This window comes from Silene latifolia, chromosome X, assembly GCF_048544455.1.
Source record: "Silene latifolia isolate original U9 population chromosome X, ASM4854445v1, whole genome shotgun sequence".
NCBI lineage: Eukaryota > Viridiplantae > Streptophyta > Magnoliopsida > Caryophyllales > Caryophyllaceae > Silene > Silene latifolia.
Genome location: NC_133537.1, coordinates 301,246,104 through 301,318,192, shown reverse-complemented (window position 1 = coordinate 301,318,192; position 72,089 = coordinate 301,246,104). Strand labels below are relative to the sequence as shown.

Sequence of the window (72,089 nt, the reverse complement as noted above, 5' to 3'; positions counted from 1 at the left end):
ACGACAAAAGGATCATACCGCGGAAATTCCGTGTCGGGCAGAAGGTGTTGCTGTTTAATACTCGAATGCGCTTGTTTCCTGGTAAGCTGAAGTCCAGGTGGAGTGGCCCTTATATAGTGACTGTTGTCACTAAGTTTGGGTCCGTTGAGTTAGAGAATTCCGAGGGCAGGAGATTTAAAGTGAATTGCCATTATGTGAAGCATTATTATGGAGCAGATGACTTTGTTGGCAACGTTGAAGTTTTATACTTCGACGATCCAGATGAACAAGATTATTGAAGTCAAAAGGTCGTGCGGGACCTCTTAAACCTGCGCTATCCGGGAGGCAACCTGACTTGTAATTTTTTGTACTTTTCTTATAACATTTAATTAGTTTTGTGTGCTTTAGTTGTTAGTTTTGCAAACGATAGACTGAATGTTTGAACTTGTTTTGTTGGTTCCGTAGGTTGTTTCTTGCGTTTTTTACAGGAATCTCACGTGGATCCCTTGATCGAGCACTTCTCACTCTCGATCGAGCACTTTTGCCACCCAATTCTTCTCGATCGAGCACTGCTGCTCTCGATCGAGCACCCTACATTTTTGACCTCTCGATAGAGTAGATGCTGCTCTCGATCGATTACTTCTGACGTCCCAGTGTACTCGATCCGATACTTTACCCTTTTGATCAAGCTCTTTTGCTTTGATTTGCATGTTATAATGTTAGGAGGCTATTTGCGACCTCCCATGTTGCTGGTCGGTTTGGGGAGGTCCATACTTCACTATTATCTTGTAAGTTTTCGGAAGCTACATTCTTCTTTGCAGTTTGCATTTCCTTTCCCTATTTTTGGTACAATGATGGCATTGTACGGTTTGGTTTGGGGAGGGTATACATCCATATCTATGTCTGCATATTGTTTTATTGCATTTCAGTTTGCACGTTTAATTTCGCATGCATTGCTGTTTTAATTTCAAATTCGAAAATCTCAAAAATTAATTAAAAATTTATGAAAATTCAAAAAATTCCACGCTTATTTTTGCATGTAGGTATAGTCGGAACGTTGAGACTTCTATGCTACAGTGAGTCTTTTACCCTTGCCTTGCACATTCTTAACATTTTTGTTGGCATGGTATTTTACATAATCTACGAGTTTTTGGTTTAAACCTATCTGAACGAATAGACTCGACTCTCTTATTGGCAAGCTACCTATACATTCTAAGATTTAGAGATTGATAAACTGGTGACATTCATGACCGGTTTCATATAGAATATGAGTAGTACTCTCTGTAAGACATGTAACATCAATTTGCATAAGCGTGACGCTCTTTTCTTAGTACCTGTATGCATTCGGTTTGCGGTGGTGACACATGTGGAGAGGTAACTTACAACCCTTCTTTCATTACTACCCATTAACTTCACTTTAGCCAAATTTGCCTTTTGACCCCCTAACTACATCCAGAATTTAGCCTGCCATGTTAAGCTAGTTGAGTGGTTTTTGTGGGTATGCTATTATCCATGACAAGTTTGGTTCGCTTTGAAAGATTTGAAGTCGGTAGTATGAATGAAAAAGAAGAAAAGTGAAATGAAATTGAAAAGAATATGAAAGAAAAATGAAAAATGATGAAAGAAAGCTGGAAGATTGAAGAGGAAAAAGAAAGAATCATGTGAAAAAAGTTGTTAATTATAACTCCCATGCTTATCATTACTTTTCATGGGGAGTCTTTTGATGGTGTGAGTGATGTTCTGCCACAATGGCACGGTTTTGCGTTCTGTATTGAGTAGTGAAGCGGAATGAGTTTATTATTTGGTTATGGTTGTACTAGCTTGGCTTTACCTCCACTTATCCAAATTTATTTGCCCCTTCTTACCCAATTACCTCACCTCACATTATATGTAAGTCCTCGGCGTGTGTCTTGGTCCTGATTGGTTGGAATGCATATGTACGGTCGATAGAAGTCGGTTTCATGTTAGTTGCATGCATGTTCTTATAGGTCGAAGTTTAGGTGAGCGTCTTTACTTCTTTCTATATCATACATTTATACTCAGCTTGTGCTTAATTTGTATGATGAGCGACCCGTGAGAGTCCGATATATATGAGTCTTGCAAGGTCGACGGTTCAGTAGTTTAGAACATTGATTTAACTCGTTTGCACTTGACCCTTTGCTACTTTGTTATTTGTTGCATTAAATTGGCTTTTGTGGACGCTTTGTAGCTGGTAAGTTGGTCCCGTTCCACTAGTTGTCTTTAGTTGCATTTATAGTTTGCTTGAGGACAAGCAAAGGTTTGGTTTGGGGAGATTTTATGCGTGCATTATTTAATATATGATTTTTACCCTATATTTACATGCATTTCTGTGTTATTTATGTGGCGACTAGCTACAAATGCCCCCGAATAGTCTACTTTGGTTTATCTTGTATTAATTGCAGGAATGAGCCGGAAGGAGCATAATCGAGCCTAAACTAGTCCCGGTTGCATGCATTTTGGAGAAAGAAGAATCGGAGCCCGGAAATTGCTACCTAAGGATGCATGAAGTGGTCTCAGAAGATGTTTTGAGTTGATCTATGCTGATGCAATGCTGTTATGCTCGATCAATTAAGATTGGTTGTCAAAACCAGTCGATCGAGTAACTATGATATTGAAGACCTTCGATCGAGTGCTTTAATATGCTCGATCGAGAGGGGTGTTTTCTGTGTTCCTCGATCGAGTATTCATTGTGCTCGATCGAGAGGTTTGTCACTTATTGTCCTCGATCGAGTAGTTTATTTCTACTCGATCGAGAGGTTTAAACAATTACGCAAACTTTTAGTTAATTCTCGGATATTTTATTTTGTATCTTAGAATAAATAAGAGGGAGGGGAATGACGACATACCTATCTCTTCTCTTGGCACTTTTACTTCTAAAACCTAAAACTCTCCATTGCTTGGAACTCTCTTGGTATTGGTATTTCTGATCTTTAATTTGATTAATTATTATTGCAATTATTATTCTTTTTCTATTCATCTCTTTTCTCTTTCGTTATTTCTCTTGTTTTGCTTAGCAATCTATCACCATGTTCAATTAATTTGTTTTATTTGTTGTTATTGACTCCTTAATAACTATGCATAGCTAATCCTTATATGCTAGGACATAGGGGAGCCATGGCAATTAGGAGGATATGATAAGGTGATTAGGTTTGGCTAGAATTAGGGTTGTGTTATTAATTACTGCATTTAATAGCAATTAGTTGCTTGAGTCGACGCATTTAGCTAGTTGATCTGTTACGCCCTGACCTAGATCGGAAGATTGGAAGGGGTAAGACCTGCGGTGAACAATAGGACATTCTAATGTGGGCGGAAGCTAAGTTAGTAATGTTTTAGGGCGAATAGCGGACCGGAAGGACCTTTTCACTACCCTGCAAACCGATTTCAAGTTGACCTTTAACCTTAGATTTGATCCCTAGAGGACCATGGTGAACCGACTGTCCTAACTATTTCTTTCTCTCTGATAATTTCTTTACTGCTGCTTATCTCTTGTTCTCTTTCTCTTTATCTCCGTAGTTTAGAATCAAAACAATTAAACCCCCAAGAAACAGTTACTAGGCAGATTTAGTTAGCATATAGAATTCCTATCTCCTTGTGGAGTACGATACCCGACTTACCTCTTCTATATTAGTTAGAGCCGGTTGGTTTATTTTTGATAGGGTTGCGACAGCCGTGTCAAATGGTATAGAAAGATATTCACTACCATGAATTGAACAAAATCATGCCAATAATTGACAAATCTTGGACAAATTAATGTAAATCTAAACAAATTAAGATGGAGAAAATAAGAGGAAAGATGGTCTACTTACATTATTAATTAAGAAGAGATTTGAGACGGGAAAATGAAGTAGAAAACTCAACCCAATTAACAAATCTCAAAAATGGAGTTTTGGAAATGATTTTAGAGGATTTTTGATGTTGAAGGTTATGAGGTAGAAGATGAAATGAAGAAGATAAGATTATGTAAAAAGGTGTTTTTACACGAAATATTCTACCCGTGTAGGCACTCGGTCGAGTGCCGAGTCCACTCGGTTGAGTGCCCGGTCTACTCATTCGTGTGCCCCGTTTCCAGAAATTTTGAAGTTTCTGGAAATCGGTCCACTGGGTCGTGTGCTCCCCTACTCGATCGAGTGTGAGCTCGCACTCGGTTTAATAATTAACTATAGGTAGGAATTTCCGATTTAATTCAAAAGATAGTAATTCACTCGGTGACTCTCTCGAGTTAGTCTATACGTCATCCTACTTACCGGCTTTGGTACACTACCGTAGCACTAGTAGTTACCCTACCAACATCCATTACTACTTATACATTATCGATAACACTAATAGGCATTCAATTAACACGCAATGTAAATTCAAAGAACGAAATCATTATCCATACACTAACATATATTAGCCATTCTCAAACATGTTTTTCACATCAATCCAAGCATTCAACTTCTATACAAATTCGCACATCATTGGAAACAACTATGCCATACAAGAAACTTAACGCTATCACATAATCATGCAACCATACAACGTTCCACATAGCGTTCACCCATACTCATAAGTCATAACCACCTGCGTAGTGACCAACCGAGACAATAGGCACTAGTTTTGATATGAGGGTGCCTACTCATCCAAAATCGATTTCCTATTGTACTCATGTCGGGTTCATTTTATTAGACACGCCTAGATTCATTTTGGTTCATTGATTTAGGTTCCAAATTCGTCGCTCTGTTACCACTTTGTAACACCCTCTTCTTACCTGGCCAAGGTAATTGGGAGATGTTACCATCTCGATTTCCCGAGGCGGTGAAATCGGAGTTGCAATTAAGAAACAATTAATATAAATAAAGTATTTAGTGGATTACATAACCATAAATGAATAAATGAAATAAATGATACAACTCATGACTACTATAGTCTTCTAAAGAATATTATCTCCTGCCGACTCGACTCCAAGTCTGAAGCTCGATCCGTCTCCCGCGTGACACCAAAACAACCTGTACTTCCTCATATGATCGGAAATATCATATGGATGACACAGGGCACCCCCGAAATAGATGACAATTACACAGACACACAACATGTCAGTTTCAATAATTAAACATACGACACAACATTATAGCTAAATATGCAATATGCCAATAATATAAATGAGACACGATTATACCATCACCACGCTGGTACCGGGACACGCCCAGACGTGCCCACAACCACTGGTGCCAGGGACACGCCCACGACACCACACCTCACAACAAGATACCGGGACACACCCAGACGTACCGAGTCCGGAAACCAACCGGATCCCCTGCCAGACGTCGTGCCTCAAACACACGAGTCCTTCCGTACTCAAGGCATTAATGTGCACATCCCTCTTGAAGTAGGAAGCTCCAAGAGGCGACCCAAGCGGAAGACGATCTCCCAACCGCCTTCTGTCTTCTCAACAACAACCAATCAATCAGAAGCCGACATATCCCAATATACATGACAAGCACAATAAATGCAAGACACTACATATTATACCAATTCCGACTCATTATGCAATACAATCCACAAACACGATATAAACATCAATTCCTCAATATCCTGACTCCTTGAGTCGATACATTCCAACATCATGTCATAATGCAACACCAAACACATAAGACTCACCTGAATCCTCAACAAACATGGTATAATCCAATGACTACACAATAGTGACATGTATGACAATCCAAACATATCGAAACCGAATAGGGTTAACCTACCTTATAGCATAATCCATAAGCAAGTAGAAATCACCAAGTATCCATCTCATAAAACCGTGTCATCCTACATAAATCACATAATAACTATCACAAATCATCCTACACCATAATACAACACAAAATCCTTATTATTGCCCATTAATTACCCTTATTATTCATATTAATTACTAACTAATTAACCCAATTGGAAACCCCCAAAATTAGGGTTAACACTTAAACAAAGAGGAGTGGGATTCAACTTATAAAGTGTAGATGATGAAGAACAAGGTAAGAGATTCTCCTAAAGCAAGCTTGAATCCATGGAAGAAGGTGTTTATGGGGTTTTTAGAGAGAAGGGAGATGATTTGGAGTGAGAAGGAAGAAGATAGAATGAATGATGATAAGGGGATAAGATTTCCTTATCCCATATTCTAATTCAGCGCCACTCGATCGAGTTACGAGTCCACTCAATCGAGTGACATTCACTCAGTCGAGTGTAACGCAGTTCTCTGCAATGACCAATTTTCGTAAAAACGTCATATCTCACTCGTTTCTTGGTTATTTTGTTTATGTGACCTACCGTTCCGTTGGAATCGTAAGAGAACAAGTTATCACCTCCAATTGGTATCACATCAATACCATGTCTAGATTTCAAGTTATGACAGTTTTAAGACGACTCTTTTATAGGCAGACATTATAACAACTCCACTAAGTCCAGTATAGGTTATACTCGGTCCCCTTTATAGTCATAATTCACTCCCGAGTGGCCTCTTGTATAGCACAAGGTCTTATCACGCATCCTAAGGTTCCTTTGCGGGTCCCAAAGTATCCTGATATTACACTTTTAATCATGAAAAACAACACTAATTCCTTTCATTTTCTTTATTTCTTTGAACCATCAAAATTTTTCCCAAAAAAAAAATATCATCACTACTAATCCTACAAAATATATTGTAAAATGGTCACATTACTAACTAAGTTGGCAATATTTTTAAGACAAAGTAATATGTCACCTTTTTCTTAACGTTATAATGCCTACATTTCAATCTTATAATGGTTACATTTCAGACTAAAATAATACAATATCATTTTTACACAAACCACCATTTTTATGTTGTGACCATCTGAGTTCATATATGTTTCCATTTTTAACACTCTTTCAAATCAATGAACCTATTATTCAACATGGTTACATTTATGTACTAAATTGTTAACATTGTAACACATTCTCGTATGTCACCATGTTCATCATCAATGTTATCAGTATAAGATTCATTCAAATCCTATAAAACATATTGTAGAATGGTCACATTACTGACTAAGTTGGTAACATTTTTAATAAAGTAATATGTCACCATTTTTATTAATGTTGTAGCGTTTACTGTCAATCTTATAATGCTAACATGTTGATAGATTTATCCAGTTTCAAAAAAAATGAGAAGTTGAAGAAAGGAACGTCAATTTGTGTTGTGGCATAGGACAGGACAATTTTTTTTTACGGAAAAACTTATTTCAAACGTGTTGTTTTCCCATCTGAAATAAGACGAATAAAATGTTGCCATTTTTTAAGAAAATGTAACCATTTAATCCACAAAATGTTATAACTAGATGTGTTACTTTTTACCCTGAAAATGATGTGAAAAATAATTAAAACATGTTATCAGAAAATAACAACATTTTATTGCAAAATGACAACATGTTAGTCCGTCTTATTTCAGACAGGAAACAACCGTCTGAAGCAAGACGCACTGTTTATTATTCTTTATTATGTCAAGTCAAATCACACTACTTTTAGTCACATCATACCCTCCTATTTTATATTAATACAATTAATAGGTGCAAAGCAAAATGAGTCACTTTACCCATTTTCACTAAATTTGATATGTAACCCGACCCGTCACAAGGTAAAAACGAATACTGCATGTCTTTAGATATAGAACTCTCTCTGGCCTAAGATCCACAGGGTAGCAGATCAAAATGACCAAATCATGGAACTATCATGGTCAACATTAAACTGCGTATCGTAAAGGATCGAAGAGTGTCGATTTATGAGTATATACACACACTATTAACCCTATTCAAATAGATAGAATTTGTAACCATATGTTCACAATGAAAGCTGCGTTGATAAAATGAACTGCTGTATATTCAAAAAAATCGCTACAGTTCAGTAACTAATTTGCTTTTATCCCATCATACGACCATATCTATTAGATTATATAAACTATCGAAGAAGTTAAAGAGTACATAACATTAAGCTGAGTCTCATCAGTTTGGTAGATTATACTTCCTGTGATATAGTGTTATTATACAATCAAGGCTAGTTTAGTCTTTTTCCCCCTAATTTTTGTTTCCCTAATTTATGTAACCTAAATCAAATATTCAACTGATTCTCTCTCTCTCTCTCTCTCTCTCTCTCTCTCTCTCTCTCTCTCTCTCTCTCTCTCTCTCTCTCTCTCTCTCTCTCTCTCTCCATATTTTTCTAACTAATTCTCAATTATGCAATTACTCAATTATCTATTGCTTCAATATCATTTTTTCATCTATATTAAGTCACGATTTTTAATCAGAATCAAAGATCTATACAAGAATTACAATTTATGGATGATGAAGCTTCTGACATAGTCTTTTTTTTTTTTTTTTTTTTTTTTTTGATTAGGTAAGAAAACTAGGTTGATCCTCTAGGGTAGGACCAACCTATCTCATCCTTTCGAATGAGGGAGGTAAGTTGAAGCCACCGGCTATCAAACCACCTCGAAAGAGTTGGACATGAATGTCCAACTGAAGCCATGAAGTCAGCAACCTTGTTGGCTTCACGAAAGCAATGTTTAATTATCACTTCATCGAAAAAATGAAGGTCTAATTTCACATCCTTGATAATACTAGAGATTTCCCACGGAATTTGCCAAGTACCTCGAATCGAGTTAATAACACATAAGTTATCACCCTCCACAATTAACTTTGAGATTCCTAAGTATTTAGCTGCTAAAATACCTTCTTTTAAAGCAAGTGCTTCCGCAACAAGGATACTATTGGATCCGCACTTTTTTGCTCCCAATAAAACGACTTTACCATTGTGATCTCTTAAAGAATATCCTAAAGCAGCTTTATTACCATCTATTCTCGATCCGTCAAAATTTAGCTTTAGGAAACCGTTTGTAGGTTTTTCCCACCAAATCTCTTCCTTACTAGAATTGTTTCTAACTGACTCTTCTACCTCGGGATTGTTGAGATCCTTAAATCTAGTCACATTCCATGTCTTAGTGCTATTATTACATAAAGTAATAAGTTTGCTGATACTTAAAATAACATTATTAAAGATAATATCATTTCTATGGAACCATGCATTCCACCAAATAAATATAATCTTTATAAAGTCATCTTTTGGAATTAAATCCTTGAGATAATTAAGTTTCGTTAGAAAACTTTGACTTGTAATAGTACCATAATTTGACAAAATCTCGTTGAAACTAATAATGTTCAGGTCTTGGATGACAGACCCAATCAAGGGACATTCGTAAAAGAAATGATCTTTGTTTTCAATAGGATTGTTGCAATGTAACGCAATGAGGTGGGACATCAATATGACTCTTGAGAAGTCTACTTTTTGTTGGAAGGCCACAACACAGAGCTTTCCAAAGAAAAAATTTCAATTTAGGAGGAATATTCAATTTCCAAATCCACCAAATTCGCATTTGTCAAGAGCTTGATCGAACAAACCTTAAGCTAGCCAAGTTCTTTGTTTTTGGTAGAGAAATTTCCATCTACGGACAACCCCAAACGAGGGTATCCGGAATATCATTATGTGGCAATCGAATGTTGGTAATCGATTAACAATATCGTTATTCACTAAATTGGATAATTTACAAACATCCCATTGCTTGTTTGAGGTTATGAAATCTTTAACCAAAAGATTAAGATCCCTTTACTTATCATCATCAACCATATTGCTTGTAAGTGGGTGTGAAAAAACCCAATTATCAGACCAAAACTTAATGTTGCTACCATTACCTACCCGCCATCTCAGTCCTTTTCTAAATAGAGTCCGAAGACTCATTAGTTTACGCCATTGCCAAGAAGAGGTTGCATTAGGCTTATGATCAAAGAGTAAACAATTTCTCAAGTATTTTTTCGATACCACTTTGACCCATATACTTTCCTTATCCATAAGAATTTTCCATAAAAGTTTCATTTGAAGAGCTTTATTAGTCGCTTTAAGATTTAATTCCTAAACCACCAACCGACTTTGGTAAACAAACTTTATGCCAACCAACCAAATTAGGAGAACGCTGGGAAGGATTCTTATTCCAAAGAAAGTCTCTATTAATTTTATCTAATCTATTATGGATCGATGAAGGAGGAGGAAGCTTTGCATCCGAAAAGTTCCTTCACGGCTAAATTAGCATTGACAAGAACTAGTCTACCTGCTTGAGATAGAGAATTCGCTTTCCATTTCGATAATTGAGTGCAAGAAGATTGAATAATGTTTTCGAAAGTATTTTTAGTCACTCTGCTATCAATTATAGGACATCCTAAATATTTACCCAAATGAGCTTCCTCGTTCATATGAAGAATGCCTCTAAAGGATTCACGAAGAGAACGCTCAATATTTCTAGTGCATTGAAAAGTGGATTTGTCAAAATTAACAAATTGTCCGGAAATCGTGCAAAATTTATCTAAAATAGACTTAATAGTTCTACAACTCTGGTTAGAGGCTTTAGCGAAAATGATAGTGTCATCCGCAAAAGTGAGAAAAGGAATTTTCTCCACTCCGGATCCAATTCTAATCCCAATATCACTAGAGCTAACATCACTATTTTTTTGTAGAGATCTTGCTAAAATCTCGGCGCACATAATAAAAATATATGGCGAAAGTGGGTCTCCTTGTCGAATACCTCGAGTAGGTCTAAAAATGTCTCCCGGTGTTCCATTTACTAACACTGAGTAAGAAACGGTGTTTATACATGCCATAATCCATGAAATCCACTTAGCATTAAAACCCATTTGCTTAAAAGTTTCCTCGATAAAATTCCATTCTAGTCATCATATGCTTTCTCCATATCAAGTTTGATTGCAATCCAACCTCCTTTACCTTTTTTACGTTTAAACGAGTTGAAAATCTCATGTGCTAAAAGAATATTATCTTGAATGAAGCGATTAGGTGTAAAAGCACCTTGAAACGGATGTATAATCTTATGCAAGACACTTCGAAGACGATTAGTCAAGATTTTCGCAATAATTTTATAAATTGTTGAACAAAGACTAATCGGACGAAAATGATTTGCAGTTTGAGGATTTTCAATTTTAGGAATCAAAGCTACGAAAGTATGATTTATTTCTTTTAGTAATTTCTCGAAATGAAAAAATGCTAAAAAATCTTTAGTAATGAGAATTTCCTACAATATCCCAAAGATTTTTGAAAAAACTCTGCGAAATCCATCGGGACTGGCATTTATCTGCATGGCTAAACTAAACACGCTTTGTTTAACCTCTTCCCTACTAATATTACCCGTAAGAAATCATTATCTTAAATGCTCAGTAATTAATCCACAAACAGACTTAAAATCCTCATTCTTGTCGAAATTACAAAGATGATTTTTCGCAAACCTAAGTTTAAACTCATCGGATATTTCTTGCTTAATAAGGTTTTGATCGGTAATACAAGCACCATTCTTATTTATAAACTGTTTAATACCATTTCTACTACGTCTAATCGTGGCATGAGTTTGAAAAAACTTGGTATTATTATCTCCAAAATTTGCTTTGTTTATACGAGCTTTTTGTTGCCGAAAACACGTTTATAGTCAAGGAGTGCATCGCGCTTTTTCAACCATCTCAATTGCGCGACTTCTAAATTGGTAATATGAGAGGTGCCAAGTTGATTTTGTATATTTTCTAATTTTTTTTTCAAAGAATTGAAAGTTGTCTAAAGACATTTCAAAAAGTAGACTTGTTCCATTTCTTAGCCTTTTGTTTTAGCAATTTGCATTTTGGGAGAGACAGAACATATAAGATCCTCAAACCGATATTGCCAACAACTTTTGACCATTTCTATCAAATCATTCCTGGAGGGTCCACATGAGTTCAAATCGAAAAGGAGGGGCTTTCTTATGAACTTGGTCATGAAACTTCACAGAGATAGGACAATGGTCGGAGCTAGTGAAAGCATGATGCACAAACTGCAAGTTTGGATATCTACTAATCCAATTAGGAGACGCTAAGGCTCTATCAAGTATTTCAAAATATTTTCGAACCACTTTTCTTTTTCTCCAAGTAAAAAATTACCTAAAAGGGGAGATCTATACAATTTGTATTACTTAAAAATTATTTAATCTCATACAACGCGCATTCGTTATCATTTGCACCCTTCTTTTTCACTAGGACTCTTAATCTCGTTAAGATCTCCTAGTAATAAAAAGGTAAATCAAGATTAAGGACAAAATTCTCGCAATTCATTCCAAAATTCCGACTTTTCGACGGTTGAGCCGAGCATAAACAAAAATAAGGCAAAAAACAAGATTCTTCGTTAAGTCGCACACTTCACAAGTAATAAATCTTTTCGACTTAAAAGTGACATTTAAAGAAAAAGTCATGGAAATAGACTCTTTCCAAAATAACCAAATACCACCGGATAATCCAGCGCTAGGAATAAAATCGCAATTATTAAACCCAAAGCTAGCTAAAAGAAAAGGTTCGGGCTTAGAACTCGATTTTGTGTCACATATTGCTAGGATTTTAATTCCATTTGACGAGCAAAAGAAATTAAGTTCTTCAGCAAAATTCTTTCTTTTGGTACCCCTAACATTCCAAAAGGCAATATTCATGAAAATTAACTAAGACAAAGCGATACATAAGTGACTTTAATATGTCAGAAGATGCTAATTCTAAATAAGTAAAAAGCAAGCATAACCAAATAAGGTTATGTGCAAATTTACATGTAAGATGGATTGTTAGAACACATGTACGAGTTCCGAACCCACACTTGGTTATAGGCGAGACGATAAAATCCCAAATAAGCTTCAAAAAAGGAAGGAACTGAGGGTCTGCTCTGCACAAAATATGAAAACAAAATCTAAACCAACCATCAAAGCATAGTTGATGGTCATTGACAATCCGATTGTGTTCACAAAGAGCCACGGAAACACTACCATAACATAATTGGTTAAAACATTGAGACGACTTGCAAAACATGTTCCAAGCGAATGTTTTATCAAAAACCAGGAAAGGACTCGGAAATCGAAAACCAAAGGCTTGACTTGTGCTTGTAGCCAGTAAAACCATACTCCTTAACTTAAGGAGACAGAATCTAAACCAATGGGCAAAACTGAATACTAATTTTCCAATGTAGAGAACATAATACTCACATAGGACTGTGCCAATTTTGCCTACAACATCACAAAACCAACGATAACACCAGCATACTATAGTTGTGGGACAATAAAAGCATAAAAATGCTAAAACTAGAGCACCTGGGATAATAAAATCATTTCTAAACAGAAACAAATTACTAAACTTGCACTGATTATAGAAAAGAGGCAAATGATACAACAAGACTAGCAAATTACAACACTTTTTCCGCTGGGCAACGATAGACAAGCTGGAAGAAATTTCATGACAACATCCAAAGGAAGTGGAAAAACCCATCCAAACAATATCCGAAATAGATATTAAGCAAGCCAAGGACCAAAAAATACAACTGAAAAAAGGGCTTTTAGACTTGGGATAGAATATATCAAGTATACTCTCACAAGTTAAGGCTATTAAAATAGTGACTGGAAACGATCGTTGATCAAATGCTTCTTCAAAGTAGGCACATACCTGGATAGAGCTCTCCTTGGCTAAAATGGAGAGCAACCAAGTGTCTACTAAGAAAGAAAGAAAAGAATCAAGATAGACAACTCTACAGACTCGGATTGGATTCACAAACAAGGGTAGATTAAGAAAAGATCGATTTACCCCATGACAATGAAACAGCAAAAACCAGTCGGAACACGACCCAAGCAGATTCGTGAAATCTCCGTACAGCAAGAGTGACAGCGACGGTCGAAAAGGTGGAGCCTCATAAAAATTCTCAGACGGGAGAGAATAGTTAGATCTTGGAAGTTCAAACCAGATACTAACCAAATAAAATAACTTGGTTGTTGGAAAATTTTGTGCATTAACAAGCTCCAAGTAGTGCACTTGAATTGTTAATTGCTTGGAAAAACTAGAAACAAACAAGGAGCAAGAGAGATTGATTAAAAAAGACTTTAATGGAGGCAAGTTGTTCAAAAGAACAAGGGAAATATTCCCATCCAAGAGTAGATCTGGGAAATACTCAAAGAAATTGAGGGAAAAGGACGGATGACATTGTTTTTCTTTTTTCTTTTTTCTTTTTTTTGGTTTTTCCATCTCTCTAAATTAGAGAGAGTGTGCTGTTTCGTCAGTTTCTTCTGACATAGTCTTGTTTATTGCGATTTTAGCGTATAAAATTATAGAGCTCGAAACCTTTCTTACGGAGCTCGAATAGTCACGTCCAGAGCTCGAAACCTTTCTTATGGAGCCTAAATCATCGTCATCATCAGTGTCTTCTTCTTCACCATTTTTTTGTCTCTTCGAAGGCTTAAGAGAGGGAATAGACAAGATGATGAATTGTTCTACGAAATTAGAGTTTATGAACTCGAAATTTTTGTAAATTACCTAGGTTTATGCCTCTAGATTTTTCTTGATTACCAAGGTTTACCAAAACCCGGAACAAAAAATGCAAAGAATAACATAAGAGATCATATTATTTCAGTAAAAACCCAAATCATCAAGATTATAAAACCTAAATATATTGTTAACTAGTTTGAATGCTCATTCGTTGCAACGGGGTAATTAACTTATTTATAATGCAAAAAAAAGGTTTAATGTTTACATTCTATGTCTAATGATTTGTTTACATATTATTAAAATTTCTCTTTAAAAAAAATAAAAGATTAATATATACGTGGTTTAACTCGTATTTATAATCATATAACCACCCCACCTTATACTAATCTTTCGATGTTGGACAATTCTACTATTTATAAGTAATATATTCACCAAACTTGGATTATTTTTCTGATGTAGGACAATTCTACTATTTATACGTAGTATATATATTCATCAAACCTGCATTGTTTTTCAATGTGGGACAAATAACATACTCAGAATTACACCATCTTTTTTTCACTTAGTTCGACATCCAACCATATCCCGAATACCGAATACGGACAATTGCTACTCATTATATCTAATAGTTATATTTAAATTTAATAATATGATCAAGTACTCTCCATTAATATTTGTACATTGTTTTTCTTCAAATTTTTTTTATCATAATTGAGATACGAAAATTTTCCGTGGTACCCCTTAATTTTGTCAGATTTTCCATGTTACCCATACTTTTAAGAATCTGCCTACGGTGCCCTTGAGTTTCCATTTTTTTGCCCATGGTACCCCCTTATGTAAAGGTTGTTAAATGAACGTTAAGTTTGATGGCGTGACAATAAAATAACAATTAAAAAATAATACCCCATTTATTGTTTTATTGGTACGAATATCTCTCTCTTTTAAATGAAAATTTAATTAACTATATCATTATAATATTGAAAATTTCTCATGGTAACCTTGAACTTTGATAGATTACACATGGTACCCCTAATTTTAAGTTTCTACAAATGGTACCCTGTGTTCACCTTTTTCTTTCCCAGAATACCATTTGACAACTTCCGTCATAACGCCATTACTCCTATGACTTGTGACGCCCTTTTCTTTTGTTATCTATTACACAAACACTTAATCATCTAATTCCTAAATCCATATTTTATTTAATAAACTAACATTTAATATCTAAATAACAAAACACAAATAGCATGACATGCTCAACTACTCGTCTAGTTACTCATAGGGGTAACGGCGTTATGAAAAAAGTAAACATAAGGGTATTATATGTAGAAACTTAAAATTAGGAGTATTATGTGTAATCTACCAAAATTCGAGGGTACCATGAAAAATTTCCGTTATAATATTGACCATTTTATCGCTCTTTCTCCCACCTAAAAAAATGTTACAACCATAAAAATTTAACATTTAATTCAAAATTATGTTTAAAGTCTCGTATATAATAAGTATACTTTGAGAGATTCAATATATTTCGGGTGATACCTAAGTTCCAAGGATAAATCCCATTTATAATCATGGGATCACTCCACCTTATGATAATCTTCTGATATGGGACAATTCAAATATTTATACGTAATATATATTTATCAACACCTACATTATTTTCAATGTGAGACGAATAACATATTTAAAAGTACACCATATTTTTTGAACCTAATTCGACATCCAACCCGATTTAATAATAAGCAAATACTATATTATCTATTAATATTCATACGTTTGTTTTCTATTTATTTTTTATCATAATTAAAATATGTGCAAATGATATGAAACTATACTCTAATGATAGAATTTCTTTTAACACAATTCTAATTATATTATTTAAACGTAGTATATTTACCACACCTACATTATTTTTCAATGTGGACATATAAAATCTATAGGTAGAAAATATAACGATATAAACTTTTAAGAGCTCTCCAAGACAATACTTAAGAGACTCGAAAGATTTTGGGTTGATGCCTAAGTTCCAAGGATGCCTCTTATTTATAATCATAGAATCACCCACCTTATGCTATATTTCGATGTGGGAAAATTCTATTATTTATATGTAGTATATTTGTCAAACCTATATTATTTTTCAATATGGGACATATAACATAATATGAAATACACCATCTTTAATATGTGCAAATTATATGAAATCTATATATAGTCTAATGATAGCATTTCTTACCATGAATCTAATAATATTATTTTCATACTTTTTTTACCGACATTATTTTGCCAAATGAAATGTAAAAGTTTTTATATAAAAATTAGAAAGATCACTTGAATATAAAATAAGAAATACAGAGTATATATTATAATAACTAAAAGATTTTCCAAAGATTAACTTAGGTTAGAAATCGTTATTGTAGAGTCAGTAATACAAACTCTTTTAAGAGCTCTCTCTGACAATACTTAAGACTTAAGAAAATCAAAAGATTTTGGGTTATGACTTCTATTTATAATCATAAGATCACCCTGCTTTATGGTAATCTTCTGATGTGGGACAATTCTAATATTTATACATAGCATATTCACCACACTTAAATTACTTTTCAATGTAGGACAAATAACATACTAAGTACACCATTTTTTTTCGCACCTACTTTGACATCAACCCGATTTAATAATGAGAAAATACAATACAATCTACACTCTAATGATAGCATTTTTTTGTCACAATCTAATTATATAATTTTCATACGATACTTTTTTGTCAAATGAAATATAAAGTTTTTATATCAAAATTATAATCATCACTTTAATATAATATAGAAAATGTATATATAAGGGACAGCTCTATTATTTATACATAATATATTCACCACACCTACACTATTTTTCAATGTGGGACATATAACATACTAAAAAGTATATATCTTTTGTATCAAAAATTTTTGGGTTAATACCTAAGTTTTAAGGATGCCTCCTAGTTATATTTATAGAATCACCCTACCATATACTATTCTTTCGATGTGAGATACATAACTTAATTATTTAGACGTAGTATGTTCATCATGCCTACATTATTTTTCAATGTGAAAGATATAACATATCAAGAAATACATGTCTCTTCTTAAAAAAACCCACTATTGTATACATATTATTTTTCTTTGAAGGTAAAATCATTTAGTCTCGATCATTAGATATGGATCTCTACATCGTACATATAACGACTCATTAACACTCTATTACTGCATTCAGAAGACAACCATTAGTAAAATCTTTTGTTTCATACTGTGTCAGGAGACTACCATTAGTAAAACCTTAGATTTTTTTTTGTTCATGTTCTTAACTCTTTCCCGGGTAGTTCCCAACGATTTTCACTTTATTTTTTATATTATATCGTAGATAATGATAGAAAATCTTAAGAGTTCTTTAAAACAATATTTATGAGAGTCAAAAAATTTTGGGTGGATACATAAGTTCCAAATATGTCTCATATTTATAATCATAGGATCACATCACCTTATACTAATCTTTCGATGTGGGACAATTCTACTATTTATATGTAGTATATTCACCACACCCACGTTATTATCCAATGTGGGACAAAACATACTAAAAATTACACAATTTTACATACTGAGAAGTTTTAATATGTGCAAATAATATGAAATCTATACTCTAATTATAGCACTTTTTACCACGAAGCTAATTATATTATTATTTTAATAATTTTTTTAACGATACTTTTTTTGACAAGTGAAATGTAAAAGTTTGATATAAAAATTGGAAATATCACTTGAATATAATTTAGGAAATATATATATTATAATAATTAAAAAAATTCTCCACTTTATTTTTTACATAAAAATTACTCCCTCCCATTTCCTATGTTGTTCCCCTTTCCCTTTACATCCAATTTCATTGTTGTTCCCTCTTTCCTTTTTTGGACAAGTTTGTGTGGTCAAAAATCAACTACATGTGGGGTCATGTGTAATGTGTGATCCAAATTGATTGTCTTAATTCTTGAGGGAAAAAGAAAAGGGAACAACATAGGAAATAGGAGGGAGTACTATTTATGATACTTTTCTAAATTAATTTTTGATGATGTGGACGCTCTCAGATCGCTCGAAAAAACTCTTATATATACATATATATGTATATATATATACATATATATATGTATATATATATATATATATATATATATATATATATATATATATATATATACACACACACACATATATATATATATATATATATATATATATATATATATATATATATATATATATATATATATATATAATCGGATCTGTCGAACCAAATTAAGTTACGAACCGTACAAACTGAATAAAAACTCTCAGATTATAGATCTCAACTACCCCCCACGTGACATCCTTTGCATCTCACATTACTCCTACCTACCACACTCAAATCTCACCAACCCTAATTAACCAAATTTCCCAATTCCCATCATCTCTCATCTTCATTTATCTGACCATCTGCCACCGTCGAATACATCCGGCAAGTCTCCGGCGACCACCGTCGATAAAAGTTTCTTGCCATCACTCACCTCAATCCCTTCGTCACTTTCTTATTTTCTCCTCGACTCGTCTCCAGACTGTTGGCCGCACTACCACCACCACATAACGAGAGTCGTTCTCATCAATTATCTACATATTTTGGCTCAAAATTTTCCGACATGGTAATTATTGTGGCTATATCTCAAAAATATGCTCCTTTTTTTTGTAGATCTATGTTTTAATGGTGCGAGATTAATCAAAAATGGAGTTTCCGGTGGTGGGTTGGTTTGATGTTTTGTCGGATTTGGGTTAGTAGGCATGGTCGTGGAGATGAGAATGGAGGGTGACGACAGTGGCCGGCTACTCGCCGACGTCGTGGGGGTTGTCGGAGATGTTACAGACGTGTTCTGGGTTGCTGCCAAAATTTGCATCTTACACGGCCAAAATTCCGACTTCAGAAGGCAGTCATTCCGAGTTCAGACAAAGGGAGTTCTTCTACTTTGGTATGGATATATTACTCAAACTTGTTTTACCAGGTACAAGAAATTTTTTTGATGCATTTTTTTACCTGGAGCCGCGTTATTGGCATGGATTCTTGTCTTCTCGGCAAAGGGAACTCTTCCATTGATAAATATGATCATCAACAACCTGGTTAAAGATAGAGATCAATATGTTTTTTATGCATTGGTGAATCCGTGATCCGGTATCTAGATCGTGTGCTTGAACTTGTACAAATCATGAATTAGCTTAAGACCTTGATTCATTTTTTTTTGTTTTGAACTTTTGTGATTTTAAGTTGTAGATCTTCAACAAGTGAAGAGGTATTTCAAAAATCTTTGTACGTCGGAGTTTATGTCGGATAATTCCGACCCGGCAAATATTCTTATTGGTCAAATATAAATGTATTTGGTGTTAGAGGCGGTGGTCAAGCGGTTATGATAGTGGTGGTTGCGGCGGTGCCCAGAAGTGGGATGGCTGGGCAGGTGGTGTTGAGGCGTTGTTGATGTAATGGTGGTGGCGGCAGGGGCGGTGGTGGTGGTTAGGGCAATGGTGGTGGTGGCGGTGGTGGGAGCAGTAGTGATGGTGACGGTGGGGGCTGTGATGACGGTGGTGGAAGTGGATACACAAAATACCATCCCAGATACGCATGGTATTGATACGGGATACACATGGTATTAATATGGGATACATGTATCCCGTATTAATACACATATGTATCCCGTATTAATACCATGTGTATCCGTAGGTACTAGTTAGTGTATATGAAAATGCGTATCTGACTTTAATAACATGCGTATCTGGCTTTAATGATATGTGTATGCGCAAAAAAATATAAAATGTATCCACAAATAGCATGAAACGTATCCGAGAGTTGGTGTTAAAACTTGCAACAATTTCCTTAAAGTGTATCCACTAATAATATAAAATGTATTCGCAAATAGTATAAAATGTATCCCGGAGTTAAGTCTTAAAACTCCCAAAAAAAATTAGTTTTAAAAAAATGTAAAAGTGCATCTACAATTTTAGTGTGGAAAAAGTGTATCTACATGTGTTATAAAATGTATCTGAATAAGAGGTGTATCTGGCAAGGAAATAAAGTGTATGTGAAAAAAAAAAAAACATTAAAGCTAGTTCGTCCGGTTCGCACGTTAACTCAGTTCGTACCTGAACCCGCCCATATATATATATATATATATATATATAAGATTGCACATCTTTTTCCATTATATAATGTATTGGAGAGTAATGGAGATTTTTTGAGAGAAGTGTGAAGAGCTGAGAGGCAGAACGATTGTTCAATTGTTTTTTTGAGAGGTTTAGGTTTTTTTTTTTTAAATATTGGGTTGGATAATTGGGTCATTTGTACAATGATCATATACAACTGGTTGTAGGATGAAATTTGTGAAATGTCATAGTACTGCTATATACTCCCTCCTATTCTCTATAATCTTCCACATTTCCTAAAACGATAAATTCACTAAAATCTTACACTTTTCCGCCTGAGTATATGTTTTGGCTGTAACTTCTGATCAGAAGTAATATTATGGATGTAATTTACAAAAAAAATATATAAGACTGTAATTTTCAAAAAGTGGTTTTTAAAAGGCTGTAATCAACAATTTTCTCTTGTGGTTATAATAATTTCTGACCCCACATTCTCTCTCTTATTTTCATTTTCATCCACATATTACCGTCCGACTAATTTTTTGTCTAAAACTAATGTGGAAGATTACAAGGAATATGAGGGAGTACTATAAAGAGTATACAACTGAGAAGTCATGTAAAATCTACATTAGCAACACTTTCAACCTTTTGTTTCTTTTATTTATCCAGCACCCTTTTCTGTAGGATTAGTTAGCTATATTTCTATACAAGTGCAACACAGCATGTACACTCCTCTATAATGAAAAATTAGTTAAACCTCATAAGCAGGGAACCTTGCAGAAGCTGGTTCATTCATGTCCAGAAACAGATAAGCCATTCCCGCAATCCCTTCAAACAGTGAAAAGGGGCGGTCACCTCCGTGCATAAACCTCTCGCCAATAAGCCTTCGAGCTCTATCTTGTAGAAAACTCGCAAAAGCTTTGGCTCTATACAAATACTCGGGATTCCCAGTTAAACGGTAGAGTGTTAGGAACACATAGGTGTTCCCACTAATACCATGACATATCCCGACTCTTTTAAGCAAACCTCGGTTCCAAACTAGCTCTGCAGCATCCTTGGCAGCCTGCAGAAAGTCTGTATCTCCATAAACCTGGGAATTGAAAGAGTAAAAGGTATAAGATTCATAACTTAATGCCAAAAAAGTGCTGCATACTTATTACTATTGGTTATAGATTCACAATTCGACTTTATCTCTCTTAAATAAGGTTGCTCATCAGTTAGCTAGGAACGTGATGGACATGTAATGTGTATGTTTTACCGTTGCCAACAAAACAAAACAAAAAACTTTATATCTCCTTTTTTTTCCAGATAAGACATCTATGGCCACAACCTCCAATCACATCCTTTTCGGACAAGCTCGACATAAATAAATATACGGATGATAAATCTATGATCTTGGTCAGCTTTCACAGGCAGAAGTGCAGCTGCGAAGGTGCATGGGCCACATTGTTGTCCCGTTTGGCTGTAGCCCAGCAAGGTATATTTATTCTTTAGATGAAGCAATCAGATGAATCTGATCTTGGGTTGGCCTTTGAGTTGCCTGACATTCCTTCCTTGGAAAGGAGTTTCTTGCCGTTAAACTCAACTCCTTTTCCGGCTTTACCAATTAGATCAGCTCAAGGGAAAGGCAAGGGTTGTCGGCAAGTAGTAAGAAGGCCATTTTCAAGTCAAAAGTGACTCCCATATCAAAATTTTGAGTATAGATGAGGACGTGAGAACTATAGGGAGAGAAGAAATTTTTCTACTACAAATTTTGGGTAAGATGAGAACATAAGAACAATTAGGTACTGAAGATATTTAGCTTGAAGTTTGAGGTAAATTATGATTTACTTGTGTAGGCTAAGCGTTATTTTGAATTGCTTCACCCTCTGTTGTACAGACATTTAGATATTCTAGTACACAAACAAATACTCGCTCTGTACCGGCCATTTGTTGTCGTATTCCATTTTTGGGTGTCTTAGTCAATTGTTGTCCTTTCTATTTTAGGATTGCATTTGACTGTTGTCCTTTCTATTTTAGGATTGCATTTGATGAACAATTTGATCCTTCACACTCTATTTGATCCACTTGTCATCTTATAATTGGCCCTCTCCTCTTTCCTTGGTCTTTGTGCCAAAACCAAAAGACAACAATTGACCGGGACGGAGGGAGTAAGAAAATGTCGTTACCCGAAAGTCGAAATCTTGGCCCACCCCTATGATCATGAGCCATATTACTGTAATAAACTACGAAGATGTTGAATTGACGAGGAAATGCTGGAAAGAACAATAGAATAGCCATCTTATAAAAACAGGATTATTAAAAAATAGTACCTGAGCTGCTTTTGTTAAGGTAAGTGCTAACCCAGGAGCACCATGGCACCAATGGACAAGACGATCAGATTCACTTCCTTCACTTGAAGGGTAGTTTCCACTAGGGAAACGGCCCCTTATCATGTAACGTAAAGTAGCTTTCACATCTTCTTGTTCATTTGGCGTAAGCTCCATATCCATCAAGACATGCAAGATCCCAGCCAACCCATGTGCTGCACCCCAATACTTTTTTCCATGCCACTCGTACATCAAAGGGCACCTCCCCTTTCCCAATTTTCTACCACCTTTGATGATGTCATCGACAATGCCCCTCTGTAAAAAATCGATCATATTCATTCTTCATAATCTAAGTAATACGAAAAGGACAGCCGGTATTTCCAGCCCAATGGAGTCAAAACACGCTATTCTGGCTATGAATATTGGGAATCAAGCAAAATGGTTCACTAACGTGTTTGTGCTTCTGTAACTTTAAAATAGCAGTCAGTTAAAATCATTCTCTAACCCCCTCCACCCATAACATGGGCAAGAGCCTATAGAGCACTGAGAAGAGGTTTTAGGATAACCGGGACAACAAATAAAAATATAAAAGCAGCAGGGCTCACCATGGTCAAAGAAGATATTGTGCCTTCGCCAATATGACGGTTCAGGAAGGAGCAAGACCATAGATAGCCTGCTCTTCCATAAAGTAACTCATATGGAAGATCAGCAGGAAGATTTATCTGCTTGCAATCAATATCCAACAAAAAGTGGCATCAGAAGAGTTGTGTGAATTTCCAAGAGCCTCACAAATTGATGTATCACTTTCATATATACTTTTATAGCTCCCTTTACATCATATTTCATACCGTTTCGTGCCTATTATATCATTTATATACTTTATTTCAATGAATTGTCGATACTGCCGCTATTTTGTGTTTTGATGCAGAAATGACTCGTTATGAGTATGATCAAGCTAAGATTAGCATGGCGGAGACGGCATAGAAGAATACACGAAGCATGGCACGGGAAACGAGGAATCATGAAGACTAGAAGTAAAAGAAGAGAAGAAAGAACCTGTGAAGAAGTTCCTCGATCGAGTCACTGCCGACTCGATCGAAGCATTTGTCTCGATCGAGTCGGTCGACTCGATCGAGGATCCTCCCCCAGGCGGGTTTATTTCCCAAATTTCCTAAAACGTTAATCTTTTGTTATAAATTAAAGACTCGTGTTTTATTAAGAACTTACGTTATATTTTGCTAAGTATTCTTTGGAAAACTCTCTTAAGAACCCTAATCTTCCTTTTGTATGGTACTAATCTTTCCTCTTTAATTAAATCATTGTTTTATGTTCTTCAATTATTGTTTTCATCTTGCAATTATGTCTTCATCTTTAATCATGTTTGTTGTTGTTATTATAATCATGAGTAGCTAATCCCCTCATCTAGGATGAAGGGGATCTAGGTTAATTAAGAAGGGAAAATCAATTAGTTGCTATTGATATCATTAAAGTTGTTGTTTGATTGTTGTAATTCTTCTAGTTAATCACTTGAGGCCTGAGTTATTAATTAGTGTAGCGAATCGATCCTATCGCCGAAATGGGTTAGAATTGAAATAGGTGCGATAATCAAATAGAAAGTATCTAATCATAGCGACCGCATGTTAGAATCGATCTAAAGGACATAATGGAGTCGACCGATCTTATGACCTTAAACAACTTGATAGATTTAGTAATTGATTGATAATCCCCGAAGCGATTGACCTAGTGAACCTAATTCCTAGACTTTTAATAATATTGTCGTTCATCCTTTAATTACATTGCAATTAGTTTGTTAGAATCAACTCAAAACAAAACCCCCGAAATTGGTTACTTCTAGACAGTTTAAATACTCTTAGACTAGCCTTTACCGCCTCCCTGTGGATTCGATACCTGTCTTATCACTAGCTATTCTTGTTAGTCCTTAGATAGTTTTACTTTGATTTGGTAATACGACTTTAGCCACATCAAATTTGGCGCCGTTGCCGGGGAGGCAACAATTGTTTAGTCTGTTTGTGTTTATTTTGTCTTTTTGTCTCAGGGAACCCGGTTCCTTGAGACCGTTCTCACACTTTCTTGTTAGTTACTGTTTATGCCCGTGTCTAATAGGTCCGAGATTATTCTTTTGATCCACGAACTCGAGAAGACTTTTCGCTACAGACGGAAATTTAATCAAGAAGTGAGTCAAGTAGAAGACTTGAGTATACTTGACGTCGAAACGAACCACGAGCCCTACGAGAGAAACGATCGGTCCTACGAAGAGGAAGAGGAAGAAATTCCTATCTCGATATTCCTATTCCCAAACTCCTTTCTGAAAATATCATCATGTCTACCCTAGCCAGTCACTTTGAGCCAACCTTAGATTCTATTCCACAAGGTTTCAAGTTGCCCACTTCTACCAATGGAACATTCGAGATTCGGCCATCTTACATTAATTTGGTGGAACGAAACATGTTTGGAGGGACAAATGAGGACCTGCGACGCATATGGAAAAGTTTGTCACTTACTGTTCAATCCCATTAACAAATGGAGTGACACAAGATCAAGTTAGCGGTGCTCTTTCCTTTCTCTACGAAAGATGGAGTCACTGAGTGGTTAAGAGATATGGATATGGATACGAAGGAGTTCTGATCGAATTCCTTAGCTCTTGCTTTCTACAAGAGGTACTTCCCACCTCGGAAGACTAATGCTTTGAGGAATCAAATTACTAGTTTCAAGCAAGCGACCATCAAGATTTGAATGAAGCTTGGACTCGCTTCAGCGTTTAGTTCGATCGATTCCCATCATGGTTTCCCAAAGTGGTTCCTTTGCAACCAGTTTTATAACGGGTTGTTTGACGATCATCGTGCCCTTTTGGATTCATCTGCTAATGGGAGGTTTCAAGATAACACACTAGATGGTGACGCGTGGAAGTTGATTGATCGATTGCTACCCATACCGCGAGGTATGGAAATCTAGGGAAGCACGCGAGGTACGGGGTTGATAGTGCTTTGCGACACGGTGAGGCTATTTACGCCCAGATTCTTTGAGATGAAGACTACCCAATCATTGGGTAGTAAAGAGAGAGTTCATGCTATGAGTCCGCAAGTAGAGGAGACTTGTGCTAGATGCGGTTTAGATGGTCATGGTGCAGGTGATTGTATGAGCACATTTGAGCGGGTTAACGCCTTTCAAAGCTTACGGACAAGGTGCACAAGGTACACCTTTCTCTAATTTCTACAATGAAAGAACGAAGGAGCACCCATTCCTTCAATGGTCTAGCCGAATGTGCAAAACTGCAGGCGATCACAACCGCAAAAGAATCCTTATATCCCTCCTAACAATCGCGTGAATCAAAGAACAAGGGGGGATATCAAAGGCAAAATCAAGGAGGCCAGCCATTCAACAATCAATATCGGCGGCCTCCTCGGAAACTCCTCAACAAGCTCCGAATAATGATATGGCGAGTTAAGCAATCTTTTGCAACAAACTTTGTCAATGCGGCGACAGGCGACGGCTCGGTTTACGAGTTGATTGCCCATAACAAGATGCTAGATAATCAAGTGGCTCGGATGGCACTTCAAAACCCATCAAACAGCAGTAGTAGGTCTTCCTCCTCAAGGTAAGCAAGCTCATGAGCAAGCTAATGTTATTCAAATGAGGAGCGGTACTTCTTATACGAACCCCGACCACAAAAGTCTTGAGAATGAAGTGCCCATTCTTTGTTGATGAAGTCCCTTACATGCATCCCAAAGGATTGGGTAATTTGGAGCTTAGTGATGATGAGAAAGAGCCCGACGAAGTTGAAACACGAGTGACGATAAAAGTAAAAAAGACGAAAAAGTCGAACCTGCAAAGGTTCCTCGGCCGAAGTCACGGGCGACTCGATCGAGGATCCACCCGACTCGATCGAGTCACCCCGACTCGATCGAGGATCCAATATCGCCAAATGGTACGGTGTTTCAAAAGTGGTTTCTAAGGATAAACAAGCCGAGCCCATAATTATTTCTCTACCTTTTCCTCACCGACAACAAAAATCCAAGTGGATAAGCGATTCGGTAAGTTTATGGAGGTCGTGAAGAATCTACGAGTAAGTGTCCCTTTGCAAAGTTCATGAAGGAGATTTTGACAAGGAAGAGATCCTTTGACGCGGTAGAAACTATTGCTTACACTCGTCGCGGTGCCATGTTGCCAATTAACTCACCACCGAAATTAAAGGATCCAGGAAGTTTTTCTATACCTTGTCAAATTGGTCATCTTTCTATTAGTAAAGCTCTTTGTGATTTGGGAGCTAGTGTCGAGTGTTATGCCGTATTCTATCTCGTAAAAAGTTAAATATGGGTCCGTTGACAAGATTACTAATATGACACTGCAGATGGCCGATAGAATCGTTAAACACCCTCCGGGGTGTTAGAGGATGTTTCCGTTCGAATAGGGAAGTTTTTCATCCCCGTTGATTTTGTTGTCATGGACATGGTCAAGACAACCAGATCCCTATCATCTTGGGCGACTGACCGTTCTTACATCTGCGGGGCGGTCATAGATGTTAGGCAAGGGAGATTGACCTTAGGCGTGAGGGATGACACGATTATTTTCAACTTAGAAAAAGCATTGAAAAACCCCATGATAGAAGAGACTTGTCATAGTATAGATGTTGTTGATTTTACTATTGATGAGTGTCTTTCATGTGTTTGTGAGGATCCTCCGGAGATTGCCCCGGTTTCGATCCAAATCGGTGATCGACGGGTTCATGGAGTCCATAAGTTCATCGAATTGAGAAGCTTCTAACTGGAGAGGAATGCCCACATCGAAGGTATACGATTTGGGTGTCACACCTAAGGTAACGAGGTAAAAAAACCGAATTGAAACCCCTTCCCTCTCATCTCAAATATGAATTTCTTGATGATCGTGAGATGAATCCGGTGATTGTCAATGCTAACCTAATCAAAGGTCAACTATCTCGCTTTGTTGGTCGTTTTGAGAACTCATAAAAAGGCAATTGGGTATAGCATTGACGATCTCAAAGGTATTAGTCCCGACTTTTGTATGCATAGAATTCACTTGGAAGAAGGCCACAAGCCTAGTGCACAAGGTCGAGAGACGACTAAATCCTCCTATGCGGTAGGTGGTAAGAAAAGAGGTACGAAATTACTTGATCTTTGGTATTATTTTCTCTATTTCGATTCTAAATGGGTCGATCATGTCCAAGTTGTACCTAAGAAGGGAGGTACTACGGTAGTAAAGAATGATAAAAATGAATTGATTGCTACTAGACTTGTCACGGGATGGAGGATGTGCATTGACTATAGGAAGTTGAACACGGCCACTAAAAAGGACCATTTCCCACTTCCTTACGTTGACCAAATGTTAGAGAGATTAGCATGTCATAGTTATTTACATTACCTAGATGGCTACTCCGGTTTCTTTGGATACCCATTCATCCCGAGGATCAGGAAAAGACCACTTTCACTTGTCCATATGGTGTATTTGCTTATAGGAGGATGCCCTTTGGTTTATGTAATGCTCCTGCTACCTTTCAGCGTTGTATGATGGCCATATTTTCCGATTACATAGAGTCTATCATGGAAGTCTTTATGGATGATTTCGGTGTATATGGTGCGATTTTGATGTTTGCTTGAGGAACTTGACTAAGGTTTTGCAGTTGTGAGGAGAGCAACCTTGTTCTCAATCGGGAAAAGTGCCACTTCATGGTTCTTGAAGGAGTGGTACTCGGTCATTTGGTGTCAGGTAAGGGCATTCAAGTGGATAAAACTAAGGTTGAGGTAATTGAGCAACTCCCGTAACCGGTTAATGTTAAAAGTGTGCGTAGTTTTCTTGGTCATGCAGGTTCTATCGCCGCTTTATAAAGGATTTTTCTAAAATTGCTCAACCTCTAACTCGCTTCTTCATAAAGACGCTCCTTTTGTGTTCTTGACAAGTATGTTCAAGCCTTTGACAAGATCAAACAAGCACTTATCTCAGCTCCTATTATCCGATCTCCGGATTGGAGCCTTCCTTTTGAGATTATGTGCGATGCCGTGACTATGCGATTGGAGCTGTTTTTGGGGCGTGAAAGGACAAGGTGTTACATACCATTTACTATGCAAGCAAGACTCTCGATGATGCACAAATCAACTATGCTACTAGAGAGAAGGAGCTTCTTGCAGTTGTCTATTCTTTAGACAAATTTAGAGCTTATCTTGTTGGTTCTAAAGTTATTGTACACACGACCATGCGACTTTAAAATATCTTTTAACCAAACAAGAGGCTAAACCTAGACTTATTAGATGGATTTTATTATTGCAAGAATTTGATTTGGAAATCCGTGATAAGTCCAGTCTTTGAAAAATGTTGTTGCGATCATTTGTCATTTGTCCAGTTGAGATTCTCGGGAAGAGAGATTTTGCCCATCGATGATTCTTTTCCAGGGGCGACCATCTTCTAGTTGTAGCTGCAAATACTCCATGGTTTGCAGATTATGCCAATTATTTGGTAGGAGGAACGCTTCCTCTTGACTTATATTATCGTGAGAAGAAGAGGTTCATGCATGATGTGAAGAGGTACTTGGGGACGATCCCTATCTGTTCCGAGAGTGTCTTTGATGGTATATCTGAGACGATGTATCCCGGAGGGTGAGGTACGTGCCATCCTTTCTCATTGTCACTCTTCTTCATATGGTGGTCATCATGGTCCTTCTAGGACATTTGCTAAGGTAATGCAATCGGGTTTTTATTGGCCTACTATCCTTAAGGATGCTACTAACTTTGTCCGTTCTTGTGATGCTTGTCAAAGAACGGCAATATCTCGCAAAGGCATGAGATGCCTCAAACTGGAATCTCCGAAGTAGAGATTTTTGATGTTTGGGACATTGATTACCAAGGGCCGTTCCTACATCTTTTGGGAACCAATACATATTAGTATGTGAGATTATGTTTCTAAATGGGTGGAGGCAATTGCCACCCCCACTTGTGATGCTAAATCATTTGTTAAGTCGTTTTAAGACTATCTTTCCACGGTTTGGCGTCCCTCGCGATGATCGATGATGGAGGCACGCACTTCAATGAGCGTCATCTCAATTCCCTCATGAAGAAGTATGGCGTTACACACCAAGAGGACTGGGCTTATCATCCTCAAACCAGTGGACAAGTAGAAGTTTCCAACAGAGAGCTGAAACGGATCTTGGAAAAGGTGGTAAGCAAGAATACAAAGGATTGGAGTCGGAAGCTCGATGATACTTTGTGGGCTTACCGTCTTCGCCTTCAAAACGCCGATTGGCACCTCACCTTACCGACTTGTCTATGGCAAGTCCTGTCATTTACCTGTGGAGCTTGAGTATAGGGCTATGTGGGCCATTAAGGAGTGAATATGGATCCCTCATTTGGCGGGTGAGAAACGACGATGCGGTTGAATGAGCTAGATGAATTTCGACTGCATGCCTATGATAGTGCTCAAGTTTACAAGGAGCGAACGAAGAAGTGGCATGACAAGCATATCTTGCAAAGAGAATTTCATGTTGGTGAGAAAGTTCTCTTGTTTAACTCTCGTTTGCGCTTGTTTCGAGGTAAATTGAAGAGTAGATGGTCCGGACCGTTCACATTATTCTTGATGTGAACAAATTTGGGTCGATTCTGCTGCATTCCGACACGGGAAAGACCTTCAAAGTGAATGGGCAACGCTTGAAGACGTACTATGAAGGTGCTTTCGTGGGGATCATAGAGGCTCTTGACCTCTTCCCCATTGATTCTTCTCACGATGAAGAATTACGGTTCGTGCGGGACCGCAAAAACCGGCTTCTGAGAGGCGGCTCGGATTTTGTAAATCATTAGTTTGTAATTAGGATTTAAATTCACGTATTGCTTTTGTTTTTATGTTTCTTTGAACTTTGAGAGGCGAGGAGAGGGTACTTGATATGCTTTCAAGTGTCTTTTGCAGGAATTTTGACGGGATTTGAAGCTATGAGTAACAAAGAGCGAAGAAAGGAGCCTGCTTACTTCCTCGATCGAGTCAATGGCGACTCGATCGAGGAACCTATCGACTCGATCGAGTCACTTGCGACTCGATCGAGGAACCCGTGCTTGAATTTAGAAAAGTTTAAAACGAGAGTTGGGTATTCCTTAAATTGGTTCCTCGACCGAGTCACATGTGACTCGATCGAGGATCCAAAATGACCGGTTCCGCGTTTTTCTTGAAATTTAGGTTTTATGCTCTAATTACTCTACTTTCTTTCACTTTCCTTCTTCTATTTGAGACCAATTCCTGCATACTTCCTCCTCTATCACTCTTTCTCTCTTGATTCTTCATCAATCATCATCAAAACTCATTTAAACTTTGTGTTTTCTTGCTTATTACTTGATTGAATCATTCTCTTGTGCTTATTTTCTCCATTCTATTGCTTAAACTACCAAGGTAAGTCACGTTTTGGTCTTCACTTGTCTCGAAAATTCTGATTTTTCATGCTTAAATCTTGAGTTTATTGTATTGAATCTTCCCTTGCTAGTATACAATTGCTATTTCCTTGCTTTCTAGCCCCTTACTTGTTGAAATTCATGCCTAATTTGCTAATTTGGGAATTAGGGTTCTTCAAAATCCGGGTAGAAATTTTGCATTAAATTGGTTAGAATTGTATTCTATTGCTTGGAATCTTCAATATTTGATATATACTCATGTTCCCCTAAGTTTTTGGATGCTTTCATTGTCATTTGGAGTCTTAAAAATTGATTTTTCGGACCCATAAGTGCCAAAACCGGGACTGTTGTTGTGACATTGTTGGAGTTTAATTTTCTACTTGTTCTTATGTAGATAATGTCGACTTCCAGGCAAGGAAATAAGCGGACTAGAGAAAGGAGAGCACCGGTTCAACAACCCGAAGTAATTCCTGAGGAGGTTGTGTCTTCAGAGGATGATTTGTCTCCCTTAGACGATTATCCGTTTATCGAATTTCGTGACAAAGTGCGGAAGGACGAGTTTGTGTATCCGTTATCCAAGTCTATGAGTGCCACTCGATGTGTTGATAGGAAAATTTTGCGCACTTTGAAGATAGACGACATTATGTTTGGCATGTTTAATGAAATCGGGTTGCAGGGTCTTTTCACGCTCCACGAGTTATCTTACCCTGCCCTAACTCTTGAATTTCTGAGCTCTTATACTTATTTCCCCAGTGATCACCTAATCCGATTTCGTTTGCTTAATGTTGAACGGTCTTTAACCTTTGGCCGTATTTAAAATCTTGGAGTTGGATAAGCATCTTGAAGGGGACTTGTATGGTGTTGGTGGGTTGTCTGCCGTTCGTTATTTTCCATTGTTTCATCGGTTATATGGATGCGGACGTCAGTGCTATGGCTTTGTTAGATGTCCAACACGTTTGCCTTCGTATGTTTTTGACGTATCGAGTTATTTCTTTGTATGGTCGGAGTGATAAGAGCAAGACCTCCACTATTGAGGTCTTAATACTTGCTAGTTACCCTAATCCTTTTAGGGAGGAGACATTCCAATTCTCTCCCCCTGCTCTTGTCTCTCGGCATTTGATAGGGCGATTGGGCGATGCACGGGAACCTTGACGTGGTGCTCTTATCACCAAGATTGCTAGGGTCATTTGTGACTTTGAGGGTGATGACCCATATGAGCCCATGGCTGACTATGAGCCACTTGTTGATGATGACCACCTTCGCTATGACATTTCCTATATTGATATTAAGAATGGGAAGGACCATTACTGGAGGGTCCGAGGTGAGTCATACATGCTTCTTCCTTGCGCCCGTTTGCCTACTGTTGACCCCCTCGAGGAGAGTACGGCTGTGGTGCGACCCCCACCCGTTACTTATCTGATTCCCGAGGATCTTTTGGTTACTTTTCCTGGGTCTAGTACTACCACCACCACCGGCGGGCGCCGGAGACGTCGTGCACCCACTACCCATCTGCCGGGTTCCTACCAGCACGCTCCTCCTCCACCTCCTTCAGCCTATTCCACTTCAGGCTATGCTCCAGGTTACCATTTTGATCCCGTTGTTGAACGGGAAGTGAGGATGCATACTGGCATCAACACTGCTTTGACAGAGAGGAGGATGTGGGAACAGATGGAGGCTATGACTTTAGCTTCTGGGGACGGTATGGCGGTGTGTCACCTTCTTACTACACTACTCCCGGTGACGACACAGTAGTGTGTTTCATCTTTACGGAGTGACTCCTACAGAGTTTGGACAGTTTAGCACCGAGTTTGGTGCATTAGGCCGTCCCTTCTACACTCCAGTCCGCCCCTCTCAGCCTACTTCTGTTTTCGGGGAGGACACCGGCATCCCTTGTTCCCAGAGAGGCCCATTCGGCCAGTTTGCTGCTTCCACTTCCACCGCTGCTGCTACTGGAGGCACTCGTGGTCGTAGCCGTGTTAGGAGACCCACTCGTGGTAGAGGCCGTGGCCGCAGTGCCGTTCCTGATCCTGAGCTTATGTCCTTATATGCTGATATTGATGGTTTTGATGATGGTTCTGGAGCCCAGTAGTGACAGTTGGTCACTACATCCCTCTTTTTTTTTCCAGCTGGTTTGGGGGAGGCTACTGCATTACAGCTGGTATTATCTTTCTTTTTATTTTTATTGCATTTCCTTTTTACCCTCTTTCCTTTATTAGTAGTGTCCTATAGGTTCTTTGGATTTACGTGATCTATCTTTGTAGGCGTCACAATGAGGACACTGTGACATTTAGGTTTGGGGGAGTGTGTTTATTTCTGTTGTGTGCTTTTATTTATTGTTGTGTGAAAAAAAAAAAATCAATCAAAATTCCAAAAAAATTGAAAAAATTATAAAATCCAAAAACATGTCTTTTGTTTATTTTTGTTTATTTTGAGTCGAGTCTTGGTGAATTGTATAGCAATGATGATAACTTGCTTTGTCTTTGCATTTGAGTCTCATCTAGTTGTCCATGTACATTGTTTTGACCTGTTAGCTATGATGAACAAAGCTCTTTACTCAAGTCTTGACCGTCACAATATGCCTTATGCCGAGTAGACTTGACTTTATTTTGTTGGTAAACCACTTAAATTTCTGAGGTCTTTAGAGCTTCCTAGGCCGGGAACATTAATAAACCGGTCTCATTGTTATTTAGGCTGATGAGTGTGGTCTACTTGTGGTATATGTAATATCGAACTGCATAAGTGTGACATTAGTTTCTTAGCTTTTGCGCGTTCATTTGATTAAGTACATGTGGATAGGCGATTCTCATTGTTCAAATAAGCCTTACATTACCCAGTTTTGTTAGCCCGTTTGAACCATGTAGCCATTTTATATCCTATTTCTTAGCTATATTCCAGAATTTGCCTACCTTTTCGGGACAGTCGCAGTTGTTTGAGCCTTATTGTCATAGCTACTTTGGTTGGGTTGGGACTTTTATTGTCATGTGGGTAGTAGCTATCTTTTTGTAGCAATTGTGTGACCTCTTATGTTGAAAAGAGAATATTATGAAGCAGAAAAAAAATGAAAGTCTCGAAAGAAAGAAAAGAAAAAAAAAAGAGAAAAAAAAAAGAAAGAAGAAAAAAAAAAAAGAAGAAAAAGTTTCGAAAAAGAAAAGATTCAAAAGAGAAAAGAAGAGAAAAAAAATGTATGCTTCATTCAGTTTTGTTAGGAGGTCGTGTGTGGTAATCACTGGAGTCTAATGCACATTTGGAGAGCCTTTACATTTCTCTCATATGTTGTCAAAGTTGAGATTATTTCTCCGGTTGGATGTTTGATTTATTACTTATTAGTTTTGGCTATTGGTCAAGAGCTGCGACTACCGTCTGAGCCCCACATATCCATACGTGCTTTTGCACAAGCCACTTCTATACCCATGCCACTTTACCACCATTCTGTCCTTGATACATGTACTTGGTCTGTTTCGTGAATGCGTATTAGCTGGAGGATCTCTTATCACATTAGATTGCATGCATATCTCATAAGTTGAGTGAGTGTCTTATTTCTTTCTATCTTACATAAATCACCCATTATGAGTGCATGAGTGAAACCGCGAGAATCCGACAAAATGGTCTTGCAAGGTTGAAAAGTGTTTGGTTGAGTCTCGGTATCATGTCACATCTTGAGTAAGAGCTGCGTGAGTCTATTACCCGTGCTTTTGAATTTGTTTTATTAGCACAACTTCGGTCATTACTTTGTTATAGATATGGACAAATTTGAGTCTTGTATGTGCCTAGACATTTGCTCTGAGTTATTCATTCACCATATGTTTGTTGTCCTTTGTTTTGGTCTGATTGCTTTGCTTGAGGACAAGCAAAGGTTTGGTTTGGGGGAGTTTGATGTATCACTTTCATATATACTTTTATAGCTCCCTTTACATCATATTTCATACCGTTTCGTGCCTATTATATCATTTATATACTTTATTTCAATGAATTGTCGAATCTTTTGCCGCTATTTTGTGTTTTGATGCAGAAATGACTCGTTATGAGTATGATCAAGCTAAGATTAGCATGGCGGAGACGGCATAGAAGAATACACGAAGCATGGCACGGGAAACGAGGAATCATGAAGACTAGAAGTAAAAGAAGAGAAGAAAGAACCTGTGAAGAAGTTCCTCGATCGAGTCATCACGACTCGATCGGCGGTATCCTCGATCGAGTCACCTCGACTCGATCGAGGATCCTCTCTCGCGGGTTTATTTCCGAATTTCCTAAAACGTTAATCTTTTGTTATAAATTAAAGACTCGTGTTTTATTAAGAACTTACGTTATATTTTGCTAAGTATTCTTTGGAAAACTCTCTTAAGAACCCTAATCTTCCTTTTGTATGGTACTAATCTTTCCTCTTTAATTAAATCATTGTTTTATGTTCTTCAATTATTGTTTTCATCTTGCAATTATGTCTTCATCTTTAATCATGTTTGTTGTTGTTATTATAATCATGAGTAGCTAATCCCCTCATCTAGGATGAAGGGGATCTAGGTTAATTAAGAAGGGAAAATCAATTAGTTGCTATTGATATCATTAAAGTTGTTGTTTGATTGTTGTAATTCTTCTAGTTAATCACTTGAGGCCTGAGTTATTAATTAGTGTAGCGAATCGATCCTATCGCCGACCGGGTTAGAATTGATATAGGCTGCGATAATCAAATAGAAAGTATCTAATCATAGCGACCGCATGTTAGAATCGATCTAAAGGACATAATGGAGTCGACCGATCTTATGACCTTAAACAACTTGATAGATTTAGTAATTGATTGATAATCCCCGACTGATTGACCTAGTGAACCTAATTCCTAGACTTTTAATAATATTGTCGTTCATCCTTTAATTACATTACAATTAGTTTGTTAGAATCAACTCAAAACAAAACCCCCGAAATTGGTTACTTCTAGACAGTTTAAATACTCTTAGACTAGCCTTTACCGCCTCCCTGTGGATTCGATACCTGTCTTATCACTAGCTATTCTTGTTAGTCCTGAGATAGTTTTACTTTGATTTGGTAATACGACTTTAGCCACATCAAATTTGGCGCCGTTCTTGGGAGGCAACAATTGTTTAGTCTTTTTGTGTTTATTTTGTCTTTTTGTCTCGGGAACCCGTTCCTTGAGACCGTTCTCACACTTTCTTGTTAGTTACTGTTTATGCCCGGTCTAATAGGTCCGAGATTATTCTTTTGATCCCGAACCCGAGAAGACTTTTCGCTACAGACGGAAATTTAATCAAGAAGTGAGTCAAGTAGAAGACTTGAGTATACTTGACGTCGAAACGGCGAGCCCTACGAGACAAATAGATCGGTCCTACGAAGAGGAAGAGGAAGAAATTCCTATCTCGATATTCCTATTCCCAAACTCCCATTCTCGAAAATATCATCATGTCTACCCTAGCCAGTCACTTTGAGCCAACCTTAGATTCTATTCCACAAGGTTTCAAGTTGCCCACTTCTACCAATGGAACATTCGAGATTCGGCCATCTTACATTAATTTGGTGGAACGAAACATGTTTGGAGGGACAAATTGCGAGGACCTGCGACGCATATGGAAAAGTTTGTCACTTACTGTTTGTTCAATCCCATTAACAATGGAGTGACACAAGATCAAGTTAAGCGGTGCTCTTTCCTTTCTCTCTGAAAGATGGAGTCTGAGTGGTTAAGAGATATGGATATGGATACGAAGGAGTTCTGGACTCGAATTCCTTAGCTCTTGCTTTCTACAAGAGGTACTTCCCACCTCAGAAGACTAATGCTTTGAGGAATCAAATTACTAGTTTCAAGCAAGCCCATCAAGATTTGAATGAAGCTTGGACTCGCTTCAAGCGTTTAGTTCGATCGTTCCCCATCATGGTTTCCCAAAGTGGTTCCTTTGCAACCAGTTTTATAACGGGTTGTTTGACGATCATCGTGCCCTTTTGGATTCATCTGCTAATGGGAGGTTTCAAGATAACACACTAGATGGTGACGCGTGGAAGTTGATTGATCGGATTGCTACCCATACCGCGAGGTATGGAAATCTAGGGAAGCACGCGAGGTAATCGGGGTTGATAGTGCTTTGGCGACACGAGTGGAGGCTATTTACGCCCCGGATGGCTATTTCTGCCCAGATTGTTGAGATGAAGACTACCCAATCATTGGGTAGTAAAGAGAGAGTTCATGCTATGAGTCCGCAAGTAGAGGAGACTTGTGCTAGATGCGGTTTAGATGGTCATGGTGCGGTGATTGTATGAGCACATTTGAGCAGGTTAACGCCTTTCAGGCTTACAGACAAGGTGCACAAGGTACACCTTTCTCTAATTTCTACAATGAAAGAACGAAGGAGCACCCATTCCTTCAATGGTCTAGCCGAATGTGCAAAACCCGGCAGCGATCCTGGCAACCGCAAAGAATCCTTATATCCCTCCTAACAATCGCGGTAATCGGAACAAGGGGGGATATCAAAGGCAAAATCAAGGAGGCCAGCGGCTTCAACAATCAATATCGCGGCCTCCTCAAAGAAACTCCTCAACAAGCTCCGAATAATGATATGGCGAGTTGCGCGATCTTTTGCAACAAACTTTGTCAATGCGGCAGGCGTACGGCTCGTTTACGAGTTGATTGCCCATAACAAGATGCTAGATAATCAAGTGGCTCGGATGGCACTTCAAAACCCATCAAAACAGTAGTAGGTCTTCCTCCTCAAGGTAAGCAAGCTCATGAGCAAGCTAATGTTATTCAAATGAGGAGCGGTACTTCTTATACGAACCCCACCGCAAAGTCTTGAGAATGAAGTGCCCATTCTTTGTTGATGAAGTCCCTTACATGCATCCCAAAGGATTGGGTAATTTGGAGCTTAGTGATGATGAGAAAGAGCTGACGAAGTTGAAACACGAGTGACGATAAAAGTAAAAAAGACGAAAAAGTCGAACACGCAAAGGTTCCTCGACCGAGTCACAGGCGACTCGATCGAGGATCCACCCAGCTCGATCGAGTCACCCCTGACTCGATCGAGGATCCAATATCGCCAGCCGACGGTGTTTCAAAAGTGGTTTCTAAGGATAAACAAGCCGAGCCCATAATTATTTCTCTACCTTTTCCTCACCGACAACAAAAATCCAAGCTGGATAAGCAGTTCGGTAAGTTTATGGAGGTCGTGAAGAATCTACAGGTAAGTGTCCCTTTGCAAAGTTCATGAAGGAGATTTTGACAAGGAAGAGATCCTTTGACGCGGTAGAAACTATTGCTTACACTCAGAAGTGCAGTGCCATGTTGCCAATTAACTCACCACCGAAATTAAAGGATCCGGGAAGTTTTCTATCCCTTGTCAAATTGGTCATCTTTCTATTAGTAAAGCTCTTTGTGATTTGGGAGCTAGTGTCGGTGTTATGCCGTATTCTATCCGTAAAAAGTTAAATATGGGTCCGTTGTGATTACTAATATGACACTGCGATGGCCGATAGAATCGTTAAACACCCTGCGGGGGTGTTAGAGGATGTTCCGTTCGAATAGGGAAGTTTTCATCCCCGTTGATTTTGTTGTCATGGACATGGTCAAGACAACCAAATCCCTATCATCTTGGGCGACCGTTCTTACATCTGCGGGGCGGTCATAGATGTTAGGCAAGGAGATTGACCTTAGGCGGGGGGATGACACGATTATTTTCAACTTAGAAAAAGCATTGAAAAACCCCATGATAGAAGAGACTTGTCTTAGTATAGATGTTGTTGATTTTACTATTGATGAGTGTCTTCCTATGTGTTTTGACAGGATCCTCCGGAGATTGCCCTGGTTTCGATCCAAATGATTAGACGGGTTCATGGAGTCCCGAAGTTCATCGAATTGAGAAGCTTCTAACTGGAGAGGAATGCCCACATCGGAAGGTATACGGTTTGGGTGTCACACCTAAGGTAATCGAGGTAAAAAACCGAATTGAAACCCCTTCCCTCTCATCTCAAATATGAATTTCTTGATGACTGAGATGAATCCGGTGATTGTCAATGCTAACCTAATCAAGGTCAACTATCCGCTTTGTTGACTGTTTTGAGAACTCATAAAAAGGCAATTGGGTATAGCATTGACGATCTCAAAGGTATTAGTCCCGACTTTTGTATGCATAGAATTCACTTGGAAGAAGGCCACAAGCCTAGTGCACAAGGTCGAGATTTACTAAATCCTCCTATGCGGGAGGTGGTAAGAAAAGAGGTACAAAAATTACTTGATCTTTGGTATTATTTTCTCTATTTACGATTCTAAATGGGTCGATCATGTCCAAGTTGTACCTAAGAAGGGAGGTACTACAGTAGTAAAGAATGATAAAAATGAATTGATTGCTACTAGACTTGTCACGGGATGGAGGATGTGCATTGACTATAGGAAGTTGAACACGGCCACTAAAAAGGACCATTTCCCACTTCCTTACGTTGACCAAATGTTAGAGAGATTAGCATGTCATAGTTATTTCCATTACCTAGATGGCTACTCCGGTTTCTTTCAGATACCCATTCATCCCGAGGATCAGGAAAAGACCACTTTCACTTGTCCATATGGTGTATTTGCTTATAGGAGGATGCCCTTTGGTTTATGTAATGCTCCTGCTACCTTTCAGCGTTGTATGATGGCCATATTTTCCGATTACATAGAGTCTATCATGGAAGTCTTTATGGATGATTTCGGTGTATATGGTGCGATTTTGATGTTTGCTTGAGGAACTTGACTAAGGTTTTGCGGTAACTGTGAGGAGAGCAACCTTGTTCTCAATCGGGAAAAGTGCCACTTCATGGTTCTTGAAGGAGTGGTACTCGGTCATTTGGTGTCAGGTAAGGGCATTCAAGTGGATAAAACTAAGGTTGAGGTAATTGAGCAACTCCGTGCCGGTTAATGTTAAAAGTGTGCGTAGTTTTCTTGGTCATGCAGGGTTCTATCGCCGCTTTATAAAGGATTTTTCTAAAATTGCTCAACCTCTAACTCGGCTTCTTCATAAAGACGCTCCTTTTGTGTTTTCTTGACAAGTATGTTCAAGCCTTTGACAGGATCAAACAAGCACTTATCTCAGCTCCTATTATCCGATCTCCGGATTGGAGCCTTCCTTTTGAGATTATGTGCGATGCCGGTGACTATGTAGTTGGAGCTGTTTTGGGGCGTGAAAGGACAAGGTGTTACATGCCATTTATTATGCAAGCAAGACTCTCGACGATGCACAAATCAACTATGCTACTACGGAGAAGGAGCTTCTTGCAATTGTCTATTCTTTAGACAAATTTAGAGCTTATCTTGTTGGTTCTAAAGTTATTGTTCACACTGACCATGCGGCTTTAAAATATCTTTTAACCAAACAAGAGGCTAAACCTAGACTTATTAGATGGATTTTATTATTGCAAGAATTTGATTTGGAAATCCGTGATAAGTCCGTCTTTGAAAATGTTGTTGCGATCATTTGTCATTTGTCCGTTGAGATTCTCGGAAGAGAGATTTTGCCCATCGATGATTCTTTTCCAGACGACCATCTTCTAGTTGTAGCTGCAAATACTCCATGGTTTGCAGATTATGCCAATTATTTGGTAGGAGGAACGCTTCCTCTTGACTTATATTATCGGCGAAAGAAGAGGTTCATGCATGATGTGAAGAGGTACTTACGGGACGATCCCTATCATTCCGAGAGTGTCTTTGATGGTATATACAGACGATGTATCCCGGAGGGTGAGGTACGTGCCATCCTTTCTCATTGTCACTCTTCTTCATATGGTGGTCATCATGGTCCTTCTAGGACATTTGCTAAGGTAATGCAGTCGGGTTTTTATTGGCCTACTATCCTTAAGGATGCTACTAACTTTGTCCGTTCTTGTGATGCTTGTCAAAGAACTGGCAATATCTCGCAAAGGCATGAGATGCCTCAAACTGGAATCTCCGAAGTAGAGATTTTTGATGTTTGGGACATTGATTACCAAGGGCCGTTCCCTACATCTTTTGGGAACCAATACATATTAATGTGATAGATTATGTTTCTAAATGGGTGGAGGCAATTGCCACCCCCACTTGTGATGCTAAATCTGTTGTTAAGTTTGTTTGAAAGACTATCTTTCCACGGTTTGGCGTCCCTCAGCGATGATCGATGATGGAGGCACGCACTTCAATGAGCGTCATCTCAATTCCCTCATGAAGAAGTATGGCGTTACACACAAAGAGGACCGGCTTATCATCCTCAAACCGGTGGACAAGTAGAAGTTTCCAACAGAGAGCCAAAACGGATCTTGGAAAAGGTGGTAAGCAAGAATACAAAGGATTGGAGTCGGAAGCTCGATGATACTTTGTGGGCTTACCGTCTTTGCCTTCAAAACGCCGATTGGCACCTCACCTTACCGACTTGTCTATGGCAAGTCCTGTCATTTACCCGTGGAGCTTGAGTATAGGGCTATGTGGGCCATTAAGGAGCTGAATATGGATCCCTCACTTTGGCGGGTGAGAAACGACCGATGCGATTGAATGAGCTAGATGAATTTCGATTGCATGCCTATGATAGTGCTCAAGTTTACAAGGAGCGAACGAAGAAGTGGCATGACAAGCATATCTTGCAAAGAGAATTTCATGTTGGTGAGAAAGTTCTCTTGTTTAACTCTCGTTTGCGCTTGTTTCCGGTAAATTGAAGAGTAGATGGTCCGGACCGTTCACTTTATTCGATGTGAACAAATTTGGGTCGATTACACTGCATTCGACACGGAAAGACCTTCAAAGTGAATGGGCAACGCTTGAAGACGTACTATGAAGGTGCTTTCGTGGGGATCATAGAGGCTCTTGACCTCTTCCCCATTGATTCTTCTCAGCGATGAAGAATTACGGTCGTCTTGGGACCATGCAAAAACCAGCGCTTCTGAGAGGCGGCTCGGATTTTGTAAATCATTAGTTTGTAATTAGGATTTAAATTCACGTATTGCTTTTGTTTTTATGTTTCTTTGAACTTTGAGAGGCGAGGAGAGGGTACTTGATATGCTTTCAAGTGTCTTTTGCAAGAATTTTGACGGGATTTGAAGCTATGAGTAACAAAGAGCGAAGAAAGGAGCCCAAGCTTACTTCCTCGATCGAGTCAATGGCGACTCGATCGAGGAACCTATCGACTCGATCGAGTCACTTGCGACTCGATCGAGGAACCTGTCTTTGAATTTAGAAAAGTTTAAAACGAGAGTTGGGTATTCCTTAAATTGGTTCCTCGACCGAGTCACATGTGACTCGATCGAGGATCCAAAACAGACCGGGTTCCGCGTTTTTCTTCAGCCGGTTTTATGCTCTAATTACTCTACTTTCTTTCACTTTCCTTCTTCTATTTGAGACCAATTCCTGCATACTTCCTCCTCTATCACTCTTTCTCTCTTGATTCTTCATCAATCATCATCAAAACTCATTTAAACTTTGTGTTTTCTTGCTTATTACTTGATTGAATCATTCTCTTGTGCTTATTTTCTCCATTCTATTGCTTAAACTACCAAGGTAAGTCACGTTTTGGTCTTCACTTGTCTCGAAAATTCTGATTTTTCATGCTTAAATCTTGAGTTTATTGTATTGAATCTTCCCTTGCTAGTATACAATTGCTATTTCCTTGCTTTCTAGCCCCTTACTTGTTGAAATTCATGCCTAATTTGCTAATTTGGGAATTAGGGTTCTTCAAAATCCGGGTAGAAATTTTGCATTAAATTGGTTAGAATTGTATTCTATTGCTTGGAATCTTCAATATTTGATATATACTCATGTTCCCCTAAGTTTTTGGATGCTTTCATTGTCATTTGGAGTCTTAAAAATTGATTTTTCGGACCCATAAGTGCCAAAACCGGGGTGTTGTTGTGACATTGTTGGAGTTTAATTTTCTACTTGTTCTTATGTAGATAATGTCGACTTCCAGGCAAGGAAATAAGCGGACTAGAGAAAGGAGAGCACCGGTTCAACAACCCGAAGTAATTCCTGAGGAGGTTGTGTCTTCAGAGGATGATTTGTCTCCCTTAGACGATTATCCGTTTATCGAATTTCGTGACAAAGTGCAGAAGGACAGGTTTGTGTATCTGTTATCCAAGTCTATGAGTGCCACTCGATGTGTTGATAGGAAAATTTTGCGCACTTTGAAGATAGACGACATTATGTTTGGCATGTTTAATGAAATCGGGTTGCAGGGTCTTTTCACGCTCCACGAGTTATCTTACCCTGCCCTAACTCTTGAATTTCTGAGCTCTTATACTTATTTCCCCAGTGATCACCTAATCCGATTTCGTTTGCTTAATGTTGAACGGTCTTTAACCTTTGGCCGTATTTACGAAATCTTGGAGTTGGATAAGCATCTTGAAGGGGACTTGTATGGTGTTGGTGGGTTGTCTGCCGTTCGTTATTTTCCATTGTTTCTTGGTTATATGGATGCGGACGTCGTCTATGGCTTTGTTAGATGTCCAACACGTTTGCCTTCGTATGTTTTTGACGTATACGAGTTATTTCTTTGTATGGTCGGAGTGATAAGAGCAAGACCTCCACTATTGAGGTCTTAATACTTGCTAGTTACCTGAATCCTTTTAGGGAGGAGACATTCCAATTCTCTCCCCCCTGCTCTTGTCCTTCGGCATTTGATAGGGCGATTGGGCGATACGGGAACCTTGATTTGTGGTGCTCTTATCACCAAGATTGCTAGGGCTATTTGTGACTTTGAGGGTGATGACCCATATGAGCCCATGGCTGACTATGAGCCACTTGTTGATGATGACCACCTTCGCTATGACATTTCCTATATTGATATTAAGAATGGGAAGGACCATTCTTTGGAGGGTCCGAGGTGAGTCATACATGCTTCTTCCTTGCGCCCGTTTGCCTCTTTGTTGACCCCCTCGAGGAGAGTACGGTGTGGTGCGACCCCACCCGTTACTTATCGATTCCCGGGATCTTTTGGTTACTTTTCCCGGGTCTAGTACTACCACCACCACCGGCGGGCGCCGAGACGTCGTGCACCCACTACCCATCCGCCGGGTTCCTACCCGGACGCTCCTCCTCCACCTCCTTGACCTATTCCACTTCGGGCTATGCTCCGGTTACCATTTTGATCCGTCGTTGAGCGGGAAGTGAGGATGCATGCGGCATCAACACTTTGCTTTGACGAGAGAGGAGGATGTGGGAACAGGATGGAGGCTATGACTTTAGCTTACGGGGACGGTATGGCGGTGTGTCACCTTCTTACTACACTACTCCCGGTGACGGCAGTAGTGTGTTTCATCTTTACGGAGTGACTCCTACGAGTTTGGACGGTTTAGCACCGAGTTTGGTGCATTAGGCCGTCCCTTCTACACTCCAGTCCGCCCCTCTCGGCCTACTGCTTTCGGGAGGACACCGGCATCCCTTGTTCCCAGAGAGGCCCATTCGGCCAGTTTGCTGCTTCCACTTCCACCGCTGCTGCTACTGGAGGCACTCGTGGTCGTAGCCGTGTTAGGAGACCCACTCGTGGTAGAGGCCGTGGCCGCAGTGCCGTTCCTGATCCCGAGCTTATGTCCTTATATGCGATATTGATGGTTTTGATGATGGTTACGGAGCCCGGTGGTAGTGACAGGTGGTCACTACATCCCTCTTTTTTTCCAATTTGGTTTGGGGAGGCTCTTTGCATTACAACTGGTATTATCTTTCTTTTTATTTTTATTGCATTTCCTTTTTACCCTCTTTCCTTTATTAGTAGTGTCCTATAGGTTCTTTGGATTTACGTGTGTGCTATCTTTATCTTTGGCGTCACAATGAGGACACTTTGTGACATTTAGGTTTGGGGAGTGTGTTTATTTCATTGTGTGCTTTTATTTATTGTTGTGTGAAAAAAAAAAAATCAATCAAAATTCCAAAAAAATTGAAAAAATTATAAAATCCAAAAACATGTCTTTTGTTTATTTTTGTTTATTTTGAGTCGAGTCTTGGTGAATTGTATAGCAATGATGATAACTTGCTTTGTCTTTGCATTTGAGTCTCATCTAGTTGTCCATGTACATTGTTTTGACCTGTTAGCTATGATGAACAAAGCTCTTTACTCAAGTCTTGACCGTCACAATATGCCTTATGCCGAGTAGACTTGACTTTATTTTGTTGGTAAACCACTTAAATTTCTGAGGTCTTTAGAGCTTCCTAGGCCGGGAACATTAATAAACCGGTCTCATTGTTATTTAGGCTGATGAGTGTGGTCTACTTGTGGTATATGTAATATCGAACTGCATAAGTGTGACATTAGTTTCTTAGCTTTTGCGCGTTCATTTGATTAAGTACATGTGGATAGGCGATTCTCATTGTTCAAATAAGCCTTACATTACCCAGTTTTGTTAGCCCGTTTGAACCATGTAGCCATTTTATATCCTATTTCTTAGCTACATTCCAGAATTTGCCTACCTTTTTAGGAATGATCAGATTGTTTGAGCCTTATTGTCATAGCTACTTTGGTTGGGTTGGGACTTTTATTGTCATGTGGGTAGTAGCTATCTTTTTGTAGCAATTGTGTGACCTCTTATGTTGAAAAGAGAATATTATGAAGCAGAAAAAAAATGAAAGTCTCGAAAGAAAGAAAAGAAAAAAAAAAGAAAAAAAAAAGAAAGAAGAAAAAAAAAAAAGAAGAAAAAGTTTCGAAAAAGAAAAGATTCAAAAGAGAAAAGAAGAGAAAAAAAATGTATGCTTCATTCAGTTTTGTTAGGAGGTCGTGTGTGGTAATCACTGGAGTCTAATGCACATTTGGAGAGCCTTTACATTTCTCTCATATGTTGTCAAAGTTGAGATTATTTCTCCGGTTGGATGTTTGATTTATTACTTATTAGTTTTGGCTATTGGTCTAGAGCTGCGACTACCGTCTGAGCCCCACATATCCATACGTGCTTTTGCACAAGCCACTTCTATACCCATGCCACTTTACCACCATTACTCCCTTGATACATGTACTTGGTCCTGCATTTCGTGAATGCGTATTAGCCGGAGGATCTCTTATCACATTAGATTGCATGCATATCTCATAAGTTGAGTGAGTGTCTTATTTCTTTCTATCTTACATAAATCACCCATTATGAGTGCATGAGTGAAACCGCGAGAATCCGACAAAATGGTCTTGCAAGGTTGAAAAGTGTTTGGTTGAGTCTCGGTATCATGTCACATCTTGAGTAAGAGCTGCGTGAGTCTATTACCCGTGCTTTTGAATTTGTTTTATTAGCACAACTTCGGTCATTACTTTGTTATAGATATGGACAAATTGAGTCTTGTATGTGCCTAGACATTTGCTCTGAGTTATTCATTCACCATATGTTTGTTGTCCTTTGTTTTGGTTTGATTGCTTTGCTTGAGGACAAGCAAAGGTTTGGTTTGGGGGAGTTTGATGTATCACTTTCATATATACTTTTATAGCTCCCTTTACATCATATTTCATACCGTTTCGTGCCTATTATATCATTTATATACTTTATTTCAATGAATTGTCGAATCTTTAGCTATTTTGTGTTTTGATGCAGAAATGACTCGTTATGAGTATGATCAAGCTAAGATTAGCATGGCGGAGACGGCATAGAAGAATACACGAAGCATGGCACGGGAAACGAGGAATCATGAAGACTAGAAGTAAAAGAAGAGAAGAAAGAACACCGAAGAAGTTCCTCGATCGAGTCATCACGACTCGATCGAGCAGCTGTCCTCGATCGAGTCACCTCTGACTCGATCGAGGATCCTCTCTGGCGGGTTTATTTCCGGAATTTCCTAAAACGTTAATCTTTTGTTATAAATTAAAGACTCGTGTTTTATTAAGAACTTACGTTATATTTTGCTAAGTATTCTTTGGAAAACTCTCTTAAGAACCCTAATCTTCCTTTTGTATGGTACTAATCTTTCCTCTTTAATTAAATCATTGTTTTATGTTCTTCAATTATTGTTTTCATCTTGCAATTATGTCTTCATCTTTAATCATGTTTGTTGTTGTTATTATAATCATGAGTAGCTAATCCCCTCATCTAGGATGAAGGGGATCTAGGTTAATTAAGAAGGGAAAATCAATTAGTTGCTATTGATATCATTAAAGTTGTTGTTTGATTGTTGTAATTCTTCTAGTTAATCACTTGAGGCCTGAGTTATTAATTAGTGTAGCGAATCGATCCTATCGCCGACCGGGTTAGAATTGATATAGGCTGCGATAATCAAATAGAAAGTATCTAATCATAGCGACCGCATGTTAGAATCGATCTAAAGGACATAATGGAGTCGACCGATCTTATGACCTTAAACAACTTGATAGATTTAGTAATTGATTGATAATCCCCGACTGATTGACCTAGTGAACCTAATTCCTAGACTTTTAATAATATTGTCGTTCATCCTTTAATTACATTACAATTAGTTTGTTAGAATCAACTCAAAACAAAACCCCCGAAATTGGTTACTTCTAGACAGTTTAAATACTCTTAGACTAGCCTTTACCGCCTCCCTGTGGATTCGATACCTGTCTTATCACTAGCTATTCTTGTTAGTCCTGAGATAGTTTTACTTTGATTTGGTAATACGACTTTAGCCACATCACAAATTCATACAATATCAGATACCTTACCTGTCTAAACTCGGTGAGATAATGATTCATCAATTGCTGATCACTGGCATGTTTTGCCAAGACAGCACCAAGAGCACAGACACCAGATCGGCCACATACGAAAGTAACATTTCTGACATAAGATAGTAAAAAGGATATCAGTAAATGTCCATGTTTCCAGCCCTTCAATGAGGGAACAAAAAATTTCCTACAATTTGATGGCAACTAGCTTCAATTTCGAGACAACATTTTTTAGGTGGCAACTTCAAAGCAGTGAGATTTACTGTCCACTGATCGATCCAAAAATAATCAACCATTAATATAACAAGTAAGCTGATAATTGCTGATATACAAGCGATGGATCGATGACAGTAAAATGCCATCTTGCAGACGATATAATACACATATCAGTCAAACTAGGGTACTAAACATGACCATCAATGCATCAATACAATCATACTGGCAATATGTGTCAACTCAATCGTGCAAAAAGACAATCATGTAATAAAAGCATTACAAGTTATGAAAACACCACGATTACATCTTCAAGCAACTGCTTCTAATAACCTGTCATAGTTCATATAATAGTAGAGCAATTAATTGGGAACAACGTGTAACCGCATCAGGAATCACTCGTTCAATTACTGACTTGGCTTAAAAAGAACAAGCAAGTATACAAATTTGTCCCTTGTTGTTTAGTTTCGTATATATGATTTTCCACAAGTTTCACATGTAACAAACTGAAAAACGCTACTGACCTCCTTTATACCTTATGTCCTACCTTCTCCCCTCACAAAACAATTAAATAACACGGAGTATTCCATACATACTTTGCTTCCTTCAACGGCATCCATGGTCATAATAAAAACTATTCCCTCTAAAGCTCTAATTCTTAGGAGCTGCGTGCCTCTTTTCTAATTTCGGTACATTCTTAGAATCACTCCGTTTCTATTTTTGTGTAGCTTCACTTCAATGTTGTGCTAGTAAAACTCATCACCAAGTCACCCATCTACATTCCCAACCCCACAGAATTAAAGAGAATACTAAATTATACGGAGTAGTCAAATACGTAACAATGAAGGTTGGAGAAGGTAGACTAGAAAATATGGGTCCAACGATAACATTTCTCTTCAAATTATAACAACAATTATATTATATAAAAACAACAATTCTCACTTAAGCTTTAACGAGTCAAATATAAGAAAGACATTATTACTTGGAGCCTCGAGAAGCAGAATCACAAGCTTTAACAATATCCAAAGACAAACCAAGATCAGTCTTGTTATTAGTAACTTCATAAGCTTTAAACAGCAAGTAAGCTGTTCCTAAAACGCCCGTATACACCGTATAATCTTGCACCCTTTTTCCACCTCTTCCCCACGTTTCTTTCACCACCTACATACATGATACAACAACATATAAAACCAAAATAACCAGTTAGACAATTCATCAAACACCTTACGTGCACCCTAAAAATCAAACAAACCAAACAAAACCCAGATGCCAAAACAAAAATTATAACTAATAAAATCATAAAATTACGGTTTCTTTGATGTTTAATGCTGATTTGTTGAGATTCTCGCAAAGTTTTTGGTAGGGAAGATGGAGTAGTTTGGTAAGAGAATCTCCTGGTTGTATACTAGAAGTGTTGATGGGAGTTTCTGGAATGTATTCAGGCATTTCATTTGGGAAGAAACGGTCCACCATTTTCAATTATCAATAACTCGTGTCTCTATTTTCTAAATGAAAGCTCGACACACTGAATATATATATAGGAAAATGAGATGATCTCAACTTTATATACGACTACGTTATATACGTCTTTTAAACGATTGAGCTTATAATAAGGGTATGTGAGTGGTGGACTATATATAATACAGTCTTAAGGGCGGTATTTAAGAACTAAACTACTTTCTAAAATGGAATTAAATTAGAAATTTAAGACACAATTACGCGTAAATTAATGTCATTTCTTTTTTGGCACCTTAAATACAGCCTTAAGGGCTGTATTTATTATTTCTCTATATATATTTAATATGGCTGCCTTGGGAAAGAGATAATATTAAAACGTTTTAATATTAAAACGGATAACTTTGTCTTAAGTTAAGGAAAGGTAACGTGTTGTGGTAGTTAATGTAAGTAGAAAAGTGAATGAAGGAAGAATATTGAGAAAGTGAGTGAGGAATTTTCGCGAGAGAGTTTGGGACAGGTGGTTACTCTTAGGATGGTTCTTTTTTATCTTTTTCTTTTTTTTTAGTGGTTTATCATGACATTTTTGCATGGTTCGTATGTTTTGATGGTAAACTACTAATGGTGTAAGCCTGTACAGCAGTAGATGTAAATCACTGTTTTTGAATATTTTGATTCGTTTTTTAATACTCCACTCCGTAGTTGTTAAATCATGTTTTGATTCGTTAACATGCGTGTGACAATGATTAAATGATTTTTAACGTGTTGCGAGCATGGAGCTTAGTTATGCCAATTTGAATGAGATAATAACCCAAATATCTCATTCAGATATTTCGTTTGTTGCAAGAGAAATTTTAATTTGATTTGCCTTTGGAATTACAATCCGTCTAGCTTGTGACGGAGATATCCGTCGCAAGTTTGCGACGGGTTGGATAGTGCCGTTTAACTGCTAAATCGGTAGACAACCCGTACTGTGCGCAATAGTAAATGCTGACTATTACCGTTCCTGAGGGGATTGTTGGCATTAAACAAACATTAAAGGCCCTCATTCCCAATGTCAATTATTTACCACAAATCCTCTAATGTTAACCTAATTTCTCTAAAACTCTTTCACATTCATATGTATCATCTTCTCTCGTTCTCTCTCTACTTTCAGAATTCTCTTAAAAAATCTTTCATATGCCTCTTTCGCATTCCAGTCCTTCATAAACAGACAACAAATTACAGAACATTATCAACAAGAATGGTAACAAAACGACAACCACTTAAGAAAACCACAAGATTCACAAGGGCGGGTGATGATGTCGATGAAGGTATGTATTTCCATTGATTTTGTTTTAAATTATCTGGGTTTTGGGTCAAAAAAAGAATTAAATTTAGGATTTTTGTTCTTTTGTTTGGAATATGTGAGTGGATTATTTAGTTTTTAGATTCAAATGTTTGAAATTTATTTTTTATGGTACTATGAAGATTTTGCTATGTTATTGTGTTTTGTTTATTTTATTTTATCAAATTTTTAGTTCATTTTTTCTTTGTTAGTTGATTTATTATGTTTTATGTTACCATTTTTAGTTCATTTTCCATTTTTAATTTCGGTTCATTTAGTTTTCATTGCCACTGTTGATTTTTGTTGAAGATTGATACCATTTTTAGTTTGATTGTTACCGTTTTTAGATCGTTTTTGTTTCTTATGTTTGTTGTTGTGTTTTGTTAAACTTTGTATTAATTTGATAAATTAATGATCTTTGTCTCTGCTATATTAATTTTGGTTATTCACATTATTATAAATAATGGATAGATGAAATTGATAATGGTGGTTTCAGTCTATTTTGCTATGTGAATATGTTTATATAATATTACCATCTACATTCTTCGTTAAAATAGATACTTGTGTATTTGGGCATGTATTATTTGTAACCATTTTAGATTTCAATGTTGTATATTTGTAATGGTAAAAAAAACTGACTTAAATTGGTTCTAGTTTCTGTAATGTTTCATAACTTGATTTATTTTTATTATATGTTATCATATTTGTTTGATTTGTTATCAGTTTTGTTTGATAAGTTATCAGCTTTGTCCGAAGTTTACCAAGAGGTGCACTTGAGCAATAGTAAAAAAAATGTGCAACAAGTAAAAGGTGATTGCGACAAGAGGATTAATGAAGGAAGGTGGGGCAAGATTGGGTGATAGCGCGTGGAATTGGTCATATTACGTAGTTTGGTTTTGTAGTTTGATGATAATGTTTTTCTTTTATATATGTGATTGATAACATTGACATGATTAGGCACCATTTTGTGTTCATGTCATTCAACGCTAATATATTACAATATGTTTGTGTATAATAATGTTGTCAACTTAGTCAGAATTTGTAACCATTTTACAAAATGCATTACAATATGTAACCATATTAAAATAATACTCCCTCCCAGTCACTATATTGTTCCCATTTGATATGTGCACAATACTTAAGGAAAAGTATTAAAATAGGAGTAAAAGAGTTGTGTGGAATTGATGATAGGAGAGATGGATAAATTATTAGTAGTTAAATAAAGAATTGTGGGGCCAAAACATAAAGAAAAGTAATAAAATAGGAGTAAAAGAGTTGTGTGGGGTTTGGTGATAGAAGAGAGGAATGAATAAAATAAGAGTAAAAGTTTCTAAAAATAGAAAGGGGAACATTAGTTGAATAATCCGCTTCGGGAAAGAGGGAACATTATAGTGACCGGAAGGGAGTAACATATATGAATACAAATGGTGACACAAAAGTATGTGTTTGAAATGTTATCATTTTAGTCAAAAGATATAACCATTTTACAAAATGTTATATAATATGTAACAATATAAGTCAGAATGTTACCAGATTAGTGAGAGAATGTAATCATTGTACAATATCTTTGATTAGAATTGAAAGAATCTTAAATTGGTAACAAATTGTACACTTTGGAACATTACTTAACATATATACAATGTCATATGTAATTCCTTTTTTTAATGGCAACATATTAAAAAATGATATAAACATAATTTGTAAAATACACTGCTATAAGTAATCCACATAGAATAAAAACTTGTTTACTATTTATCTATTATGTTACCAATTTCAATATGGCAACACTTTGTGCAAAAATGATAACATTACTTAACATATACAATGGCATAGGCAATATACTGATTTAATGGTCACATATTGAAAATAAGTGCCCCAAAACACAAAACACGAGTCACAATTTTACATACAACTTAATTAATAACTGCTTTAACACAATTATCAAGCATGTCAAAAATAATTGTCCCAAAACATCAAACTACAGTTTATTGGCACGACCTCCATCTTTTGCAATATCACCTCCACGGTCATTTGACCTCTTCGCGTTGTCATGCGTGTGTAGCGTTGACTGTAATTGAGATCCTTAGTGGTAGGCTCACGTTCAGTTGTGGACTCACTTGGACATGAAATATCGAAATATACATTCTGTCACCGCTTCTAGAAAACAATGTTACCTTAATACAACTGAAGAAATAGTCACAAACAGTTCATAATTGGTTATATTTTACAGTACTCCACAACTTTACTAAACATTTCATTACGTTGACAGTTTAACTTTATATATTACCATCCTTACTAATATGTTCATTAATAATAATCAATAAAACTAAGTTATATCCACGAGTAGTAACAAATGTACTCTTTATAACAAAATATGGACCCATCTCAGTTTACCAATAGTTTCAAAGAAATTAGTCACAAAATATACTTCACAAGTATAAATTGTCACCACATCGATATAATATGTTACGATATATGCATCAGTAAAAAACGGTCAAAAACAATTGATAATTGACTTCATGTTATAGTACTCAAGAACTTTCTTAAGTTGATCACCCTGTTGATATTTTAATTCTATATGTTACCATTCTCTGTTATATGTTCATTAATAATGATCAATTAAACTAAGTTATATTCACAAGTAATAACAAAGTGTACAAGTCTAAAAACATAAGGAATCATATATTAAACCAAGGTGAAATAAACTACTCTCAATTCCTATGAAAACAAAAATGAGGTTTCTAGAGAGATTTTCCTCTGACTTCTCTCTAGGGTTTATGCGATTTTGACTTGCACAATGGCAAGGAAGATCACTAAAAAATCTCAACCAAAATCTAAAACACGATCTAAAGCAAAATTAAGACTTTCTTTTTCGAAGTTCTCTGATCTCAATTTAGACATGGATAGACCGGAATCGTCTCAGAGTACTGATGTGGTGCCACAATTAGCTGTAAGCCCTGGTGTTCCTCAAACGGCGGATGCTCAAAAAACCAAGGAACTGAGTGAAATTGTTGGCATACCGGTACTGGATATGGATGAAATCGTTGATGATCCTCATATTTTCGAGCCGGAGCAGGAAGATGATGATGCGGCTGAGGAGTGGACACAGGTGAAAGGTAAGCGTGCTGCTTCTCCTAGAGCTAAGAGTCCCCCTGCTTCTTCCTCTCGCGATTTATTGCAACTTACTTGTGAAGATGTTAATTCTGAGCTTGAGTATTGGGATACAGCGGTGGTATGTTATGTTCTTGGTAGTAATCCTCCCTGGGAGTTACTTTCTGGGTTTGTTCACAAATTATGGGGCGTATACAAATATGATAAAATTTCTTTCCTTCCCAATGGGGTGTTTTTGGTGCGCTTCCCTACTAAAGAGTGTCAAAGTTTGGTATTACAACAGGGTTTTCCCATGTTTGACAACAAACCACTAGTTGTCAAACCCTGGACTGAATCTTGTAGTTTACTGAAAGAGAGAGTCAAGTATGTTCCTATCTGGGTTCGCTTATGTGGTTTGCCCCTTAAATTTTGGAGCAAGACTAGTCTTGAGAAGTTGTCTGGTCTGTTGGGTAAATTCATTAAGAGGGATGCTGCAACTGAGGAAAAAACCAGATTGGGATTTGCTAGACTTCTAATTGAGGTGGAAATTGGCCAGGATTTCCCTGATAAATTGGTTTTTAAGGATGAGAAAGGGAGTGAGGTGTGTATTCTTGTGGAGTACGAATGGAAACCAACTATCTGTGGTAGTTGTAGAGGAATTGGACATACAAGGGAAATGTGTCAGAAGAAAAATGTTGTGCCTACTGCTAAACCTGCTTCTGGACCTCCTACTAAGCCTCCTCAGAAAGTTTGGAGGCCGGTTCAGAAACCAGTTTAGAAGGCTACTAAAGTGACTGCACCTGTTGGGACAAAGATTCCTGCTGAAGTTCCTTTTGGAGGAATTACTTATCATAACTCGCATAATATTGTGTCATCTCCTCCTGTCATTCAGCAGGTTACTAGACTAGAACATCAGAGCTTGAGTAAGGATGTTTCACCAACTAAGTCTTATGTGGAGGCATTGAGTCCTTCAAAAGCACCATTGAGTGGGAGATTGGAGGAACCTCCTGGATCATCAGTTAATGGATAGTATTGGATGTTGGAATGTGAGGGGAATAAATGGGATCAATAAGCAGCAGGATGTTAGGAAGTTTTTGCATCAGAATAATATTCGTCTATATGGGCTTGTGGAAACTAAGATCAAGTTACAAGACTTCACTGCTGTGTTGAATAATTTAGGGTCTCATTGGTCTGGAGTGAATAATAATAGTTATCATAATGGGGGGAGAGTTTGGATTATATGGTCTTCTCAAGTGTTTACTGTTACAACTCTTTTAATGAATGCACAAGTTATTACTGTTAAAGTGACTGAGATTGCAACTGGTGATGTTTTTATTCTTTCTGTTGTGTATGGCTTTAATGAGGATACAGAGAGAGGTGACCTGTGGGCTCATCTGAAACTTATTAAGGATACTTATTCTGGGCCCTGGGGAGTGTGTGGGGATTTTAATAATGTGTTGAATTTTAATGAGAGGATTGGTAGAGATGTGCTGTGGTCTGAGATTGCTGATTTTAGAGAGTGTGTGCAATATTGTGGTTTGACTGACATCAAGGGTCAAGGAGCTTTCTACACTTGGAACAATAAGCAAGATCCTTTGTCTCGAACTTTTACTAGAATTGATAGATTCCTTATTAATTCTGAGTGGTTGGACCTTTACCCTTGCTCTTATGCTCATTTTTTACCTGAAGGCCTTTTTGACCACAATCCCTGTGTATGCTATAGGAGGCAGATAAGGACTCCTCCTAAGAGACAGTTCAGGTATTATAATATGTGGAGCCTTGATGAGGAGTTTCCTAGGGTGGTGCAACAGGTTTGGAGAAGGATTGTCTCAGGTTCTTTCATGTATCAAGTAGTTACTAAGCTGAAACAGTTAAAGAAACCTTTGAGAGATCTGAACAAAAATAAGTTCTCTGATGTTGAGAAGGCTGTTGGTGTTGCTCAGGCCTTACTGGAGAGCATTCAGATTCAGATTCATGCTACCCCTACTGACACTGTTTTGATAGCTGCTGAATGTGAGGCTGCTGAGTCTCTCAGGAAACTTACTACAATTCAGCATAGTTTTCTTTGTCAGAGAGCAAAAATTGATTGAATTTGTAATGGAGTTGTGTGGACAAGGCCCTCGGGAACTGCGTCCGCGGGATCCACACTAGGCATAATCGACTCGAGGTTCTTTCGAATCGAATTAAGACATATTAGAGTCGCCACCAAGTTTTTTGGGAACTTGGAACCGTTCAAGTCAACTTTACACCTTTCATCGAAAAGCATAAAGCCAATCGACTACGAGTGATTAAAGATAAAGACTTGTACCCTATATCACTCGATTTGAATGACTCTCGTAATCCAATGGTATTTAGACGGATCCACAAACCATAGATCTTGAGTAAGGGGTGAGGGTACGTGTTGGGAAGCCCATAAGGACACCCAACCCCGCCCGTCAATAACGGCCTCTACTAAGTCAAGTATGGATTTCAAACAAGGTCATAGCTACTACGATATATGATATGCAAACATCGTTTTAAAACCCTAATATGTGACAACAATTTCTATGTCGTTTAATGCATGAATACTAACTTTGTCAAAGTTGTTTTAGCATGTTGGTTGATTTGAAATAAAAGATGCGCAAACACGGCTTAGGAGGAATGGGGGAGCCATTGGGATCTATCCTATTACAACCCAGGCATTTCATGCCGACACAACGATAAATTAAAGATACAACTCGATCTAAATACAATTGCTACATACAAAACCGTACACGACAACACACACGGCCAATCGGCCTAGAAAAGCGTGCACAAGAGGCCAGGGGTGGCCCACGGCTTACATGACTCACGGCCTTGGGTCACTCCTCGTTATGTGTGCTTTCGCTCAATCTCATCGAATTAGACATAGGGCCGCACACCAAAGCATGCATTAGCATAAATCGGGCCATGTTGCTTTAAACAACATGCGATTTACTACGCTCTTACAAGCATTGGGGCACAACCATCTAACCAAACAAGACTAAGGTTTTTTGAAAGAGGTTTTGACTCGATAAAAGAAAACTAACTTGAAAATTACAACCAAACTAACAAACACGACTCGATAAACAAAATAATTACAAGATACGAAATAACGAGATAAAAATGAGAAAAAAACGAGAAAAGGGACTACAAAGACACGGCCAAACACGGCCCACACGATCTAGCATACCCTAATTCTTAGGTTAGATTCATTAGGTTAGATCGATGATTGCAAAACGGGTTAGGAACGAATTAGAAAACAAGTTAGAAACGACGTTGATCGACTGAAAAGAGGTCTTGCAATTGTGTATTCTACACGGCTCAAAAGGGGTCAAATTAGGTCAAGTTCGCTAATTAATTTAACTCATCGAGTGTTAATAAGAAGGTGCTAATCACGCACTCTTATACTAGCGAGGAATTAGGTGAAAGAGAGAGATGCGTTCATTAAGTTACAGAATTGTTAGTTGATTTTTAAAGCTATGTCGATGTACCCTAATGTGTCTAATTAGGTTATTAAATTGATCTAATGTCATCTAAACGAGTTATACGTTAACAATCAGAGGTCATACTAACATGTGAATGGTCCTAAGGGGGATCGAATTACACGAGAGAAGAGGAGATGTCAAAAGCGAAGAACGAAGTTAAAATTTGTTTTATTAATGCCCTACCTTGAACACGAGGATATGTAAATGAGACGGGGGTGTACGACCGACTGATGTAGCGGTTTCTTTTCCCATCTCAAGTCAACGCGGGTGTTCATGGTGGTACTTTAACTCATACTCGGACTAAACTAGTTTCATAGTTAATTTAAACGATAAATAAAAACGATAAACAAACAAAACAAACTATAAAAAACAAACATAAAAAAACGAAATAAAAGGGAGAAAGAGGAGGATTTGATGCACCCTCAACCTACATGTATCGTTGACACCGTCTTGGGTCGTAATCGATGGTAGATTTTATCTCGAGAGGCCGTCGTCGACGAAGAAACAAAGCAAACACGCGTTTTTGGCAAATCTGGACAGCAACTTTCAAACGATGATTTCTCCCTCGTTTCACGATGAAATTTCGATTTAAAAGATGTTTTGAAAACTAGAAAGAGAGGAGAACAGAGATCTTAAAGCAACTTCTGCTCGTTTTGAGTTATTGGGCACGAAAAACGAGCACAAACAGAACTGGATAGACAGGAACAAACCGCGAAAACAGAGTGTGTAACACTCTGTTTTTTGAGGGATTTCGTGTACTCTCAACGGCAATTTGGCTCGTAAATCTTTGTCTAATGTGTAGATGGATGTTATGTGGTTAATTAGGAACAAGAAAATCGAGTTTTGATGGAGGTTTGAGGGAGGAACGAATTGTTTTTCGAGGAGGACACACAAACAGTTTCAGTTTGTATGTCGGTTTTGTGGAGGGATTTTGAGAGGCAATTAGGGTTCGTTTCTGAGGTTTAAAGCTTGTGAGTGATGGTAGGATGTGGGGATAACTTAGAGGCATGAATGTATGGTGAAGGGTGGGCATTTATAAGGAGTTAAAGTAGGGTAAAAGGGGAAGAGAGGCAGACGGGCCTGTTCGTGCATAGCTGCTGTCCAGCAGCTTTGGTGGGTTTTCTAGGGTTCGTATGGGGGGTTTTCTTGGTGATTAAGGTAAGGTAATATGGGTAGGATACTAGGGTATGGGTTAGGGTTAATGGGCACGGGTTTTGGTGGTATTTGGAGCGGGTTTTGAGCTCGGGATTGAGCTGCAAAACAGGGGGCTGCTTCGTGTTTTTGCGGGCTGGTTGGGGGTGATTTGGGGCATGATTTGGGCCGTGGATATGGGGGTTCGAACAGGGGTGGATGGGTAGAGGCTTAGGTTGGTTAGTGTACTCGATATTCGTGCCAACTCGTAAAGAAAACGGGCTCAAAAACCGAGCTAAAATCGAGCTCAAAAACGTGTGTTTAAAAACGAGTTTTTTCGATTTTTAAATCGATTTTTCAAATCGATTAACACATTAAAATAAATGATTTTTCAAATCAAACATACTCATAAAATGATTTTTCAAATCAAATATTTATCTTATTTTCAATAAAATAAGCTTAAGAAAATAAATTCAAAATAAAATAAAATAAATTGAAATCACCTTAAAAAAGACCTTAATTTAAATATCATTTAAATTAAAATACTCCGTCGACCACGCTCATTCTACATCGTAAAACGAACCCAAATAATGACAATGACAACTAAATAAATACATGTGTCCTATCATCATCGGGTGTTTGTCGGGTTCTCTATAAATTCCAATATCGACGGATACGGGTATCTCTGAGCCCCACTTTGACCGAGGCTTGGACAAGGCGAAAGTCAAAGTATACCCCAGGTCCTCTCGACCTGAGGATTCTGCGGGTCGTTTATAGTCCATTAGACTTGCGTATATAAGCTCGCCAGCCATAAGAAGAGATCATACCTGAAACTTCGTTGGGGATTGACTCTGCTTCTGTTGTGTCAAGTTGTTACCGTTGGTCGTCGACCCATAAACTGCATATATGGTGGATTGAGCCTTATCCTTAGGCGCCTACGTATCCGTTTCTGACGGAATCAAACCCGCATCGTAGTTCGGCAACTGCTGACACATGCCCAAAGTTTATCATCTGCTGGCACCTGTCCGAAATTCATCATCTGTTGACACTTGCCCAAAGCTTATCATCTGCTGGCAGGTGCCTACATGGGACGGGACTTTCCAATGAGGTTGCCGCCGCTTTCATCATTTGCTTTCAGCTACGGAATTCTTCCCTTTCATACTCTTGTATTGAATTAAATTCTGAGTGGATGTCATCCATTTCATCTTGATAATGGTCTCTGAAGCCAACGGCCAGAGCTCCTGAGCCCCGATTCAATGGCTCTAAAGTCGAAGACTTTAGAGCCCCCAGTTGAAGCATATCCTGCTATATTTGAAGCACAAAAAAATGTACGAGCAATAATTATCACATAAGCATATTTGGATCATCGACCTTGAAATTGGATCATTTAAAAGATTGGGTCATCGACCCGAAAATTGAATTTGAAAATTTTGAATAATTGGGCCCTCGACCCGAAGTTTGAAATTGACATCACTTGGAATGTTGGGCCATCGGCGCTTCAAAAAATTGAATTTTGAATGAAGGATTGGATCATCGACCCACAAAGCGTCCACCACTTAATCTATCCACAACTCGCAAAAAGTTTTTGGAATTTTGAAATTTTGAATTTTTTTGAAATCGAACCTTGATGGGTGAGCATGAAATACGACTCAGACACTCCGTATGACCCGTAAACAACGTGGGCGTAGCCCGCTACCATAAAACAAAAAGGAAAATAAAACCCTAAGTGTGCACGGGTTTTAATTCAATTATGGACTTGTTGGGAGTAGAAATGTAAATTGGCCATTCCGGCGCCAATAGATGGCAAATGGGAACCACAAGGTCGTCGAACTTGGGATGGAGATATCGTATGGCATGGTCGTGCTCCCGAGGGCACATAGGAATCAAGATCACTTGGCGTTGACAAGGTGGATTAAACGCATGGAGCAACAACGTTAGCTTCGCCTAGACACTAAACACAGACTGATTTTATGAGAACAGTTAGACATCACACATGACTTTTGTTGGGAACATTCTGTCACTCTTCTCCTCGCCTCCTTTCTTTTCAGCGAGTCTCATCATTTCTTGCCACAGCCTTCTTTCTTTTCAGCGGGCTTTTACTATTTTTTCTTCCACGCCTTCATTCTTTTCAGCGGGTTTTTCATATTTTCTGTTCCCAACACAAACCCACATCTATGTGCCTCAGCATCTTTGCCTAAACCGTTAGATAAAGCTCATTCCGAGACTTGACACTACTCATCTGAACCTATATCCTCATCCTAGCCTACATCGAGTGCTAAGACCGACTCAAACAAAGGTGGCTTCATTTGGACTTGGTTAAGACCCGTACGAAACCGACAAGATGACAACTTGGATGATGGGTGGATTGAATCCCTTATTCTGAAGGACTGCCTACGTATTCGCGTGGAGCGAAATCAAATCCGACGTAGTTCGATCTTGGTGCATAAACATGGCATTTTAATTGTGTGTACACACTCGAAGGTTTCACCTATGGTATCATGTCGTATCCCATTCTAGCCTGTAAGGTACCGTTGTATCCCGTGTCTAGGGTTGGTACAAAAGGTTTTGATTCTTTTGGGATGTGGAGCTTGGTAAAAATAGGTTTGAAAAGGTAAACCATCATTCTGAAGGTTCGTTTTGTGGTGCTAAGGCCAAGGGCTATGGCTTATAACGTGGTTGGAAATGGTGTCTCAGGCTTGATGAAACCCGAGTACAAATGGGTTGGAAAATGATGTGGGTTCAAATTTCCATGTCTGACCCTAAAAGCTGGGTGTAACAACACAAGCGGAATAATTCTCAAAATTCCCGACTATCCCTTTGTAACTGTCTCAGGAAGGACTTAAAGGGTAAAGAGGTTACTACTTAAGCTTTTGGGCTTCGCCCATTGAACCTCAACTATGGGTACTTGACTTGAATTCTGGCTTCCATAACTTCGACATTCAACCAAAAAGCATTCCGCAATAACTTCAACATCTTTTTTCTTTTTTTCTTTTTCTTTCATCTTTTTTCATTTTTTTTCTTTTGCTTTTTTTTCGTCCTTTTTTTTTTCTCATCTTTTCATCTTTTCATTCTTTTTCATCTTTTTTCTCTCTTTGAAAATGATCTTCTATTCATTCTCTTAGTCATAAATGGATACACCTTGAAAACTGGGCTTCGCCAACTAATTTGGGTAAGAACTAACAATTCCTTGTTAGAACGGGTTGATATCTTCTCTCTTCGAGATGGGATGATTTTGTGGGAAAAAGGCTTGCCTTCCGTCATCGATATGGAAAACAAGGAGCTAGTCCAGGTTTGTCATAGAATCATCTAAAAGCTTGTCACAAACATTGGTTCTGATGGAGGTTTTCTACCGCCAGACATGGAATAGGTAAAGGAATCAAACACGGGATCCTAGTGTACCTTCCATTTTGAAACGGGACATATTTCTACCCCAGGGATGCCTTTGAGTGTGTTGTGCATTTTATCATGCTTTCAGAATGATTGAGGATTGAAAACAAGACAAATTGGGAAACGAAACTGCAACCTTTTATTGGAATGGCAAATGTTTAACAAACTCGAAAGAACGATTCCTAGGACACACCCTAGGTCATCGCGGAACAAACGACTCAACTTCAAGAAAATAAAGTCCTAGACTCGACTCGACTAAGATAAGAAAACGGATCCCGACTCATAATTTTCAAATCTGGTCTTGAGCTTTCTCTTGTTCAGCTGTCAGCTTAGATGCTCGGCTTTTGTTCTTGATCCCTTTGATGGTCTGCCTCCATCCTGAGGTAGTCCTCTGAGGATCTACGCCAGTGATGAAGGTTGGTGAATCAAATTGTCCTTTATTAACTTCGTTAACGAGAGGAGTACATTCTGGAGCAAGACTCCCGACTTGAATTTCATTCTTCGGGTTTAGCAAGGATTCAAAGCAATCCACAAATACTTTCCCGATAAACACCCCTTTCAAGTGACATGGGCGGATAAGATGGGAATAATCGACATTGTCTTCAACAGAAACAAAGTTAGAGTGATCGCCAAATGGATTGGTGATGTTATTGGGTTTAACAGTCGGGATCGGGAGTGTTCCATTCTCAATCATGTCTTGGATTTCGTGCTTCAGTCGATAGCACCTTTCAGTATCATGGCCTTTCCCTTGATGAAAGGCACAGTAGGCATTTGGTTTATACCATTTACCTTGTTGATCAACGGGAGGGTCCGGAGTTGGACCAATAGGCTTCAGCTTTCCTTGGGCTATGAGCCTTTGGAGACCGTATGTATAAGTGCATCCGATATCGGTGAATGCCCTAGGTGTTTGGCGCTGCGACTTCTTCAATTGCCCTTCTAAGAGATTGATGGCTTCATCCAAATGGGTCGTTGCTGGGGCCTTGCCCTTAGACGATGAGGACCCTTGGTACCCTTTCGGCTTTTCAGCCTCTGCCCTTATGACATCATCTTCTACCTTTATCCCGATTCTTATCAATTCTTTGAAAGAGCCAAAATTCTGGTATTTCAGGGCATTGCGGTAAACAGGTCGTAGATTCTTTACGAACTTATCTACCATTTCAACTTCATCAGGCTTCTTGGCTAGTTTCACGCTTTCAGCGCGCCATCTTGCGAGGAATTCAGTAAAGCCCTCTTTTTCCTTCTGTGTCATTACTTCCAAAGTCCTTATGTTGGTTTGAATCTCAACATTGTCGGATAGTGCTTACGAACTCCACCGTAATATCTTTGAAAGTGGGGAAGTTCTTAAGGTCAAGATTATAGAACCACGCCTTCGGGTGTTCATCCGAGATTGAGCGAAAATTTCGGAGAGCATGTCGGCGGTACTCCCTTCATGCTAAGTACCCTTTATAGGCCTTAACATGGTGGATGGATCTTCCGTGCCCTTAAACTTTGGGATGTCGGTGAGTACCATGTTCGTGGGCAACTTATCCCTGACCGGGGCATAGGCCCTAGCATTCTCATAGTGAATGTTCTTCCCACAGGAGAGTTTCAAACGGTCTTCGATGAACTTGAACCGTTTTTCCGGATCGATCGGTGGTGGAGGGAATCTTCACCCGGCTTAGATTCGATTGCATCCATTCGGGTCATCATGAGGTTCACGGCCTCGGTAAGCTTGTTAACAAAGATCTTCCATTGCTTGACGTCGGGTTTTTGGCGGCCTTTCTACAAGAAAACCCCGTACTGAGTCAATATTTAAAGTAAGAGCCCCTGCACACTTAAGGACACGACCCCAACTTGACTCAAACAAAGACTCGACTTGAGATTGACTAACCAGAGGTTCGACTCACGGTTGGATCTAGACCTTGGTTCATTTTAGACTCGACAAAACGACATTACTCAAACTGTCATAAATCGGTTATAAACCGGACTCGGTGTGGCCAAACCCGTGATTGGGCTAACATAGCCCATAGGTTCGGGTGAAATGCCCTAAATGGCCTAGCTTGGGCGTTTTTGTGGACTATCCTAGACCAAAAGGTCGACCAACATGACTCAAGGCCCAAGAGGTGAGCTTGGGTGACCCAACAAGGTCGTGTTCTAGACTCTTAGAACGAAACACACTCGGCCTAACACGGCCATGACCTGGACACGACTTGACGCATTTCATGCTTGGTTGAGGTTCGAGAGGCATTTTGGATTGATTTTGAAAAAACGAAAGATTGATTCGAAAATGAGATTTGAAATGGGCGACATCTTACTATAAAAGCTCATTTTGGGCCGAAAATTCTAGTCCTATTTGGGCAGCCTTCCGCGTTTTTAAAACCATGCTATTTTGAAAGTAAGTTGTTCAAAAGTTCGGTTTCGAAAAGGACATGGGAAATTTCGAAAAGACTCGGGAAAACAATTTGCACATTGTCATTCTCATGTTACAAGGATGTATGCTCCTAGACATCTCTAAGTCTCGGCAAGTCTTCTACAAGAAGGTCTATGCCCTCCATCCTTTTGCGGTCTTATAGAGCAAGGTGTCTTAAGGTAGAGTACCTAGAAGATCGTCCCCACCATCAAGAACCACGCGAGGTGAAGTGGAAGCGAGCAATGTGCAGCTTCCTAGCATAGTGGGACGTCGCCCCCACGCATCACGAAGAAATCTTTGGGACGGCCCGGCAAGTCCTTAAGGGTTTATGCATGAATCGTAGCACTATGAGTAACGTTTTACTTTCCAACACTTTCTTTTCAAGTTTCACCTCGGAGGAAAAGACCCTAGAAACAAAGTGTAACTAGTCCTCTTTTCCCCAGTGAGTCGCCAAATGTGGACAAGGCCCTCGGGAGCTGCGTCCGCGGGATCCACACTAGGCATAATCGACTCGAGGTTCTTTCGAATCGAATTAAGACATATTAGAGTCGCCACCAAGTTTTTTGGGAACTTGGAACCGTTCAAGTCAACTTTACACCTTTCATCGAAAAGCATAAAGCCAATCGACTACGAGTGATTAAAGATAAAGACTTGTACCCTATATCACTCGATTTGAATGACTCTCGTAATCCAATGGTATTTAGACGGATCCACAAACCATAGATCTTGAGTAAGGGGTGAGGGTACGTGTTGGGAAGCCCATAAGGACACCCAACCCCGCCCGTCAATAACGGCCTCTACTAAGTCAAGTATGGATTTCAAACAAGGTCATAGCTACTACGATATATGATATGCAAACATCGTTTTAAAACCCTAACATGTGACAACAATTTCTATGTCGTTTAATGCATGAATACTAACTTTGTCAAAGTTGTTTTAGCATGTTGGTTGATTTGAAATAAAAGATGCGCAAACACGGCTTAGGAGGAATGGGGGGAGCCATTGGGATCTATCCTATTACAACCCAGGCATTTCATGCCGACACAACGATAAATTAAAGATACAACTCGATCTAAATACAATTGCTACATACAAAACCGTACACGACAACACACACGGCCAATCGGCCTAGAAAAGCGTGCACAAGAGGGGTGGCCCACGGCTTACATGACTCACGGCCTTGGGTCACTCCTCGTGATGTGTGCTTTCGCTCAATCTCATCGAATTAGACATAGGGCCGCACACCAAAGCATGCATTAGCATAAATCGGGCCATGTTGCTTTAAACAACATGCGATTTACTACGCTCTTACAAGCATTGGGGCACAACCATCTAACCAAACAAGACTAAGGTTTTTTGAAAGAGGTTTTGACTCGATAAAAGAAAACTAACTTGAAAATTACAACCAAACTAACAAACACGACTCGATAAACAAAGTAATTACAAGATACGAAATAACGAGATAAAAATGAGAAAAAAACGAGAAAAAGGACTACAAAGACACGGCCAAACACGGCCCACACGATCTAGCATACCCTAATTCTTAGGTTAGATTCATTAGATTAGATCGATGATTGCAAAACGGGTTAGGAACGAATTAGAAAACAAGTTAGAAACGACGTTGATCGACTGAAAAGAGGTCTTGCAATTGTGTATTCTACACGGCTCAAAAGGGGTCAAATTAGGTCAAGTTCGCTAATTAATTTAACTCATCGAGTGTTAATAAGAAGGTGCTAATCACGCACTCTTATACTAGCGAGGAATTAGGTGAAAGAGAGAGATGCGTTCATTAAGTTACAGAATTGTTAGTTGATTTTTAAAGCTATGTCGATGTACCCTAATGTGTCTAATTAGGTTATTAAATTGATCTAATGTCATCTAAACGAGTTATACGTTAACAATCAGAGGTCATACTAACATGTTAATGGTCCTAAGGGGGATCGAATTACACGAGAGAAGAGGAGATGTCAAAAGCGAAGAACGAAGTTAAAATTTGTTTTATTAATGCCCTACCTTGAACACGAGGATATGTAAATGAGACGGGGGTGTACGACCGACTGATGTAGCGGTTTCTTTTCCCATCTCAAGTCAACGCGGGTGTTCATGGTGGTACTTTAACTCATACTCGGACTAAACTAGTTTCATAGTTAATTTAAACGATAAATAAAAACGATAAACAAACTATAAAAAACAAACATAAAAAAACGAAATAAAAGGGAGAAAGAGGAGGATTTGATGCACCCTCAACCTACATGTATCGTTGACACCGTCTTGGGTCGTAATCGATGGTAGATTTTATCTCGAGAGGCCGTCGTCGACGAAGAAACAAAGCAAACACGCGTTTTTGGCAAATCTGGACAGCAACTTTCAAACGATGATTTCTCCCTCTTTTCACGATGAAAATTCGATTTAAAAGATGTTTTGAAAACTAGAAAGAGAGGAGAACAGAGATCTTAAAGCAACCCCTGCTCGTTTTGAGTTATTGGGCACGAAAAACGAGCACAAACAGAACTGGACAGACAGGAACAAACCGCGAAAACAGAGTGTGTAACACTCTGTATTTCGAGGGATTTCGTGTACTCTCAACGGCAATTTGGCTCGTAAATCTTTGTCTAATGTGTAGATGGATGTTATGTGGTTAATTAGGAACAAGAAAATCGAGTTTTGATGGAGGTTTGAGGGAGGAACGAATTGTTTTTCGAGGAGGACACACAAACAGTTTCAGTTTGTATGTCGGTTTTGTGGAGGGATTTTGAGAGGCAATTAGGGTTCGTTTATGAGGTTTAAAGCTTGTGAGTGATGGTAGGATGTGGGGAGAACTTAGAGGCATGAATGTATGGTGAAGGGTGGGTATTTATAAGGAGTTAAAGTAGGGTAAAAGGGGAAGAGAGGCAGACGGGCCTGTTCGTGCATAGCTGCTGTCCAGCAGCTTTGGTGGGTTTTCTAGGGTTCGTATGGGGGGTTTTCTTGGTGATTAAGGTAAGGTAATATGGGTAGGATACTAGGGTATGGGTTAGGGTTAATGGGCACGGGTTTTGGTGGTATTTGGAGCGGGTTTTGGGCTCGGGATTGAGCTGCAAAACTGGGGGCTGCTTCGTGTTTTTGCGGGCTGGTTGGGGGTGATTTGGGGCATGATTTGGGCCGTGGATATGGGGGTTCGAACAGGGGTGGATGGGTAGAGGCTTAGGTTGGTTAGTGTACTCGATATTCGTGCCAACTCGTAAAGAAAACGGGCTCAAAAACCGAGCTAAAATCGAGCTCAAAAACGTGTGTTTAAAAACGAGTTTTTTCGATTTTTAAATCGATTTTTCAAATCGATTAACACATTAAAATAAATGATTTTTCAAATCAAACATACTCATAAAATGATTTTTCAAATCAAATATTTATCTTATTTTCAATAAAATAAGCTTAAGAAAATAAATTCAAAATAAAATAAAATAAATTGAAATTACCTTAAAAAAGACCTTAATTTAAATATCATTTAAATTAAAATACTCCGTCGACCACGCTCATTCTACATCGTAAAACGAACCCAAATAATGACAATGACAACTAAATAAATACATGTGTCCTATCATCATCGGGTGTTTGTCGGGTTCTCTATAAATTCCAATATCGACGGATACGGGTATCTACAAGATGAGAATACTAGATTTTTCCACAACCAGATTAGGTCTAAGCAGATCCATAATAGAGTAATGAGCATAAGAGGGCATGATGGCATTATTTATCATGATCCTTCTGGCATTGAGGTGGCTTTTTTGGCTTACTATCAGGAGCTCCTGGGGACTTGTCAGCCTACTACTTCTGTGCATATCCCTACTGTGAGGAGTGGTAAGCTGATCAATGGACTGCATACTCAAATTCTCCTTGCTCCTGTTACACCTGAGGAAATTAAAGAGTGTATGTTCTCTATTCCTTCTACTAAGTCTCCTGGCCCAGATGGTTTTTCTAGTCAATTTTTCAAGGACTCATGGGATGAAGTTGGGGGTGATGTCATTCGTGTTATTCAGGATTTCTTTCTGACTGGCCAATTACTGAAACAAGTGAACACTACTACTCTTACCCTTATTCCCAAGATTCAGAATCCTTCTAGTGTGCTAGAGTTTAGACCTATAGCATGCTGCAATACCATTTATAAATGCTTGTCTAAGGTCCTTTGTAATAGGTTAAGTAAGGTGTTGCCTGATATTATAAGTGAGAATCAGGGAGGATTTATCAAAGGGAGGTCTATTGTTGATAATGTTTTAATTTGCCAAGATTTAGTGAGGTTATATAACAGGAAGGCAGCTTCTTCTAGGTGCTTGATTAAGATTGATCTTAAAAAGGCATATGACTCTGTTGAATGGAGTTTTCTTGATCAAATGTTAAGGGCACTTAGGTTTCCAGGGAGATTTATTGATATGATTATGAAGTGTGTGAGTACTCCTTCCTATTCTTTGTCTGTGAATGGAGGTTCTTTTGGCTTTTTCCAGGGCAAAAGGGGACTTAGGCAAGGAGACCCTCTTTCTCCGTTGCTATTCACTATTTGTATGGAGTACTTGTCTAGGATCCTTAGGGCAGTTGCTTCTCAGGAGAGCTTTAAATTTCATCATCTCTGTGGGCATCTAAAGTTGAATCACCTGCTCTTTGCTGATGATTTGCTTATGTTTTGCAAAGGGAATGAGAATTCTATTATGTGGCTACTTCGAGGGTTTTCAACTTTTTCTGCTGCCTCAGGACTTCAACTGAATAAGTCTAAGTCTGAAATCTACTTCAATGGTGCTTCAAATAGTGTGGTGAATAACATTTTACAAGTGTCAGGGTTTAGAAAGGGATCCTTACCTTTTAAGTACCTTGGCATTCCTATATCTTCTAAGAAGCTCACCAAGAATGAGGGTATAAAATTGGTTGACAAGGTTGTAGCTAGAATCAGAGGGTGGGGCACTAGACATCTTTCCTATGCTGGTAGGCTCACTCTTGTTTCTTCTGTGCTAGCTACTCTTCATTCTTATTGGGCTACGATTTTCTTGATTCCCAATGGGATTATGAACAAGATAAATGCAATCTGCAGAAATTTTTTATGGTCAGGTAAAGCTGAGTATAGAAAAGCTCCTGCAATCAGTTGGGAGTCGTGTTGTTTACCTAAGGCAGAAGGTGGTCTGGGACTAAAGGACGCAAAAAATTGGAACAAAGCTTTGTTAGGTAAGTATGCATGGTGGCTGGCAGATAAAAAGGATCACATTTGGGTTAAATGGATTCATCATGTGTATATGAAAGGTGCAGATTGGACTGGCTATTCCCCTCCTTCAGACTGTAGTTGGTCTTGGAGGAAAATTTCTCAAATTCTTTCTCTTTTTGCTCCTGCCTATACTAATAATCTGTGGTTAAATTCTGCCAAGCCTTATACTGTTCAAGATGGGTACAATTGGTTGAGACAAGTCAAGCCTGAAGTATCATGGAGGTTTTTATGTTGGAACAAGCTCAATATTCCTAAAAGCTCTTTTATTTTCTGGGCTGTTCAACATCAGAGATTGCTCACAAAAGATAGGTTGTTACGGATGGGACTCTTAATAGATGGTACTTGTGACGTCTGCAATATTTTCCCTGAGGATCATAGGCATCTGTTTCATGCCTGCACTTACAGTACAGCTTGCTGGCAAATTTTGCATCAGAAAATGCATGTCATGTTCCCCTTGGATAACCTGGTTATTTGGTTTTCTGCTGCACGACTATCAAAAATGCAGAAACGCTTCATTGGAGCCTGCCATGTTTACATGTTCTACTTTATTTGGAAGGTAAGGAATGAAGCTATAATTAAATCCTATGTTCGAAGGCCGGAGGTAGTAGTTCAGATGGTATTGAGGGATATCAAAGCAAGATTCTTTCGATGCAATACGAGCAAATTGAAACCAAAAGATGAGAGTTGGGTTCAGCAACTATAAGCTTCTGAGTTGTCATTTTTGATATATGTAGTTGCTTGTGTTTCGTTTTTTGAGATGTTTGAGTTGTAACTATACATTATTCTTTGATTCAATATATTCTTAACTTTCCCCCAAAAAAAAAAACCAAGATGAAATATAATAGGATATGGAACAAACAAAAAGTAAAACACCCAAACTCCGTAAAAATGAAAAAAAAACAAAAAATTAAAACACAAAAAAAAATGTTTAATAAACAATCATTTTAATCTAATATGTTTACATCTAAGTATTACAAGTTATTATATAAATACATTTTTTTGTCAAAATCAACACATATAATACCATTCAATTTAATTACTTACCATTGTAGTAAGAGTATACAATGACCACACCTAACCAACATGTTTTATACTTTTCAACATACAACTACTTCAGTTCACTATGTTCCTATTTTAGTATATGACGTCGGTATTCCAGTGGTATATGTTACCATTTTTCAATCACTAATCAAGTAAAACCCCCAATTTACTTAAGTGTGAGATTGTTCAACTCATTTCTTCCATCAAACATAATTATTCACTAAACATTCTTAATTTGGAAAAAAAAAACAAAAACAAAAGAATGATAACCGTATTTGATGGTTTCTTCTAGTTACATAATATTTGTTGGTAGATCTTCATACTCGTAATTTATATGATAATGAATTTTTTGGGATTTTTTTGTAGATTTGATCTTGAAATTCTAATTTTTTTAAGATGGAAGAAAAAGGTGAAAGAGTTGATAGAAAAAAAAAAAGAAAGAAAGAAAGAAAGAAAAAATGTATAAGATTTTGGAAAATAGAGAGGAAAGAAGATGAAATTTTCTGACTCATGCAAGAATGAAAGAAAGCAAGAGCAACAATGAAGAAGAAGCAAGACGTAAGGCATTAAAGGGTGGCATGTGGATTGCAAATAATTGGAACTAAATATATGGGATAAGTACAATTAGATATTAAAAAATCCCAATTGTACATCACACTCATAAATGCATGCAGGAAATTGTCGGCTCCTTGTTTAGTTGACCCGGTTAGAATATGAGATGTATTTGGCCCGTCGCAAGCTTGCGACGAGTATCTCCGCCACAAATGAGAATTTGTGTTGGAATTAATGCAACTCCTACTTTTTTTTTTTCAAGAAATGAGCTCTTCCATTAGTAGAAGAAAAACAAGGCTTACAAAGTACATCCTCTAGAGAAAACACCAACTCTAGCTAACAAGGAAAAGAACTAAACTAGAAGATCAACCTCATTAGCTTGATCATGTACATTAGCTAATACACGAATTCTAACTGTGCTTTTAATCATATAAATTAGCTGGTCAGCAGTCCTATAATCCTCCTGGAATAAACGCATATTACGCTCAGACCAAAGGTTATAGACTACAGCAGCCAATGCACACTTTGCCCATTTCTGACGCGAACTCTGTCCAGTTCTCTCAGCTATCCTTCGAATTTCATGATTAAGACTCAGGTGTCTGCGAGAAATCTCCTGCCATGTGAAGATTTCCTGCAAAACCTTAGATGAATAGGAGCACAAGAAGAATAGATGTCGTGCAGATTCTTCAGCTTGCAAGCATAATGCACATCTGCTCACCATATGGAAACCTCGTTTGCAAAGATTGTCAGTGGTAGCTAGACAGTTCTGAATAGCAAGAGTAAGGACAAACCTATGCTTAGGTATGATGATGGGATCCTTTGTAGCTTTAGTCCAAAACAGATCAGGAGAGAGCCCTCTGAATCGCTGATAAGTTTTCCTCATTCTGACAGCAGAAGGCCATTCCCCCTGAAGCTGCTTGGCAGCAGTCTCTCCCACAAGCTGAGTGAGGTTATCTCTTAGCTGGAGGAGACGTTTCCATACTGGAGAAGAAGTA

General features: G+C 38.3%; 2 protein-coding genes and 1 long non-coding RNA gene across 3 annotated transcripts; 1 reads left to right on the top strand and 2 right to left on the bottom strand.

The window, feature by feature from the left end:
* Positions 1-13,163: 13,163 nt before the first annotated feature.
* Positions 13,164-14,150, bottom strand: LOC141617196 (uncharacterized). Its single transcript, XR_012531095.1, has 2 exons — positions 13,668-14,150; positions 13,164-13,573 (listed from the first exon to the last, which is right to left on the bottom strand). It is a non-coding gene; the product is annotated as an uncharacterized LOC141617196 (long non-coding RNA).
* A 6,987-nt stretch (positions 14,151-21,137) lies between these two features.
* Positions 21,138-49,591, bottom strand: LOC141617192 (lanC-like protein GCR2). Its single transcript, XM_074434375.1, has 6 exons — positions 49,322-49,591; positions 48,996-49,174; positions 47,801-47,912; positions 23,439-23,555; positions 22,837-23,148; positions 21,138-21,614 (listed from the first exon to the last, which is right to left on the bottom strand). Exons 1-6 carry the CDS (start codon positions 49,484-49,486, stop codon positions 21,276-21,278), a joined length of 1,224 nt encoding a protein of 407 aa, XP_074290476.1. The 5' UTR covers positions 49,487-49,591; the 3' UTR covers positions 21,138-21,275.
* Positions 49,592-54,907: 5,316 nt separating this feature from the next.
* On the top strand, positions 54,908-55,975 carry LOC141620389 (uncharacterized). The gene has a single exon (XM_074437274.1). It carries the CDS (start codon positions 54,908-54,910, stop codon positions 55,973-55,975), a length of 1,068 nt encoding a protein of 355 aa, XP_074293375.1.
* Positions 55,976-72,089: the final 16,114 nt, after the last annotated feature.

Excerpts from the sequence above, each read along its gene's own strand:
- LOC141617192 (XM_074434375.1), bottom strand. The coding sequence starts at position 49,486 with ATGGTGGACCGTTTCTTCCCAAATGAAATGCCTGAATACATTCCAGAA. Across the intron at positions 49,175-49,321 it reads CATTAAACATCAAAGAAACC|GTGGTGAAAGAAACGTGGGG; the intron begins GTAATTTTATGA and ends TCATGTATGTAG. Across the intron at positions 21,615-22,836 it reads CCTTAACAAAAGCAGCTCAG|GTTTATGGAGATACAGACTT; the intron begins GTACTATTTTTT and ends TTCAATTCCCAG.
- LOC141620389 (XM_074437274.1), top strand. The coding sequence starts at position 54,908 with ATGGATAGTATTGGATGTTGGAATGTGAGGGGAATAAATGGGATCAAT.